Genomic DNA, 72,089 nt, shown 5'->3' with positions numbered 1-72,089 from the left:
CAAGAAGAAAAGAAGGGAGAAGAATCACAGGGGAAGAAGTGCAAAGGGATGGGATTGGAATAGGGGAATTCTTGAAAAAGTGATGTTTCTGGAAAAGGGGGATTTCCTGGTACCCACTGGGGGAGAATATTAGTGCAGATAGTACCCAGTGATGGATAATCATCCAGGGATTTGTCTCCCAGTGATACCACGTAAGGCCATCAAATCACATTCCCAACCTTAAATGCAACAGTTGTGCCTAAGGTGAGGACAAATCACCTTGGGGTATCATTTCCTCTTCCCACCAAACCCCCAGAGCTGGCAAATGACAGTCTGACAAGGTCCTTCTGAATGCTGAGTACCCTGAAAGACAGAATGAAGCTGTGACCCCATTGTGTTGTAAGGTAATGACGGTGGTTTTCTGGTGCCCTGGCTTGTTTCTCCCCCTTAGGCCTCATCCATTCCCACCTTCAGAGCTAACTGGGGCTGACTGGGAATGAGCTAATTAGGACTGGCCTTTCCGTATATGAGTCTCCCAGAAAAGGAGCATATACCTTCAGGAAAACATGAATTCACAGTAGCAGATTTCAGAATCACAACTATGTGAAATGAAAAATAGCATTTTAGATTACAGAATCCAACTATACATATAAAAACAGTTGAATAAATATTTTAATTTTGGCCTAACAAATATACAAAAAGAGACAAAAGGAGACAATGACAATGTAGATAAGACCAAGGAAACATAAAAAAGAAATATTAAATATGTAAAATATCACAGTTGAAGTGAACACATCACATGGATAAATAACAAAACCGATAGAGCTACAAAACAAATGGTCAACTTGGAAGACCAGGTGGAGGAAATCTTTCAGAAGAGAGAAGGAAATAACAAAGATGTATAAAATATAAAGAAAAAACTAGCTAATGTGGAAGACAGAAGTACTAACATCCAGGTAATAAGAATTCTAGAAAGAAGAAAAATGAACAGGAAGAAATGTTTTAAGAAAAATTGAGATAGTCTTCTGTAATTGTAAAATAATGAAAGAAAGATCAGAAAGGTTATAGAAAAAAGGTGAGAAAAAAGACAAAAATCCACAACAGAATATTTTATAGTAAAATTAAGAATTTCAAGGCTGGACAAAGTGGCTCACACCTGTAATCCTAGCATTTTGGGAGGCCAAGGCAGGAGGATCACTTGAACCTAGGAGTTGAGTTCAAGACCAGTGTAGGCAACAAAATGAGATCTCATCTCTACAAAAAGTTTTAAAAATTAGCCAGTCATGGTGATGTATGCCGTTAGTCTCAGCTACTTAAGAGGCTGAGGTGGGAGGATCACTTGAGTCCAGGAGGTTGGGGCTGCAGTGAGCTATAATTGTACCACTGCATTCTAGCCTGGGTGACAGAGCAAGACACGATTAAAAAAAAAAAAGAATTTCAAAGAAGCAGAAAGAATTCTAAAAGAGAACATCACAAAAAGAAGACTGAAGTCAGATTGACAGATTTTTTTTTTTTTTTTTTTTTGGGACGAAGTCTTGCTGTTGCCCAGGCTGAGTGCAATGGCACAATCTCAGCTCACTGCAACCTCCGCCTCCTGAGTTCAAGCAATTCTTCTGTCTCAGGCTCCTGAGTAGCAGGGACTACAGGTGCCCACTACCACATCTGGCTAAACTTTTTTTGTATTTTTAGTAGAGACAGGGTTTTACCATATTAGTCAGGGTGGTCTCGAACTCCTGACCTCAGGTGATCCACCCACCTTAGCCTCCCAAAGTGCTGGGATTACAGGTGTGAGCTACCGTGCCTGGCCTGACATCAGATTTTTTTTTCCCATAACTCCTGAGAATATACAAAGTAAGACATCAGATTTTTTAACAGTAAAAACTGATAGAAGAAGACAGTGGAATGAACTGGGGATAGTGTCTCACACCTGTAATCCCAGCTATTCCAGAGGTTGAGGTGGGAAGATTGTTTGAGGCTAGGAGTTTGAGACCAGCCTGAGCAACACAGTGAGACCCCACCTCTAAAAAAATCTTTTAAATTAGCTGGGCACAATGGTGCACTCCTGTAGGCTTAGCTATTCAGGATGCTGAGGTTGGAAGATCTCTTGAGCCCAGGAGTTTGAGGTTGTAGTGAGCTATGATTATGCCACTGCATTCCAGCCTGGGCAACAGAGCAAGACTCCATTAAAAAAAAAAAAGACAGGCCGGGCGCGGTGGCTCACGCCTGTAATCCCAGCACTTTGGGAGGCCGAGGCGGGTGGATCACGAGGTCAAGAGATCGAGACCATCCTGGTCAACAAGGTGAAACCCCGTCTCTACTAAAAATACAAAAAATCAGCTGGGCATGGTGGCGCATGCCTGTAATCCCAGCTACTCAGGAGGCTGAGGCAGGAGAATTGCCTGAACCCAGGAGGCGGAGGTTGCGGTGAGCCGAGATCGCGCCATTGCACTCCAGTCTGGGCAACAAGAGTGAAACTCCGTCTCAAAAAAAAAAAAAAAAAAAAAAGACAGAAAGAAAGAGAGAGCAAGAGAAAGAAAGGAAAGAAAAGAAAGAAAGGAAGAGAAAGAAAGAAAAAGAAAGAGGAAAATAAAAAGAAAAAAAAATGGTAGAGGAATGTTATGGTATTTTCAAAATAACAAAGGCAAAGAAACCGTCCTCTATTTTGATGGATTGATTGAGATGGAGTCTCGCTCTGTTTCCTAGACTGGAGTGCAGTGGCACAATCTTGGCTCACTGCAACCTCTGCCTCCTGGGTTCAAGCAATCCTCCTGCCTCAGCCTCCCGAGTAGCTGGGACCACAGGCACATGCCACCACTCCTGGCTAATTTTTGTACTTTTAGTAGAGATGGGGTTTCATCATGTTGGCCAGGCTGGTCTCAAACTCCTGACCTCAGGTAATCTGCCTTTTTGGCCTCCCAAAGTGCTGGGATTACAGGTGTGAACCACCATTCCCAGCCCATCCTCTATTTTTATATCCAGTTGGCCATTCCAAAATAAGGGCATGATAAAAAAAAATATTATCAGGCACAGAAGTCCTCAGAAGATTTACCACACAAATACTATACTAAAAACTATTTTAGATGAAAGGCTTAAATAAAAAGAGAGTAAATCTAGTGGATACTGACAGAGGTATGTTAAGATGGTCAAGTATACTAGTAAAATTTATTTGACTTAAAAAAAAATAGCTAAGACTAAAGAAAAAGGACTCATAGACACAATAATCTGTCATCAAAGTGTAGATAAAAACATGATGTGGATTGGGGCATAGAGATGAAGAGACATGAGTGCATAAATCTTTGTTCTTATGGGGGAAGATATAGTTATCAATTTAAAGAAATGGTTAATAATAAATATAGAAAAAGTGAGTCAGACTGAAAAAAAGAAAGTGGCAAAAACAGGTCCAAATACACAAATAATTACAATAAATATAAATAAACTAAACTCATCAGTTAAAGACAAAGATGGAAAAATTTGATTTAAAAAAATCCAGGCATGTGCTATTAGCAAGAGATAAAATTAAAGCATAGGAAATTGCAAAGGCTTTAAGTAAATAAATTTTAAAAAAATGATATGTCAGTAAAATACTAATCAAAATAAAGCTGTTTATCTATAGCAATATTAGATAAAATGGACTTAAAGACAAAAAGCAAAAAGATACATAGCATGTATGCATTTAACAAAGCAAAAGGTGGCCAGGTGTGGTGGCTCACTCCTGTCATCTCCAAACTCTGGGAGATCGAGGCAGGTGGATCACTTGAGCTCAGGAGTTTGAGACTAGCCTAGGCAACATGGCGACCCCATCTCTAAAAAGAAATACAAAATTTAGCCAGGCGTAGTGGTGCGTGCCTGTAGTCCCAGCTACTTGGGAGGCTAACGTGACAGAAATCATCTGACCCTAGGGAAGTTGCAGTGAGCCATGATCATGCCACTGCACTCCAGTTGGCAATAAAAAAAAAAAGATTGATAAATATTGCTTTCTTAGAGAAAGTAAACAGTTATACATAGAAGATATTCAAAATATATAAAACTGGTGAAGGACTGGTATAATAAAGAACTTCTGCAAATCAGTAAAAAAAAAAAAAAAAAAAAATGCATAAGCAAGCAGCCCAATAGGAAAATGGGCCAAAAAAAATGTTTTCACAGAAGAGAAAACACACAGTCAATAAACATATGAAGAGATGTTTAACATAATTAGTAAATGAGAATTATAAATCAAGACTACAACGACATGCGATTTTATACTTACTCATCTGGTAAAAATTTGAATGGTCTGGTAACACCAAGTCTTATCAATGCTGGTGAGAGTGTAAAATTGCATAACTCTTTGGAAAAGTTTGACGTTTTTCTCCTAAATTTGGACATTTATATACTATTATGGGTTGAATTTTGTCCCCTAGGATAAAATATTAAAATTCTAACTCCTGGAATCTTCAATGTGATCTTATTTGAACTTTGCAGATGTGAGTAACTAGGTTATAATGATGTCGTATTGGGCCCTAAATTCAATAGGACTGGCATCCTTATAAGAAGAGAAGAGACAGAGACAGAAACACACAGAGGAGAAGACCATGTAAAGACAGAGATAGAAAGTGTAGTGATATGGGCAGACACAGTGGCTCATGCCTGTAATCCTGCACTTTGGGAGGCCAAAGAGGGTGGATCATGAGGTCAGGAGTTCAAGACCAACATGGCCAACCAACATGGTGAAACCTTGTCTCTACTAAAAATACAAAAATTAGCTAGGTGTGGTGGCAAGCACCTGTAAACCCAGTTACTTGGGAGGCTGAGGCAGGAGAATTGTTTGAACCAGGGAGGTGGAGGTTGCAGTGAGCCACGATCACACCATTGCACTCCAGCCACGGCAGCAGGGTGAGACTCTGTTTCAGAAAAAAAAAAAAAGAAAGAAATTGGAGTGATGCATCTACAAGCCATGGGGTGTCCAGTGGTGCTGGCAAGCATCAGAAGCCAGGAGAGAGGCATGGTACAAATTTTCACTCAGAGCCACCTGTAGGGAACCAACCCTGAGGACACTTACATTTTCGATTTTGACCTCTAGAACTGTAAGATAACACGTCTGTTTTTTTTTAGCCACCCAGTTTGTGGTAATTTGTTAGAGCAGTTCTATGAAACTAATACACACACTCAATTACCCAACAATTCTACTCCTAGGTTTAGACACAACAGAAATTATTTTGTGTGTACAATTGACTATGTAAGAAAGTTCACAGAATTCTGTCCACAACAGCAAAAACCTTCAAAGAACCTAGAACCTAACTATAAAAGAGAGAATAAGCTGGGCGCGGTGGCTGATGCCTGTAATCCCAGCACTTTGGGAGGCCAAGGTGGGTGAATCATAAGGTCAGGAGTTCAAGACCAGCTTGGCCAATATGGTGAAACCCCATCTCTACTAAAAATACAAAAATTAGCAGGTCTTGGTGGTGGGCACCTGCAATCTCAGCTACTCGGGAGGTTGAGGCAGAGAATTGCCTGAACCTGGGAAGTAGAGGTTGCAGTGAGCCAAGATCGCGCCACTGCACTCCAGCCTGGATGAAAGAGCAAGACTCCATCTCAAAAAAAAGAGAGAATAAATAAATTGTAGTAAATCCGCACAATGGACTTTATTCAGCAGTCAAGATGAATGAACTGCAGCAACACCCCAAAATATGAGGAATCTTAACACTATAATACTAAGAAGTAAATCTCAAAAGGTATAGCATGACGTGTTTTTAATAAAATTAATGACCAAAGTAATATTTCCTTTTTATGAATGCAAATACATGCAATTAAACTATATGAAATGGAAGGCAAGGAAATTGTTTTGTTTTTTTGCAAGCACTACGGTGACTTAAAGGTAAGGAAATTGTTAGCATGGAATTCAGCAGTATGGCTACCTTGAGTAGACGAAGGCAGAGGACAGGATGGGAAAATCAACCATATGGTTAGATGCAGAGTATTGTCAAGGTCTTTGTTTTTGCTTGAGATGGTGAGTTCCTGAGTAGTATTTACTTATGTCTACATCTATGTTTATATCCATATCAACATGGTCATATTTAGTGGGGGAGGCCACTTAAAGACCATAGAGGAAAGTATGTCATAAGTAGGATTAGAACTAATTCAAATCCAATCCTGTGCATCTAGGGCTACATACCCACTAAATTGTTGGGCTTTTCCGGATTTGTTCATGATTCTACAAAGTGGTGCTTCTGGCTAATTCTGATTTTCACAAGGGTCTGGAAATTGGAATATTTTTCCAAGCTAACTCCATGACTTGCAGTATGGTTAAGCAATCTAGACCAAACATGCAGATCTGGCTTGTTCAGGATTTAGTGTGCCAATTTAGACAGAAAGCTCAGTTAATTAAAATAAAGGAACCCAGAGACTGAAAGTTCAATGAGTTCAAGTAGAATCAGCTCAGTGGGTGGGAAAAAGAAAAAAGAATCAGTTTCTACAAAAAGAAAGAAGAGCACAGTTGCTAGAACCCTCTTGATACGTACAGATAGCAGATAGTTTTGGCAGGAAGTAGTGGCCAAAGTACATGAGACAACAACCTGAAAAAAGAAAAGTGTTATCAGGAATTACAACAAGGATGAAAACAGATCAAAAAGCCACAGCAACAACAACAAAAACAGGTGGAAGATAACAGGAAAATCTAATCTTCACTGCCCACGTTCGGAATGTAGTGTTTTTCTTAGTAAACATCCCTACTACCTGCTTTTGAAATGAGGGAGCTGCCTTTCTGTTTTAAAAACAATGTAGCTCAGGCATCTCAAGTACTTCACATTTTGTGGGCAAAAGTCAAGACAGAGATGACAGAGCACAAATCTGTTTCATTTGACTATATTCAAGAGGTTTGCATTCTTTCAAGGGCTTACTAGTGAGTTGTTCAGAAACAGTACTGACGCAGGGGTCAGGGATTGTTGAGGGACGCTTACACCCAGAGAGGAAAGATTGCCAACCCAGGAGCACAGAATCGTCATGATGTGAATTTGCAAGTTTCACAGCTTCAGTGATACATCATGGATCTTGAATTCCAGTCCACAGAACATTTTTTTATGATAAGGAAAAGGATATGGGAAGAAAAAAGTATTATAAGCATGTTTCTTATATTTCTTCCCTCTTTTATCCTATAAATAAAAGGGCAAAGGTATTACTGAGCAAATGTTTTCTTGAAAAATTTGATTTCTTCTTATGCTTAGAAATTTTGCTATAGGGATAGTCATTGCTACTGTTTACAGTAGACATTCCAACCCTGAAAACTAAAAGCTGAAGTATGTTTATCTATGCTTAGATAAATCACATATTTGTTCTCATGAGTACAGCCTGTTCAGGTTTGTACATACCATTGGGTAATTCCCTAAGAACTCTTTCCAGTTTAAAAGCATGACATTGAATACCTTTGTGGAAGTTGATAATGAAGATTTTTGTTATTTAAAATATTTGTTAAATAGGCCAGTTAAATGTATGCTTTGTTACTGAATTTCACCCTAATGAGTTGAGGCTCCAAGAATGTTGATAAAATAAGAGAAAAAGAAATCAGGCTTTTCCCCTGCCCGAATTGGAAGGGAGAGACCCAAAACTAAGAACAAAAAATCTGTCAATAATAGCAGAATCCTCAAAAGAGGATACACAAATAAATGCAGCTGAGGAACCTGGAGACTTCCCTGGTTTCTGCCCCTTGTGAGACTTCAATTCATAAAATACCCTAATATATTTTTGCAATCTTCTGTCATGTTCTAAAATGTCTAAAAATATCAAAAGTCCATATTATAAGAAAAAAAAAAAAGTCAAATCATGAACAGAGCCCAGAAGATGGTATAAAACATGACCTTACTGTTCTCATCATGCCATTGTTCAGTCTTACCACCAAACTATGTCCCATGAGAAAACCCCGAGGACATCTCTCTCACTAAAGCATTGAGAAATGCATTAATAAATGGAGCACTTGCAAGCTCTTTTAAAGGAGAGCTCTGTGGCTGCTCTCTTTTCTACAGGGCAAGTAGAAAATATGTCATTGACATGGTCTCCCCAAATTCAATGGTGGGGTGATGGGATCTCAGAGTGGTATAGGTAGTGGCAGCACTGAATCTCCAAGGGCAAAGCATATGCATTCCCTGCAAAGGGCAATCAGAATACTTTGGCCTGCAGAGATCTTTGATTGTGGTTAAGTTATGGTGTTTTTAGGAAATAAATAGATGGGCAATCTACCAGAGTATTGCTTGATCTGTAAAAGAGGGAAAAATTCTAGGTCTGGTAGCTAAAAACCTGGTGAGTCAGCCGGGCGTGGTGGCTCACGCCTGTAATCCAAGCACTTTGGAGGCCAAGGCAGGCGGATCACCTGAGGTAAGGAGTTCAAGACCAGCCTGGCCAACATGGTGAAACTCCGTCTTAAAAAACAAAAAACAAAAAAAAACCTGGCGAGTCACTGCAGTAGACAGTTATGGCCTCTTGTGTTGAGAGCTAAGTCAATTCACAGAGCCAAAGCTCCTTGATTAAAGGGGAGGCTGGGAGCCAGGCACAGTGGCCCATACCATCCCAGTGAGTTAGGAGGCTGAAGCAAGAGGATTGCTTGAGGCCAGGAAGTTGACCTCAGACCATATGCAAAAATTAATCTAAAATGGATCATATATCTAGGTATAAACCTAAAATTATAAATCTACCAGAAAAAATATAGGAGGAAATCTTTGGGACCCTGGCATAGGCAAAATTTTCTTAACTAGAACACAAAAGAAGACAAAAGAAATAAATGGGGCCTGGTGCAGTGGCTCACGCGTGTAATCCCAGCACTTTGGGAGGCTGAGGTGGGGAGATCACCTGAGGCCAGAAGCTTGAGACCAGCCTGGCCAAGATGGTGAAACTCTGTCTCTACTAAAAACACAAAAATTTGCTGGGCATGGTGGCACGTGCCTGTAATCTCAGCTGCTTGGGAGTCTGAGGCAGAAGAATTGCCTGAACCCGGGAGGCAGAGGTTGCAGTGAGCCAATATTGTGTCACTGTACTCCAGTCTGGGTGACAGAGCAAAACTCCATCTCAAAAAAAAAAGAAAATAGGTAATAAGTTGGACTTCATCAACATTTAAAGCATTTCTCTTTGAAAATCAGTTAAGAAAATGAAAAGGCAGCTAGGTGTTATTCTACTATAATGTGGGGTCCTTTTGTACAAGTATTTTCCTGCTCTTTAGACACTAGAAAAAACTAAAAGAGGAAATAAAAATATTTTTAGTAAAACATTTAATTATAAATCTAATTAGCAAATCTGTAACCATTATCAAAATATGTTACTTGAAATGTTATGTATGATACATTTCTTATTCCTAAACTAACAAATAATCATTGATTTGTATAAGGCATTAAGATAAAATATTGCCTACATTTCCTTCCCTGGTTCCATCAACTCCAGTCTGGGGGACAGGGAGGACAGAAAGTAAGAATTAAAATTAGGTAAGAACTGGTAAAAGCTTGAAAGCAGACCCTTTACTCCTCTAAGGAGAGTTACTCTATCCTATCAATTAACAATGATAACTTACAATGAGAATTTAATGACTGGTGCATCTAAATGGAAAATACTTTTTCAGTGGCTTTCAGAAAATGTGTGCTTACTAAAAACTTATGCATATACAGATACCTATACCTAAGCATATATATTCATGTTCAGTTTGTCATAATTCATTGAACTGAACACTCATGCTTTGGCTAATTTTTTGTGAATATATCATATGTCAAATTAAAAAGTTAAATCACAAGCATTTATATGGAATTATTAATAATTGTATATTTACTTACTATTATTTCCTTAGCTTGTCGAACCACATCAGCTGTTTTTGCCTGCAATTCTGCATTTAAACGCCTAAAAGCAGAAAAAAATAATAACTGGTTTTCTAGACTACCTAGGATCCTTTGAAGTTATGTGGAGGAGACATGTTAAGGATTTTAAAATCAGATATTTTATTTTTCTTAGACATGTAATTCAGAAGTAACACAAAACACAATTTCCATCCCCAGGGAAAAAAAGGGGGAGATCAGTACCATATCCTTTAAGAGAATGAAGCTTTAAGAAATATTTCTATATCTTAGGATTACTTGGTCAAAAGAAACATACCTAAGAAAGACTTAAAGGTGTCTTAGAAGTGCCATTACCTGATTTTTCAAATTTCCCTAACAAGAATCACAAGGACTTAAATGGAAGTTTCCAATTAATATAATGGACCCAGATGACTGAGAAGACTATTCTACTCTAAATCCATAGAAATGTCTGATAAAATGTAATGGAGGAAACATTGCTAAGCTCAAACTCAGGCAAAGGAAATTCCCTGGTACTAAGAATAAAGCAGCAATTCAAAGTGAGAGCAATAAACAGGAACAGAAGCCAAAATAGCTTAAAAGCTAGAAGCTGATACATGTGAGTCACGAAGGGATAAACCTGTGAAGCACACACTACAAAAACTCTACCCACAACCTTAGGTGAGCAGAAATGAAACCAGAGCCATGGGCAGAAAAGATTCTCTTGTGAGTAATTCAACAAGAGGGAAGTCCAAATTCATCTTATCCAGATGATACAGGGACACCATGCCAAAGCTTTAAAATAGAAAAAGCTGGTGTGGAATCAATGAAAACTCTGAACTAGTGCAGGTAAATTGAAAACCACCCTATAGGGACATTTACTTATCTACAATATGTAAACTTTCTCAGAAAGCAAACTGCTAAAGATGACTTTGAAAAGATAACAAATTGTATAAAGAAATAAGCCACTGAAAGACTCAGCAGATGTGAAGAAACAGAAAATTTGTATTATAAGAATAGGAGATATTATAAATAATTTTTAAAATATTTTAAATTACCATTTGGAAAAAACACACACACAAATAAAAAACATTAGGCAAGACCCAGATTTTATCAAAAAAGAATGCTGAATTTGAAAAAGGTCCAAATACACATTACATAAATGAAAAACACAGTCACTAAAATTAAGAAATCCGATAAAAAGGAATGCGTGAATTAGAAGACAGAAAGAAATCACCTACAAGGAGATACAGAAAACAAAGGGATAAAAATACAAAAGACAGGTTAACATCCATTGAAGACAGATGTTATGTACCTACTATAACAGAAGTTATAGAAGAAATCCCAGAGAGGGCTGAGTGCAGTGGCTCACACCCATAATTCCAGCACTTTGGGAGGTCGGGGAGGAAGGATCACTTGAGGCCAGGAGACCAACCTGGTCAACATGGAGAAACCCAAACTCTACTAAAAATACAAAAATTAGCCAGGCATGGTGGCAGGCACCTGTAATCCCAGCTACTTGGTGGGGGGCTGAAGCAGGAGAATCACTTGAATCCGGGAGGCGGAGGTTGCAGTGAGTTGAGATCGCGCTACTGCACTCCAACTTGGGCAACAAAAGTGAAATTCCATCTCAAAAAAAAAAAAAAAAAAAATTAGCCAGGTGTGGTGTTGCATGCCGGCAGTTCCAGCTACTCAGGAGGCTGAGGCACGAGAATCACTTGAACCTGGGAGGTGGAGGTTGCAGTGAGCCAAGATCCTGCCACTGCACTCCAGCCTGGGCAACAGAGCAAGATTCTGTCTCCAAAAGAAAAGAAAAGACATCCCAAGAAGAGAGAATGTCAATATTTAGAGAGCTAATGCTGAGAATCTCCCAAACTGAAGACATGGATCTCATGAAGAATAAAGAAAACAAATCTACATGTGTTTATATTATAGTGAAAGTACAGAATTTTAAAGATAAAGAGGAGTACTCGCTAAACCACCAAATCATTATTTCAAAAGAACAGAGAAAAATAGTCTACGAGTGTAATTATCTAAAAAGCTGACAGCAGGTGACTCATTAACGTTTCTAACATTCAAACATATCTATCCTTATATTTCCAACAGACAATATAAGGATATCTTTAATGGGCTAAGAAGGAAAAACTGGCTATCTAGAATTACATTCAGATAAACTGTCATTGAAGAATAAGTGCAAAGTAACAATTTTCTAAAAGACTGGTGAGTTTAAGACTTAGATTTTCACAGGAAGAAGTAATGAAGCATCTACACTTCAGGAAGGAGGAAAACTGAAACTGGAAAAAAGAATCATGATGATATCGAAAAGCATGCTACATCTGAATTAGTACAGGCTATAAAAATAACACGGATGATTAACCGGGTGTGGGTTTATTCAAAACAATAAAGTAAAATATTATTTAATTTAAAAAACAGAGGAAACCAAGTTAAACTGTTCTAACATCTTTCCAAACCAGTAACAATAAAGACATAATGAAAACCCATTCAATCCAGCAGCAGACAGACAAGAATCAAAGACAAGACATAATAAATAGAAAACATAAAAAATAAGGTGGCTAAGATAACTTCAAGTTATGTAATAATGTAAATAAGTTAAATTCACTTATTAACAGGTAGTAATTATCAGACTGCTTATAAAAGGAATGCTCTTATTGATAAATGACATACAAAGTTTGAAAATAAAGGATGAAGAAAGCTATAACAGACACCGCACAAGAATGAAAGGAATCAAGAAGATTTACATAAGTCAAATAAGATACTCCCAAACAAAAATGGCCACAAGTATAAGGAATTTTTCTCTATAATTATAATTGATGATTTTTAATATACTTCTAACAGAAACCAATAAAGCCAGAACAAAAAAAAAGTTGAGGAAACCAATGTCATGGATAACAAATATAATTGGCTTAATCTAAGAGATTAGCCAATAAATAATAAATATACTTTCTATCAAAGAACACATAGAACTTCTACAGAAAGTGAATATGCACTTGGCCACAAATAAGTCTGAACACATTTTAAAAACTTAGTATTTTATCAATTCTCTAATTATAATGCAATGTAAAATAAACTAGGCTGGGCATGGTGGCTTATGCCTGTAATCTAAATCAGAAAAATAATACTTTGGGAGGCCGAGGCAGGCAGATCGTTTGAGTTCAGGAGTTAAAGACCTGCCTGGGCAACATGGCAAAACACCCTCTCTACAAAAAAATATAATACAAAAATTAGCCATGCGTGCTAGCACATGCCTGTAGTCCCAGCTACTCAGGAGCCTGGAAGGTGAAGGTTGCAGTGGGCTGAGATTACACCATTGCACTCCAGTCTGTGCAACAGAGTGAGATCCTGCCTCAAAAAAAAAAAAAGTTAGCCTGGCATGGTGGCATGTGCCTGTAGTCCCAGGTCCTTGGGAGGCTGAGGTGGGAGAACCTCTTGAGCCCAGGAGGTCAAAGCTGCAGTGAGCCATAATTGCACCACTGCAATCAGCCTGGGCAACAGAGAAGGATCCTGTCACATACATACTTAGAAAAGTTAAAAGCAGACAACAGTAAACAACTCTATATGCTTGCAAACTAAAAAACACACTTCTAAATAATCACCATGAAAACCACGTAATATTTAGACCTTAATAACCGTAAGAGAAATATACATCAAAAGAAGTCCTGGAATATAGTCAAGCTATAGTTGGAGAGAAATTTAAAGACTTAAATATATTTAGTAAAAAATAAAACAATAAATGAGGTCAAGAAACTAAAAAAAAAAAAAAATTAATCCACCCCAGTTAGATCATCTGTCTGTCTTTATTTCTATAAAGATTAATGAAATTTTACAATAGTACATATTACCAAGAAAACCAAAGCTGGTTCTCTGAAAAGATCAATAAAACAGATAAATCTCCCAGGAACCTTGATAGAAAAAGAAAAAAACAAACAATATTGGAAAGCTACCAAAAGGAGGAGTGTACATGGTTATAAATACAGTCAAGATTTCAAACATACAACCATAGAGTCAGTTTATGCTAATATATTTTAAAACACACATGCACACTTTTCTAGAACTAAAAATTATTTTAGAAATAGAACATCTAAATGAATAAGTAATCATTAAAGAAGCTAAATTCATAGACAAAAAGAGTCTCCTTGACAAAAGAACACTAGACTGACACAGTTTCACAATTTTAATCAAAGGGCAAAAAAAATCTCTCATTATAAAAAGCTTCCAAGAAAAGAAACAAAACAAGAAAACTATTTGGTTTGTTTCATCTAGCCAGAATAATATTGATATCAAAAACAGAAAGGACAAGACCTAGAAATAAAGTGTAACACCCATTTCACTTTTGTTCATAGACGCAAAAACCTACATAAAAAATTATACCAGGCCGGGCGCGGTGGCTCAAGCCTGTAATCCCAGCACTTTGGGAGGCTGAGGCGGGTGGATCACGAGGTCAAGAGATCGAGACCATCCTGGTCAACATGGTGAAACCCTGTCTCTACCAAAAATACAAAACATTAGCTGGGCATGGTGGTGCATGCCTGTAATCCCAGCTACTGAGGAGGCTGAGGCAGGAGAATTGCCTGAACCCAGGAGGCGGAGGTTGCGGTGAGCTGAGATAGCGCCATTGCACTCCAGCCTGGGTAACATGAGTGAAACTCCGTCTCAAAAAAAATAAATAAGATTAAAAAAAATAATTAAATTTTTAAAAAATGTTTTAACTAATATAGTCAATTGGTCCTACTAACATGTAGACATAGTCATCTTATAATAAACTGCCATCAAAAAAAAAAAAAAACAAACTGTAACAACAACAAGACTGTATCCCCCAAGAGTCATTTGGCAAGATCTAGAGATATTTTTGGATGTCACAACTGGTGGGGGTGCTGCTGGCATCTAGTGGGTGGAGACTGGGGGTCCACTAAACATCCCACAATGCACAGGACAGAACCCAACAATGAAGTTTCAGCCCAAAATATCAACCATGCTGAGGTTGGAAAACCCAAGTCCAGGCATAGTCCTGACCCAGGACCTTTGCATATGCCATTCCCACTGCCTAGAAGGCTCTTCTCCCACACCAGGCACGTGGCTCATGCCTGTAATCCCAGCACTTTGGGAGATGAGGCAGGTGGATCACTTGAGATTGGGAGGTGGAGACCAGCACGGCCAACATAGTGAAGTCCCGTCTCTACTAAAAATACAAAAATGAGCTGGGTGTGGTGGCATGCACCTATAATCCCAGCTACTCGGGTGGCTGAGGCTGGAGAATTGCTTGAACCCAGGAGGTAGAAGTTGCAGTGAGCCAAGATCATGCCATTGCACCCCAGCCTGGGCAACAGAGCGAGACTCTTTCCAAAAAAAAAAAAAAAAGCTCTTCTCCCAGACACCTGCACAGTTCACTGTCTTTCCTTATGATGTCAGCTTGAATGCCAAGCCATCCCTCACTAGTCATGCCATCGTGCTCTGTCCTCCTGCCCTGGCTTCCTGTTTGGGCCTCACCTCTATCAGCAAGTCATCCCAAGAAAGCAGGGCCCTTGTCTGTTTCTTTCACCCAATCCCCAGTACCTAGAACAGAGCATGGCCCATAGCTAGTGCTCCATTAATGAAGTGAGTGAATGACAACCAAAACAAATACTGCCCAGGACATATTCTCTCCCTTCTTATGGAGTTTCAGGGCTGGCTGAGATTTTTGGCCACAAAGACCAAGCCATAGAATTGGGGGCTGTAGATGATAATGATCTGGGACTGATATATGTGGCACAGAAGTGAGCAAAGCTGACAAGGTTGAACCATGGAGCTCCTCAGCCAGCCCTACCTTGGCAATGTCTTGGCCAGCCTGGGAGCAGAGGGGTGTCTCCCCTGACAGGGGACACTCAGATGCCCTGGTCCCCACCTGCAGGAGGTGCAGGTCTATGCTGTACAGGTCCCCACCTGCAGGAGGTACAGGAGCATCCTGAAAATCTTCCTGGCAGAGCCCCGGCCCAACCTAACCCACCCTCCCATCCCAGGCTGGAAACCTGCACCACCCCTCAGGTGGAAGGTGGCAGGAGCCCCACGCAGCTTCTCTCTAAAAACATGAGGCTGGTTTCCATGTGTGTCATTCTGTACATGTGGAGGCAGGGAGGGCTTTCCTGGAACTAGGCGAAGGTGGCACCATGTATCGTGATGCAGTCCTTCTTGGCAGCTGTGGGGCACAAGAGGCCAGTTACAGGAGCCCCCTGACCTGGCCAGCTTCTGCACTGGAGAGGCCAGAGGCAGAAGCTACAGCAGGAAATCTCTCCCACTGAACAAACCGTCCTGCTACTCACTGGCTTGTGTGTGACCCTGCAGGGGTCTTGTTCTTTCCATGTCCCATGGCTAATAATCCAGGAGAAGGCAAACCATGGCCCAAAGACCAAATTCTGCCTACTGCCTACTCTTATCAATAAAGTTTCATTGGAACACAGCCAAATCCATTCATTTCTATATTTCATGTTTTGAGCAGTTGTGGCAGAAACGGTCTGGCCCACTAGCCTAAAATATGCACAATCTGGTCATTTATGAAAAGGTTAATGAACTTCTGATTTAAATTATCACCTAATCCCAGTCTTCCCGGAGAGCGAAGGGGGTGCTATTAGTTTTACTGTGGCCGGGCATGGTGTCTCATGCCTGTAATCCCAGAATTTTGGAAAGCCAAGGTGGGTGGATCACTTGAGGTCAGGAGTTTCAGATCAGCCTGGCCAACATGGCAAAACCCCATCTCAACAAAACGTATGAAAAGTAGCCAGGTGTGGTGGCAGGCACCCATAATCACAGCTACTCGAGAGGTTAAGGCAGGGGAATTGCTTGAACCTGGGAGGTTGCAGTGAGCCGAGACTGTGCCATTCACTGCACTCCAGCCTGGAAGACAGCGTGAGGCTCCATCTCAAATAATAGTAAATACTTATTAGAATATATATTATATATTTACTTTTAAATTATATAACTATACTATTTTTATAACCATTATAATCAATAATAAATATTTCACTGTGATAAGTATAATTAGATTAGTGGTTCTCGATCCTTAACACATAGTTAGAATCTCCTAAAAGATTTTCTAAAACTCAAAGCTCTCATTGCTCAGCCCAGATCCATTAAATTCATTCTCACAATCAGCTGCTGTGATGATTGATATGCCCATTTTGCAGATGGAAACATAGAGGCTGAGAGAGATGATCTACTTGTCAGGATCAACCAGCTAGTCAGTGCTGGGGCTGGGATTTGGACCTGGGCAGTCCAATGCCATAGGCTAGGCTTTTTACCACTAGGTGAGTGTTTTTCAGGTACACCGTTTGCCCAGGTTCTTCAGTACAACAAGGGGGAGGGCGTCTTGGTCCGTGGGGTGGGTTGGAGATGCAAGCCCAGGTAACCTGAGTTTGGAGAGTCTCATCGTGCAGTAATGCTTGTAATGATGCTATTTTCTTTTTTCCTTTCTTTCTTTTTTTTTCCTGAGATGGAATCTTGCTCTGTAGCACAGGCTGGAATGCAGTGGCATGATCTTGGCTTACTGCAACCTCCACCTCCTGGGTTCAAGTGATTCTCCTGCCTCAGCCTCCTGAGTAGCTGGGATTACAGTGCATGCTATCACACCTGGCTAATATTTGTATTTTGGTAGAGACAGGGTTTCACCATGTTGGCCAGGCTGGTCTCGAACTCCTGACCTCATGATCTGCCCACCTTGGCCTCCCAAAGTGCTGGGATTACAGGCATGAGTCACTGTGCCCAGCTTGCAATGATGCTTTTTTTTTTTTTTTTTTTTTTTTTTAAGGTGTGCACTTTATTCAACTGGTCTCAAGTCAGTGTACAGGTAAGCCCTGGCTGCCTCCACCCACTCCCAGGGAGACCAAAAGCCTTCATACATCTCAAGTTGAGAGACAAAAAAAGGGGTAGCCACGGAGGCTAAAATCTTCAAAATAAAACAAAATAAAAAAAGTATTAAGGCGAAATTTTAAAAATTTTTCATTACATAATTTACAACAAAAGCAATGCTGTTACCTCCCCTGTGTGGACTCAGGACAGGACTGGGCCATTCTCCTTAGAGAGAAGTGGGGTGGCTTTTGGGAGGGCAAGGGACTTCCTGTAACAATGCATCTCACGATATTTGGAATGACTTTAAAAAAACAATGTACACAATCAAGTCCTTGGCCACACTGCAGAACTTTGGGCGATGCTCGCTCCAGCTGACTGCTGTCACCTTCACCGTTCCAGTTTTTAAATCCTGAGTCAAGCCAAAAAAATAAATAAATAAATAAAAACAAAACAAAAAAACAAATAAAGCCATGCCAATCTCATCTTGTTTTCTGCACAAGTTAGGTTTTGTCAAGAAAGGGTGTAATGCAACTAAGTCACAGTCCACCTAGAAGCATTTGCTGTGGAAGATGGAGGCGGTGGATGATGGAGGGGCTGGACCCATCATACTCCCGCTTGCTGATCCACATCTGCTGGAAGGTGGACAGCGAGGCCAGGATGGAGCCACCGATCCACACGGGGTACTTGTGCTCGGGAGGAGCAATGATCTTGATCTTCATCGTGCTGGGTGCCAGGGCAGTGATCTCCATCTGCATCCTGTCAGCGATGCCAGGGTACATGGCGGTACCACCAGACAGCACTGTGTTGGCATACAGGTCTTTGCGGATGTCCACGTCACATTTCATGATGGAATTAAGGGTAGTTTTGTGGATGCCACAAGATTCCATGCCCAGGAAGGAAGGCTGGAAGAGCGCCTCAGGGCAGCAGAACCACTTGTTGCGGATGGTGATGACCTGACCATCGGGCAGCTCATAGCTCTTCTCCAGGGAGGAGCTGGAGGCAGCCATGGCCATTTCCTGCTCAAAGTCCAGGGCGATGTAGCACAGCTTCTCTTTGATGTCATGCACGATTTCCTGCTCAGCTGGGGTGGTGAAGCTGTAGCCTACTCAGTGAGGATCTTCATGAGGTAGTCAGTCAGGTCCTGGTCAGTCAGGTTCAGACGCAGGATGGCATGGGGGAGGACAAACCCCTCGTAGATGGGCACAGTGTGGGTGACCCCATCACCGGAGTCCATCACGATGCCAGTGGTACGGCCAGAGGCATACAAGGAAAGCCCGGCCTGGATAGCCACATACATGGCTGGGGTGTCGAAGGTCTCAAACATGATCTGGGTCATCTTCTCGCTGTTGGCCTTGGGGTTCAGGGGGCCCTCAGCAAGCAGCATGGGGTGCTCCTCAGGAGCCACACGCAGCTCGTGGTAGAAAGTGTGGTGCCAGATCTTCTCCATGTCGTCATCCCAGTTGGTGACAATGCCATGCTCAATGGCATACTTCAGGGTCAGGATGCGTCTCTTGCTCTGGGCCTCGTCACCCACGCACGCAACCCACGCACGTAGGAGTCCTTCTGACGCATGCCCACCATCACGCCCTGGTGCCTGGGGTGCCCCACAATGGAGGGGAAGACGGCCCGGGGAGCATCGCTGCCCGCGAAGCCAGCCTTGCACATGCCGGAGCCTTTGTCTACAACAAGTGCAGCGATATCATCATCCATGGCGAGCTGGCGGCGGGTGTGAACGGGCAACGGAATGACAAGGGCGAGGCTCTGTGCTCGCGGGGCGGACGCGGTCTCAGCGGTCACAATGATGCTTTTTTCTAGCTTGACCAAAACATTGCCATGCTTATCATCTTGGACTTTCTGCATGAGGACAAGGACCAGGTCTGTTAGAGCAGGAGTCCCCAACCCTCAGCTCACAGACTGCACTGAGACAGTCTGCAGCCTCTCAGGAACTGGACCATACAGCAGAAGTTGAGAGGAGGACAGGCAAGCACTGTGTCACCAGTGTTTATAGCCACTCCCCATCACATGCATCACCGCTTGAACTCCGCCTCCTGTCAGATCAGCAGCGGCATTCGATTCTCATAGAAGCATGAAGCCTATTGTTAACTGAGCATGCGAGGGATCTGGGCTGCATGCTCCTTATGAGAATCTAATGTCTGATGATCTGTCACTGTCTCCCATCACCCCCAGATGGGACCATCCAGTTGCAGGAAGACAATCTGAAATCATTATTTCGTTACATATTACAATGTAATAATAATAAATGTACAATAAATGTAATGTGTTTGAATCGTCCCAAATCCATGCACCCCGCCCTGGGCCATAGAAAAACTGTCTTCCAGAAAACCAGTCCCTGGTGCCAAAAAGTTTGCGGACCACTGTGTTAGCATGTTCCAAACGGCACCTTTAGGTATTGAACTCAACCATCAGCACCTCTAACTTTCAGAGAGATGGGAGGCAGGCTGAAATTTCAAATCCTCTAATGACAAGGTTGGTTTCTTTGGCAACTAGCCCCACTGAGGCTGTCCGGGTGCCCCCAGCCATCAGTCATCTCATTAGCATACAATAGACACATCACTTCATACATTACAAATGTATGGCCAGGAGCAGTGGCTCACGCCTGTAATCCCAGCACTTTGGGAGGCCGAGGCGGGTGGATCACGAGGTCAAGAGATCGAGACCATCCTGGTCAACATGGTGAAACCCCGTCTCTACTAAAACTACAAAACATTAGCTGGGCATGGTGGTGCACGCCTGTAATCCCAGCTACTCAGGAGGCTGAGACAGAAGAATTGCCTGAACCCAGGAGGCGGAGGTTGCGGTGAGCCGAGATCGCGCCATTGCACTCCAGCCTGGGCAACAAGAGCGAAACTCTGTCTCAAAAAAAAAAAAAAAAATGTATGAAGTACTGCGCCTCAGGATACTGGGGCAGAGACCACACATAAACTCTTAAAACATTCCAGTAACACACAGAATGCAAGAAAAAAACTGCACAGTAGATTCTTCATAAGTATCTGTTATCCAGAATGTATAAATAACTTTTACAACTCAACAACAAAGACAATCCAATCTAAAAACTAACGAAGAACTTTAATACACACTTCACCAGCAAGCACTTGAGAGATACTTAACATCATTGTCATAATTAAAACCACAAAGAGATACCCCTTAACTCACACTAGAATAGTTATACTAAAAAAAACAAGTGTTGACAAAGATGTGCAGAAACTTGAACTATTAAACACTGCTTGTGACAATATGAAATGGTGCAGCATATGTGTTAAATAATTTGGAGTTTCTTCAAACAGTTACAAATAGATTTACTGTATGACTCAGTGATTCCATTCCTAGGTATATACACCAAAGACCTGAAAACAGGTGTTCAAACAAAAATTTGTATGCTCTTTAAATGTGTCAAGATCATAAATATGCCGGAAAGTCTTGGGAACAGTGCCAGGAAAACTGGATCAGAATGAAAAAACACATATATTCCCAGGTGGGGCAGGAGGTAAAAGTGAAATGAGTTTGTGAACTGAATTATCACGTAGGAACCATGCCGATTTCCTGATCTAGGAGTTATGTGGTGGTAACCTAGGAGAGTTTCCATGCTTTGGGTAAAATATACAGGAGTATTTTGTGGGAAGCTGCAAATCTGGTACAGCAATAACTGCTGGGGACTCTAAGAAAAGAAACAGGTTATATTTTGCACTGCTACTGGAAGTTTCCTAGAAGTATGACATTATTAAAAAGTAAATTACTCTTTAAAACATCCATATCAATACTATGCCAGAAAAGCAGAAACATCATCAAAATCTACTATAGAGGATACGCTTCATCCAAAGCTGTGAACCCTTATAAAAGCCTCAATGTCAACAGACTCCACTTAGTAGATATTATTATATTTATTAGTATTAGAGGCTACTGTGTGGCTACATTAGTGTTACAGCACGGTGTGGATATTAGTGTTAGGGCATTGTGTACATATTATATTGGTGTTGGAGAACAGGGCAGATATTACATTAGCATTAGGGCACCTGTGGCTAGTATTACATTAGTATTAGAAGCAACAGTGTGGATACTAGATTAGCGTTAGGGTATGGTGTGGATATTATATTGGTGTTAGGGCGCTGTGTGATTATTATATTAGAGGCCACTGCGAGAATACATCTTAGCAGCCACTGTGTCTGGGACATTGACAATGATATCAGGGTGTAGTCATAACGATGGGATTTGGGGATTTCATTTTTCTAGATGAATTACTTCCTTTGCTGAGTACTCTAAAGAGTCTCTTCTCTGCACTCAGGGCCGTGGAAAGGAAGCTTTTTACTCACCAATGAACAACACTTAGTTGACACGACCCTCTCGCTGCCCTGAGGAAGTCGAATCCTCGCTGCTTCCGGCACCTCAGAGGAAGTTGGTCAGGGATGGGTTCGCGCGCCCCCTGGTGGCGCCAGAGCTCAGCACAGACACTCTTAGTTTCTCTGCGGAAGTACACCCCCGCCTGGCTGTCCTGAAATACCTGACATGGTGGCAGGTGCCTGTAATCCCATCTAATTGGGAGGCTGAGACAGGAGAATCTCTTGAACCCGGGAGGCAGAGGTTGCAGTGAGCTGAGGTCGTGCCACTGCACTCCAGCCTGGGCAACAGAATGAGACTCTGTCTCAAAAAAAAAAAGGTTATGCAGTTTCTACCACTGTTCCCTGAGAAAAGGTTTGAAATAATTAAATTAGGCCAATTAATATGTCAAACTTGTTTTCCAAGATCGCTATCAAATAGGCAGGAACATTTTTATAATTAGCATGACAGTTGTCTATAGGAAGACATATGCTTCTAAAATGTTGGAAAATTGTTTTTGTGTTGGGTTTCCACATTTTCCCCCAACCTAATTTATATAATGTTTGTTTTAAAGTGTACTTCAAAAATAAAAAGATCAAAAGGAATTTCAGAGATTGAATCTCATAAAGTCTGAATTTGTTGAATCCAAGTAACGAGGCTTTTCTTTTCTTTTTTTTTTGAGACAGAGTCTCACTCTGTCACCAGACTGGAGTTCACCATGTTGGCCAGGATGGTCTCAATCTCCTGACCTCATGATCCACTCACCTCAGCCTCTGAAAGTGCTGTGATTACAGGGGTGAGCCACGGTGCCCGGCCATAACAAACCATTTCTAAATATCAATATAGTTGGAGAAACAGCTTAGAAAAAAATTCAAGAGTGCCACTACAAAAGATAGATTGTAGTAAACTTCATCAGTTTCAGGAATTGTACATTTTCAGAGCCTAGATGTATCATAGTCCAATCTAATTTTAAGAATAGAACACAAACACAAAAAATCAAATGTTTTCTCACTATCTGCCCTTAGGGCTACACCTCCTTGCCTGCGTGTAACCCAGGGATAAAGGTGGGTGAATAATTAACTGCTGTTTATTTGTGCTAATGAAGAGCAGTCACATAAATAATATAGGCTCTTAGATTCCAGGCCAATATTCCTATCCTGGTCACCCCAAGGCCAGGTACCAGACAACTAGGGACACAGCCACTATGTCCCAGAGCCCATGGAATTAATTAAGCAAGTGAATCCTGAATTGGCTTAGCCTGCCTTGTCTGTGGAGACCGCAACAAAGACTCATGGTCATGCTTTCTTTTCGCCTCTCTGCCTCTTGATGGATCCCAGTGCCTGCTTGTGACACTGCATGGTGTGGCATGCCCCTACTGTTGGGAACTATGAGTTCCAAACTATTTTTTCAAGGGCAGTCATCTCCTGATCTGTTAGCTTTAACATAAGCTATAGTTTGAATGTGTTCCTCAAAGTTCATGTGCTGGAAACTTGATCCCTTATGGTAATGTTGGGAGGTGGAGCCTAATGGAAGGTGTTTGGGTCACGGGATCATGGCCCTCATAAACAGATGAATGTTGTTACGTTGGGAGTGGATTTGCCCCATCTTGCTTTCTCTTTGCTCTTGCACCATGTGATGATGCCTTCCACCATGGGATGACACAGCAGGAAGGCCCTCACCAGATGCTGGCATCTTTATCTTGAACTTCTCAGCCTCCAGACATATGAGATACAAACTTCCATTATCATATATTACCTAGTCTGTGGTATTCTGTACTAGCAGCCCCAAATGGAATAAGACTCATTACCTGAATAATACCAAAACCTACATTTTTAAAAACAGCCTGTTAGAACAATTCAAGGGACCGGAAGTTTGCATTATGTTGCAAGGCAACAATTTAAGCAGTGAACTGATGGCAAAGTTATTTACCATCTTAAGCTGAAAACTGCTTCCTGGTACATTTCAATAATTCTCAGCCTCCAGAGCAATAGAGAATAAATCTATTTATTTTTTTCAAGCCATGAGCTATCAGATATCTGAACACATCTATAACTGTCTTTCCTGAGGTACATTTACAAGAAGCACACACATTAGCCTATAGATTTCTTTGAACATTTTTTTTCACTCTTATTCCTATAATAATTAGCATTTTGCAAGTCATTTTGGCTTCAATTACCCAGTGGATTGCTTGTTTTCTTCCAACATTTTCAGTTTCCTCAAGGATTATTTATTCATTCATTCATAGATTAATTAAGCAGACCATCAGCAGCCACATAGCCTTCACTGGTTAATCAGTGTCTTTCTTAAAATGCGGTGTAGGCTGAGCGTGGAGGTTGTAGTAAGCCAAGATGGTGTCACTGCACTCCAGCGTGCGGGACAGAGCAAGACTCCAACAAAAAAAAAAAAATCTTTTTCTGGGTTTTAATATGTAAACTGATTGTTCATAAACCTGTCATCATTTCAGATATTTAACATATCTTGCAAAGTTTAAATCACTGAAATAACATGGAAAATAAAACATTGATTTTCAGAGTGTGAAAAGCTACACTAGTATGGACAAATGGACTTTTGCGATAAACAGAATTAAGACAGTGAACAATGCCACCTTCAGCCAGGAACAAACGCAAGTCTTTGCATGTTAAAATACAAGTATGTTTTATGTCCTAACTACATTTATATTTAGTTATTATTGTATATTTAAGGTATAGGTATTATACTGTACTGATATCATTCTTTTGGCTTAATAAAAGGCTTTATTTAAAAAGTTCTCCTATTCAATGTACTTATAAAAATAGACTTTACTTATTTATTTTTTGAGACAGAGTCTCACTCTGTCACCCAGGCAGGAGTGCAGTGGCACAATCTCAGTTAATTACAACTTCTGCCTCCTGGGTTCAAGTGATTCTCATGCCTCAGCCTACTGAGCAGCTGGGATTACAGGCACGTGCTACCAGGTCTGGATAATTTTTGTATTTTTCAGTAGAGATGAGGTTTTGCCATGTTGGTCAGGTTGATCTTGAACTCCTGACCTTAGGTGATTCACCCACCTTGGCCTGCCAAAGTGCTGGGATTACAGACATGAGCCAGCCACCGTGCTCAGCTAAAACTTTATTTTTCAGAACAGTTTGTATTTATAGAAAAAGAGAAGACAGCATAGAGTTCCCACATATATCTTCTCCTAGTTTCTCCTGTTGTTAATGTCTGTTAGTATGGTTCATTTGTTACAATTCATGAATGATATAATGATACATTATTAACTAAAGTTCATGGCTTATTCAGATTTCTTCACCTAATGTTCTTTTCCTGCTCCATCATCCCATCCAGATACACTATACTTAACTTGTCATGTCCTCTTAAGCTCTTCCTGGGTGTGGCAGTTTTCTTGGCTTTCCATGTTTTGATGACCCTGAAAGTTTTAAGGAGTAACATTCTGGGAGTTCAGTCAGGGTGGTGGTAAAAATTTTAGGGGAAAAATTATAGTTATAGGAAGACAGTTATAGGAAATAGTCACAAACCTTGGAAGGTCGGGGAAGGGGAGGAGGGTGGTTTGCATAGCTTCAGTAAAAGGTTTGGCTGAAGGCAACTGAACTCTCTTAAAAGCTTTGGGTGTAGATACATAGGAATGTGGAAGAGTTTATCTAAATAGCTTGTTTAGTCATGTGGTCTTAAGACTTTTGATTATTGAGGGTGCATGACTGCTCTCTACTGGGGAGATTGACAATGTCAATGACCCTCTAGTGGTGTTTACTCAAGACCTTTGTCATTTAATCTGTACTAAATAAATGTGAACGTTGCTGGCTGGTCAGGACTGTGGCTGCTGACTCTTTATGGGACCCTTCTCAGTATTGGTGAGTGGCCTGAACCCTTAGCCAGACTGACAGGCAAAATATTTGGGTCAGTGTACATGATTTGTCTGTTGTGCAAGCCTGGGTCTGTGGGTCAGACCCCGGCATACCATCAAGTGTTTCATTGGATGCCCCTCTGAGTTTGATTTCTCATGACTAGACTAAAAACACACCTAGATTTCACCAAACTGTTGTCATGGACATAAACTTAAGTATCATTTCTAGTACTATGTCTCTGGTGTATAATTAGAGGCAGAAAGAATATGATTTTCAAAAGGTTGGCTTTAAATAAGAGATAGATAACATCATTAAGATAACAAACAGTAGTCACTTTAATTTGCTTTCCCAAGTAAGCACATTCTTTACAAATTGAAATTATGATAGAAAGCCAGACAAAATGCATAATACATAGCTCAATTTCATATACCTTCAGAGGTAAAATTTGGGATTTATATAAATATGTTACTCAAGTATATATATGTTTTCAAAGCATATTGTCACATTTTTGTCTGCCAAATAAACATTTAAAAAGTATTTTGCAGGATTCTCTGAGCCTATGGGTCAAAAATAGCCCATCATAAATCCTTAGAAAATTTACAGTAGGCAAATAATTCTCAACTGAGCAGCAGTTCTCAAACTTTAGTATGTATCAGGTTCACCTGAAGGGACTTCAAACACAGATTCCTGGGTGCTATCCCCCAGTTTCTGATTTGGTGGGTCTGGGGTGGGGCCTGAGAGTGTCCATTTTTAACGAATTCCAGTGATGCTGATGTTGCTAGTCTGAGGTGCATCATGAAAACCACGTTCTCTGATGCTTTAGCATCAAGGAAACTACATTTATTAAGTGCCTATGATTATTAAGACGTAATACATGTATTACCTTATTTAATCATAGAATCTCATGTCAGTATGATTGCTCCTTTTATAAATGGGAATCTGAGACTTGGAGAGACTGGGGATCTCACCTGAGAAGAAAATGGAATGAGCAGCAAAACTACAATTTGGATCTCTTTCTAACACCCATGTTTTCCTGCACAATGTACTGCTTCTTGTTGATAAAATGAGGGAAATGTATGCATCCTTGCCATGCTCATTTGAAAACAGACAATGTATCTGAAGATGTATAGAGTGATTAGTTCAGGTCACAGGGCATTAACTAAAGGACAGTGATTCTTAGGAGCTGGGCAAAGACTCAGGGTGGTGAAGAGGATTTACTTATCTCTGAATTGAAATAATCACAGGTGATGTGAATTTAGTGTGTAATTAACAAAATAGGAAGAATGTGTTTAATATAGTATTGTACATTCCTTAATTACAACTATTTATTCCAGAAAACATACAAATAAAAATCCTTAAAAGAATAATCTCATTTAAATGTAAAGCATTACATATACTACTCTATATGTCTGCCAGTGTATACTACATTACTAATCAACCACTACTTACTCTGAAATTGAGGTAACGTAGCATGAGGCAATAAAATGCTCTTACAATTACTGAAACGTTTATCTCCTTTCACAGAGAAAATCAAGAGCAATGACATTACACAACAAAGTAAGCAATTTAAGTTTTAAGAAAAGTGGTACATGATACAGTAAATAGATCGCCAAAAGTGAAGTTCCCAATAATATAAATTTCTTTCACTTTGTTATATTGTATATAAAAAAGGACAGAGACCTAAAATACTTAATGAGGTCTAAACTTCAGAGTGACAAAAACACCCACCCAACTCTACATCTCTATCAAAACAAATATATTATGTAAGAAAGAGTCTTCTTTAAATATATATATCTATATAGCCATGTAATACTGTTCATTAAATCCAGTTCTATTTATTTAAATAAGAATTAAATAAATTGCCCAAATGTTTATTTTCATTTCACAAAACATAAAGTATTTTAAATCACAACTTCAGGGTGGTATAATGAATATACTGGTTCCTTAGACAGCATTAACAAGCTTATTTTTAAGAATATATTTTCATCTATAGGCCAGGTAAAGCTTTATTAAATGATAAACATTTTTGAACAGTGCAGAAATACAAATTTCAAAAACAAATACATTCAGAAGATCTGCTGTTCAAATAATATTTTTTCAAAACCAGGAGGAGGCGTATGATAAAATTCACTGAACTGGCAATCCAAAATTGCACTGTCATCAACTAAAAGATAGGAAAAGAAAGAAAATAAATTAGAAGCAAATACTTTAATTTGAATGAATACACAATATAAAATAAACTGTCTCCATAATACCAAAATATTAATAGGTAAGAAGACTAAATATATCTGCTGTCCCTATTACAAAACATAATTCTATGGGTAAAAACAACCATAACAAAAACAAAAATCTACCTGTCAAACATATTGAAAGGATATATATCAAAATATTATTAGTAATTCTCTCAAGAGAATGTGAATATGGGTAATTTTTTTCTTATTTGCTTATCTGCATTTTCTCAATTTTATACAATTTAGATGTATTACTTTTAAAAAAATGTTTAATTTTGAAAAAGTACAGATGCACAGGAAGTTGCAAAAATGTTACAGTCCAGTGCACCCTTGGTCCAGTTTGCCTCAGTGGTAACATCTTACATGACTACAGATCAACATCCAAACCAGGAAACTGACATTGGTGCACTACTGTGAACTAGACTGCAGTCCTTACTCAGCTTCTAAATGTTTTTACCTGCATTTACTCAAGAGAAATGAATATGTATATCCAAAGACATATTTTCAAATGTTCACAACAGCTTTATTTGTAATAGCCCCACACTGGAAACAACCCTAATATCCATCAACCAGTGAAGGATACAGAAATTGTGATGTATCCACACAATGCTATACTTCTCAGCAATAAAAACTGATGAATTAATGATACATGCTACAGCATGAATGAATCTTCAAATAATTGTGCTAAGTGAAGGAACCCAGACCAAAAGAAAAATACAGACTATATGATTTCGTTAATAAAATAGTCTAGAAAATGCAGGCTAATCTGTAGTGACAGAAAGCAGATCAGTGGTTGTTTGGTTGGGGCTGGAGAGGTGAGTAGGATACAAGAGACAGAAGGAAACCTTTGGGGCGAGGATTATGTTTATTACCTTGACCCTGGTGATGACAAAACAAACCATGACTGTAAAGCAAAGCAAGTAAATAATTAGCACTGCCATCCAATAGTGATTGACTCTCCCTGGGTGAGGAATGTAGCTGTGGTGCGGGCTGCATCTGGGCCAAGAAAATGTATTTCTTTATCTAAGTGGTGTGGGTGTTCACTTGGTAGCCATTTGTTAAATTGCACATATAAGTTTAATGCACATTACTATATACTTTATATTTCAACATGAATGCAGAAAAAAATGTAATTACTGGATTTCACATTCATGAAGTCACCAGTGATTTTAACAAGGGTGGTTTCAATGAGTGGTGTATGGCAGCCAGGTTGGGTTGCAGAACAAATGAACAATAACAACAAAGGTGTCAAATGCTCTACTCCTGAGCTAGTCAAATAATCTGTACAACAACCCCAACCCCATAACACCAGTTTACCTATGTAACAAACCTTCACATGTACCCACCAACCTAAATGTTAAAAAAAAGAAAAACAATAAAGATGGTAGATGTAGGTTATTCTAGAAGAAATGTGGCCATCCAGGGACTAGTGAGGAATGCATACCCAAAGAAGGGCGTTTGGGATGGGAAAGACTCAGAATGTTTATAAGCACTGAAGAGGGAGGCCTATGACATGAGATATTGATGAAATAATTGACAAAGTGACGTTCCAGAGTTGGGGATTTTGAAACCCAGACTACAGAGACAGTGTTTGCAACACGCAGAAAGCACCACTTCTGAGATGAGATGGAAAGAAGGCAGGATTGGACTTCAAGAGAGGGAAGCTGGAGATCACTTGTGATAGTCCATTTTTTTGTAAAGTAGAAGGCAAGGGCATTTTCAGAGAATGAATAGAGAATGCAAGAAGCACAGAATGCACAGAGATGCAAAAAGAATTGATGAAAATTATTGAGAGCTCAGATTAGGCTGGACACACCTTCAATGTTATGCAGTTTTTCTCTCTGTATAGGTTCAGTGTAAGAATAGACAAAGCGGCCAGGTGCAGTGGCTCATGACTGTAAGCCTGTAAGCCCAGCACTTTGGGAGGCCGAGGTGCGCAGATCACAAGGTCAGGGTTTGAGATCAGCCTGGCAAGCATGGTGAAACCCTGTCTCTATTAAAAATACAAAAAAAAAAAAAAATTAGCCAGGCATGATGGTGTGCGCCTATAGTCCTAGCTACTAGGAAGGCTGAGGCAGGAGAATCACTTGAACCCGGGAGGTGGAGGTTGTAGTGAGCCAAGATTGCACCACTGCACTCCAGCCTGGGTGACAGAGTGAGACTCCGTCTCAAAAAAAAAAAAAAAAGAATAGACAAAGCAAATGATTGGATTGATCAAGGATTACGGGTAGAAGACAAAAAGGTAAGGTGATTTAAGTTTTATTTTTACCTTTGATAGGATCAGCCTATTAAAATACTTGGTTTAATTGGAGTCATTTATGAGTTCAATTTATGAAATACAATTCAGTATCTATAACTTTAGTACATTACAAATGATGCTGAATAAAAGAAACAGTTTAGAGCATTAAGCTTATTTGCTACAGTTTAACTTGTATAACTGTCATTCTACTGATATTTATTTTCTTTCTCAGGCTAACCTATTTCAAATATCAAACTAAATTTCCATTTACTCAAGTAAATAAAGGAATTGCTTTTAGGCTTACCCAATATACAACACTAAATTGAGTTTTAAAAACATGTTTACATGCAAGGACACAGAAGGTAAAAGTGACTGAAAAGTAATTTTAGGAGAAAAGAAGGCTAATGAAAACCTTAAACTAAAAAGTAATCACAAGCATACTTCTGACATCCTGGTTTGTCATCATTGATAAGCTATTTCTATTTCTTAACTTTAATTTTATTTTTCTTTTGAAACAGGGCCTTACTCTGGTACCCAAGCTGGAGTACAGTGGCACAATCATTGCTCACAGGAGACTTGATCTCCCAGGCTCAACAGATCCTCTCAGCTCAGCCTCCCAAGTAGCTGGGACTATAGGCACGCACAACTACACCTGGCTAATTTTTAAATTTTATGTAGAGACAGGTTCTCATTATGTTGCTCAAGGCTGGTCTTGAACTCCTGGGTTTGAGCAACCCTCTTACTTCAGCCTCCCAAAGTGCTGGGATTACAGGCATGAGTCATTGCACCAGTGCTGCTTTTATAGTAAACTACAAAACATTTATTTCGTTGTTTTTTTTTTCTGAGATGGAGTCTTGCTCTGTCACCCAGGCTGGACTGGAGTGGTGTGATCTCAGCTCACTGCAACCCCTGCCTCCTGGGCTCAAGTGATTCTCCTGCCTCATCCCCTGAGGAAGCTTCGATTACAGGTGTCTGCCACCACACCCACCTAATATTTGTATTTTCAGTAGAGACGGGGTTTCACCATATTGGCCAGGCTGGTCTTGAACTCCTGACCTCAGGTGACCCACCTGCCTTGACCTCCCAAAGTGCTAGGATAATAGGCATGAGCCACTGGTCCTGGCTTAATCCGTTCTTTTCTTGTGGGGTGGAGATGAAGTCTTGCTCTGCCGCCCAGGCCAGAGTGCAATGGCACGATCTCAGCTCACTGCAACCTCTACCTCCTGGATTCAAGCGATTCTCCTGTATCGGCCTCCCATGTAACTGGGATCACAGGCAGGCACTACCATACCTGGCTAATTTTTTTTGTATTTCACCATGTTGGCCAGGCTGGTCTCAAACTCCTGACCTCAAGTGATCCAGTGGCTTCGGCCTCCCAAAGTGGTGGGATTATAGGCGTGAGCCACTGAGCCAGTCCTAATTAGTTCTTATTATAACCCAAATTTAAGAACTTAAATGAAAAAATATTTTTAGACTCACTAAAACTACATGCAGAAAAATCATACACCTGTTGATTTAAGGCTGATGATTTAAAATAGGCTGGGCATGGTGGCTCACGCCTGTAATCCCAGCACTTTCGGGGGCCAAGATGGGCGGATCATTGAGCTCAGGAGTTCAAGACCAGCCTGGCCAACAGGGTGAAACCACATCTCTAGTAAACAAACAAAAGTTAGCTGGGCATGGTGATGCACACCTGTAATCTCAGCTATTCTGGAGGCTGAGGCAGGATAATCACTTCAACCCAGGAGGCAGAGGTTGCAGTGAGCTGAGATCACACCACTACACTCCAGCCTGGGTGACAGAATGAGACTCTGTCTCAAAAAAAAAAAAAAGTTGGCTGGGCGAGGTGGCTTATGCCTGCAATTCCAGCACTTTGGTAGGCCAAGGAGGGTGGATCATGTGAGGTCGGGAGTTTGAGACCAGCATGACCAACACTGTCTCTGCTAAAAATACAAAATTAGCTGGGTGTGGTGGCACATGCCTGTAATCCCAGCTACTTGGGAGGCGGAGATTGCGGTGAGCCAAGATATTGCCATTGCACTCCAGCCTGGGCAACAAGACTGAAACTCTATCTGAAAAAAAAAGAAAGTTGATAATATAAAAAATAAAGGAGAATAAAGTGATAAAGACATTGTGGTTATGTTTTTCTAAAAAGAAAAGAAAGGAGAGACCCATTTTTTAGATACAAATGAAACATTTATGAATAAAATTATATACCATCTGGGCATTTGCCTCAAAATAACCCAAGGCGGGGAGGTGAAGAACAGTAGCAGCGTTGGGGGTTGGGGGAGTATGGATGAAACCTGATTGGTTACAAGTTGATAATTGTTTGAAGCTGGCTGATGGGTATATGAGGATTTATTATACTATTCTTTTTATTTCTTTCCATGTTTGGAATTTTCTTTTTTTCTTTCTTTTCTTTTTTTTTTTTTTTTTTTTTTTTTTTTTTTTTTTTTTTTTTTTTTGAGATGAAGTCTTGCGCTGTCACCCAGACTAGAGTCAGTGGCACGATCTCGGCTCACTGCAACCTCTGCCTCCCAGGTTCAAGTGATTCTCCTGCCTCAGCCTCCCAAGTAGCTGGGATTACAGGAGCACACCACCATGCCTGGCTAATTTTTGTATTTTTAGTAGAGACAGGGTTTCACCCTACTGGCCAGGCTGGTGTCAAACTCCTGACCTTGTGATCTACCCACCTCAACCTTCCAAAGTACTGGGTCTACAAGCATAAGCCACTGTACCAGAACCTTAGAATTTTCAGTAATAAAAATTAAGGTAGGCCGCATGCAGTGGTTCATGCCTGTTTTCCCAATAGTGGTGCACACTTGTAGTCCCAGCTACCAGGGTGGCTGAGGCGGAAGGATTGCTTTGAACCCAGGAGTTTGAGGCTGCAGTGAGCTGTGACTGGGCCACTGCATTCCAGCCTGGGGGACAGAGCAAGACTTTCACAAAAAAACAAAAACAACCCCCAAGATTTAAGTAATTAAGTGGTAATAGAGTCATCTCTTAAGTAGCCCAAGTCTTGACGGAACACACATGTACAGAAATAACAGTACTTATACCTATGCGACTACCAATGCAAAACATGAAACTATTCTAAGTCACTATTTCCCTCAGAAGAGCATTAACATTTAGGGAATTTTGTAAAGGTTATTAATGCTCCATCTACATAAAATTCCCATCCCTAATTCCAAAATATTATTTATAGTTATGTGTCCTGGTCATGTAATCATTCCCAATAACTTGCAGAAAAGGTTTTCTAAATTCAGTAAAGCTTTCTGAAACTTTCTAAAACATAAAACTACATGTTGAAAAAGGAGCCAGGCGCGGTGGCTCACGCCTGTAATCCCAGCACTTTGGGGGGCCTGAACTTGGTGGACCACCTGAGGTCAGGAGTTTGAGACCAGTCTGACCAATATGGAGAAACCTCATCTCTACTTAAAATACAAAAAAATAGCCAGGTGTGGTGGCACATGCCTGTAATCCCAGCTACTCGGGAGGCTGAGGCATGAGAATCACTTGAATCCGGGAGGCAGAGGTTGCAATGGCCCGAGATCACGCCATTGCACTCCAGCCTGGGCAACAAGAGCAAAACTCTGTCTCAAAAAAAAAAAAAAGAAAGAAAGAAAAAGAAAAAGGGAGGATGGTTATTGTATATTTAACTATAATCATTGTATTTAGCAATTTTTTTTAATACATGGGGCATAGAAACTATTCTTAATCCTGCAAAGTGGGACTGTTAATATCCTACTGATTACATTCCATATAAAAAGGTCCTCATTAACAATGTATCCAGATTTCTTTTTTTTTTTTTTTTTTTTTCCTTGCGATGGTGGTTTGTTGTTTTTACCCAGGCGGGAGTGCAATGGCGCGATCTCGGCTCACCGCAACCTCCGCCTCCTGGGTTCAGGCAATTCTCCTGCCTCAGCCTCCTGAGTAGCTGGGACTACAGGCACGCGCCACCATGCCCAGCTAATGTTTTTTTTGTAGTTTTAGTAGAGACGGGGTTTCACCATGTTGACCAGGATGGTCTCGATCTCTTGACCTCGTGATCCACCCGCCTCGGCCTCCCAAAGTGCTGGGATTACAAGCGTGAGCCACCGCGCCCGGCTGTATCCAGATTTCTAGATGAGAGTTATAAAATTAACATACATGCTGATATGGTTTGGCTGTGTCCCCACCCAAATCTCATTTTGAATTACAATTCCCACAATCCCGACGTGTTGTGGAGGGACCCAGTGGGAGATAACTGAATCATAGGGGTGGTTACACTCATGCTGTTCTCGTGAGTGAGTTCTCACAAGATCTGATGGTTTTATAAGGGGCTTTCCCCCACCTTGATCAATCTTCTCCTTCCTCTTGCTATGTGAAGAAGGATGTGTTTTGTTTCCCCTTCCACCATGATTGTAAGTTTCCTGAGGCCTTCCCAGCTCTGCAGAACTGTGAGTCAATTAAGCCTCTTTCCTTTACAAATTACCCAGTCTTGGGTATGTCTTTACAGCAGCATGAGAATGGACTGATACACATGCCAAACAAAAGTTAATACATATCTAATAATACATGAGAAATATTTTAGCTTACCATAAACAACTGGATACACCGTCCCTCGTATACCTGATGCTGGACAATGCATGTTTTTTCCATTCAAATATACATTTAATTCCACATGGTCATATGTAATACCCTAGGAAGGAAAAAATAAAAATGTTCCATAAAAGCTGAGCAGTCAGAAAGCATTGACTGGAAAGTATGGAGACAAAAAACTAAGCACAGGGTGACAACAATTTTCATTAAGGGTTGACAATTTGGTAGAATTCTACTTGAACTGAGCTAAAAAAAATTAGTAGTAATTATGAGGGGGAATAACGTCACGTAACATCCCAAGAGTCCACATTAGCGATAAAACAAAGTAAACAGTTTAAATGCTAGAATTATATTTGTATAATCTAGATTTTATATTTTGAATGCTAAGATAATATAAGAACTACATACCATGAATAGAGAAACCTTTTACACTCCTAGAGAAAATGCTGCTCTCTCTCTAAAGAATTTGATCTTTTTTAGAGATGGGGTTCACCATGTTGGTTAGGCTGGTCTTGAACTCCTGACCTCAGGTGATCCACCTGCCTCAGACCTCCAAAGCACTGGGATTACAGGCATGAGCCACCATGCCCAGCAGAATTTGATCTTAAGAAGGAAAAACAATGAGGTTTTTTTCACTATCAGGACTTACTACCTGTCACTGTCTTCAAAATATGAAGAAATGTCTCTATACAATTTATTTCTAGGAAGAAAGAACACATTTCTACATCTCTTTACCCTGGTTTCAAATTAGTCATATTATTAAGGAAAAGCTGGTGTTTACAACGGAATAAAATTGGTAATTAGTTTCAAGTTAAAAAATAGAAAAAAAAAACAACTCAAGTGATTTAAAAAACAATGTAATAAAATTACTCTATACACTACTGATGGTAAAAAAAAATCACAATTAGTAATATTAATAATTAATGTTAAAATGCTAAAAAACACTTAGCCCATATTACATACCAATAGTGCTACTATTCTAGGCAGTTCATATTTACTCATTTAATCCTCACAACAAGACAGTATTATGATCTCCATTTTACAGATGAGGTCGCTAAAGCACAGAAAGATTAAATAATTTACCTAAGATTGCACAGCTAGGAAGTGGAAAAGCTGTGACTTAAACCCATGCAGTACGGTTTCAGAATACTTGCTCTTAATCACAATACCTCTCTCTAAATCACCATGCCTCTCTTTAAACACTTACTCTTAATCACCCTCTCTCTTTAAAACTTTATATAATAGCTACTAACTGATAACAAAAAGAGATCTTTTCCTTGAAAAACAGCAGAGATCTTTCAATTGAGAAGTCATCATAGACCAAAAAGCAATCCACTTCAAGGATTTCAGGATTTCTGACTGTGGATAAAGTCTATCAAGTTAAAAGCTTTTTAGAAGTAAAAGAGATTTTATAGATCATCTTAGTCTTAATTCTCTCTCTTTACAGGCAAGACAGCAAAGGCCCAGAGAAGCTAATGTGGTAAGGGCCATCAAAGATTCTCAGTTCTTAGCAAAGCCAGGGTTAGCTTAAACAATTATTAATAATTAAGGAATATTGAGAAAGATAAATAGTACATAGATTGCCTTTGTTTCACTTTAGTTTGTGTCTTTAGACAAACTAAAACAAAGCTAGCTGATGGCTGGGATTCACTTTTCTAATGAAAAAGTCTGTTTTCCAGATTTACAGGAAAAAAACTAACAAGCCCATTCAAAAGTGGGCAAAGGATATGAACAGACACTTTACAAAAGAAGACATACGTGAGGCCAACAAACATACGAAAAATTGCTCATCATCACTGGTCATCAGAGAAATGCAAATCAAAACTACATTGAGATACCATCTCATGCCAGTTAGAGTGGCGATCATTAAAAAATCTGGAGACAACAGATGCTGGAGAGGATGTGGAGAAATAGGAACACTTTTGCACTGTTGGTGGGAGTGTAAATTAGTTCAACCATTGTGGAAGACAGTGTGGCGATTCCTCAAGGACCTAGAAATAGAAATTCCATTTGACGCAGCAATCCCATTACTGGGTATATATCCAAAGGAATACAAATCGTTCTACTATAAGGACACGTGCACACGAATGTTCATAGCAGCACTGTTTACAATAGCAAAGACCTGGAACCAACCCAAATGCCCATCGACGATAGACTGGATAGGGAAAATCTGGCACATATACACCATGGAATATTATGCAGCCATCAAAAATGATGAGTTTGGGTCCTTTGTAGGGACATGGATGAACCTGGAAACCATCATTCTCAGCAAACTGACAGAAGAGCAGAAGATCAAACACCGCATGTTCTCACTCATAGGCGGGTGTTGAACAATGAGAACACATGGACACAGGGAGGGGAGCATTACACACTGGGGTCAGTTGGGGGGAAATAGGGGAGGGACGGTGGGGGGTGGGAAGCTGGGGGGAGATGGCAAGGGGAGAAATGCCAGATGTAGGTGATGGGGAGGAAGGCAGCAAATCACACTGCCACGTGTGTTCCTATGCAACAATTTTGCATGTTCTTCACATGTACCCCAAAACCTAAAATGCAATAAAATTAAAAAAAAAAAAAAAAAAAAGAAAAAGTCTGTTTTCATTTAAAAAAACAAAAACTTATCTGGGGTTGTAATCCAGGCACCTTCATCCCCCAGTGGCCAATTGCAAACAAGGAAGTTTTCTGTTTTTTCCTCTTTCTTTCTTCCTTCCTTCCTTCCTTCCTTCCCGCCCTCCCTCCCTTCTTCCTTCCTTCCCTCCTTTCCCCCTTCTCTCCTTCCTTGACAGAGTCTTGTTCTGTCGACCAGGCTGGAGTGCAATGGCATCATCTGAGCTCACTGCAACCTCCACCTCCCAGGTTCAAGAGATTCTCCTGCATGCCTCAGCCTCCCAAGTAGCTGGATTACAGGTGCCCACCACCATGCCCGGCTAATTTTTGTATTTTTAGTAGACATGGGGTTTCACCATGTTGGCCATGCTGGTCTTGAACTCCTAACCTCAAATAATCTGCCCACCTTGGCCTCTCGAAGTGCTGGGATTACAGGCATGAGCCACCGTGCCTGGCCTTAAGCAAGTTTTAAATTTAAGCCTGCAGTAACAAAACCCCAGCACCAAAGAGGTGAGGAAGGATGTGAGAAATCCCACCCCAGCATAGTTTATTTCAAGTATTTTCTTTCCTTTTTTTTTTTTTGAGACTAGGTCTCACTCTGTTGCCCAGGCTGGAGTGCAGTGGCAAGATCTTGGCTCACTGTGATCTACCCACCTCAGCCTTCCAAAGTGCTGGGATTACAGGTGTGTGCCACCATGACTAGCCAGTTCAAGTCTTTTCTAACCCAGTCTATCCCATGATGAAGAAACTGGGTTTGACTCTGCCAAAATAATAGCAAAATATCCTATCTGTTCTACGTCTATTAATAATTGTGTGCAGATTAGTGAACAGATTTTGAAATGAGACTGGTTCAGCTATGATCTTGTTTTGGTTTTTGGTTGTTTTTTGTTGTTGTTGTTTTGTTTTGTTTTTTTGAGACAAGGTCTTGCTCTGTGGCCCAGGCTGGATCATGGCTCATTGCTGCCTTTATTTCCCGGGCTGAAGCGGTTCTCCCACCTCAGCCTTACAAGTAGCTGGGACTATAGGAGCATGCCACTGTGCTCGACTAATTTTCTTTTTAAACTTTATTTATTTGTTTGTTTGTTTATAGAGATGGGTCTCACTATGTTTCCCAGGCTGGTCTCAAACCCCTAAGCTCAAGGGATCCTTCTGCCTTGGCCTCTCAAAGTGCTAGGATTATAGGCATAAGCCATAGTGCCTAGCTGAGCTATATAGTCTTGTAATTAACTCACATAAGAAATTACTTAACTTCTCTTAGTCTGTAAAATGGTGATAATACTACTTACTACCAGCCAGGCGCAGTGGCTCACGTCGTAATCTCAGCACTTTGGGATGCCAAGCTGGGTGGATCACCTGAGGTCAAGAGTTCCAGACCAGCCTGGCGAAAATGGTGATACCCCGTCGCTACTAAAAACACAAAAAAATTAGCCAGGAGTGATGGCGGGTTCTTGTAATCGTAGCTACTTGGGAGGCTGAGGCAGGAGAATCACTTGAACCCGGAAGGTGGAGGTTGCAGTGAGCCAAGATTACGCCAATGTGCTCCAGCCTGGGCAACACGAGCGAAACAACATCTTAAAAAAAAACCAATAAAAATAATAATGCCTATTTCAAAGGGCCATTATAAGCATTAAACAATTTAATCCTTGCCAGATACTTAGAACTGTGCCCATAATAAATGCTTAGAAGTGTTCATTATTGTTATTATTACATAGAATGTTTATAAGACTTCTCTAAAATTAAACTGATACATATTCATGCATTTTAGAATGAAATTTGTACTTTTCAGAACTATATGTCTAAGGAGAGAGTCAGCATAAACTGTTTCATGTATGTCTTCCTAGTTCTGTAGCAGGCTGTGCTGCACTGGGTGATTATCATATGAGTATAATCATATAATCATTTGGTTAGATGTTAAGAGCTTACGTTTCTTGATTTCTCCTCAGAGAATGGTACATGACTTAAATTCTAAACACATAAGAATGTTTTTCCTTTCTTATAATCCATTTTCTTTATTCCATGCCACTGTTAACAATTTGGCAACATTTGTTCTCCAGTACTTGAACTAGGAAGATAAAGTTAAAATGACAGGGTAATGTTTTTCTTTTCCTGGCACTGCGTAGTTTTAGTTCTCCTTTTATGAGAATGAGCGTGAAAACTCAGAGTCTTATTTAACAACACTGACAGACAAAAAGTGGCATTCTTCAGTCTGTCATATTGTGCTATTAGACATCACTACAAATGAAATGAGATAGGAAGGCAGGTAGAAGTTTCAGTTTAACAAAAAAGAAAAACATTTGTTACTGATTACCCTTTCTCATATTTGAATTTCATCTTTTAAGATAAACAGGTTGACAGCATCAACTTGACTTCAAGATTCTCTTTCAAGAAATCACCATTTGAATAAGGATGTTCCATATTATGGGGCATCTGGCAATGATCTACAAATACAGAACCAACTATTCAAAAAGAATGGGGAAAAGCAGATTTTTTTAATGGCTTACACCTTTCATCCTCGTTTTTTCTTTAGTCAATTCAGGAAAAAAAACTTCCAACAATTAAAAACTTACTGTTGTTCATATTTTTGAAATTGCAGAAAAGAGAAGAAAGATCAGGTCATAACCAAAAATCTCAATTTCCACACCTTTCTTCATTCTTTCTAAAATACTGTACCTTTTCTAAATTAATTAACTTGGATTTCTCTTGTCTGTTTCATCTTTTTAGAAACTTTATTTCATTATTCATGGATTCTTCTCAACTTCATATCAGAATTGAGAAGCCAAGTTTCGGTGTACAAGGGCACCTCGGCCCAAGGAGACTCTAGGACTCAGTTGTTAATCAGTAATAACGTGACCTCAGTAGATAGGGAGGAGTTTTGGATAATAGAGTGTGGGAGGAAGTATCTGGAAAGACAGAAAGAAATCTTTGGATTACATTTTCAAAGTGCTAGCTTTGGTAAAGAGTTAAACAGAGCCAGTTAGGAGTAAAAACAGAAAAGTTTTAATAACGTGTAACTTTCACTATCCTCTGCTGTCTAAGAAAAACTTTTCTGGCCGGGCGCGGTGGCTCAAGCCTGTAATCCCAGCACTGTGGGAGGCCGAGGTGGGTGGATCACGAGGTCAAGAGATCGAGACCATGCTGGTCAACATGGTGAAACCCCGTCTCTACTAAAAAAAAATACAAAAAATTAGCTGGGCATGCTCGCGCGTGCCTGTAATCCCAGCGACTCAGGAGGCTGGGGGAGGAGAATTGCCTGAACCCAGGAGGCGGAGGTTGCGGTGAGCCGAGATCGCGCCATTGCACTCCCCCCCCGGGAAAAAAAGAGGAAAACCCCTTCTCCAAAAAAAAAAAAAAAAAAAAAAAGAAAAACTTTTCTACTATCAAGCTTTAGGATTTTGAGTTCTATTCTCTAAAGAGTTTAATTAGGTTAAGTTTAATGAAGATGAACAATTCTGATAAAATGCTGTAATTCTCTAACAGAATTTCATAACAAATGAAGAAATAAACGTGTGGCTGCATGCAGTGGCTCATTTTGGGAGGCCGAGGCAGGTGGATCACTTGAGGTCAGGAGTTCGAGACCAGCCTGGCCAACATGGCCAAACCCTGTGTCTACTAAAAGTACAAAAAAATCAGCCGAGCGTGGTGGTGTGTGTCTGTAATCCTAGCTACTCGGGAGGCTGAGGCAGGAGAATAGCTTGAACCCAGGAGGCGGAGGTTGCAGTGAGCCAAGGTCATGCCACTGCACCACAGCCTATGTGACAGAGTGATACTCTATCTCAGAAAAGGAAAAAAGAAAGAGGAAGGGAGGGAGGAAGGGAAGGAAGGGAAGGAAAGGGAAGGAAAAAGGAAGGAAGGTGAACATTTTCCCTAACAAACTCCTCAAATATACCTTGCATTTTCTAATATGAGCGTCAGCAAACTTTTAAGAATTGTGGGCCAAGGTTTCTCTAAGGTGAGAGAAACAGGAATGTATGGTCAGCAGCCAGCCTGTTATTAATTCTCCAGAGTTGAAAAAGGGTTCACACTGATTTTCCTGGCCAGTGGCAGCTCTAAAAAGGAGACAGCAGTTGAGTAGGGCAGCAGCATCCACAAATCCTTTCCGGAAAAATGCACTATCTCATTAGATCCGATCCCATTGCTTTGGAATTCAAACCATAAACTCCCAGGCAAAGCTGTAGATACTAAAAGCAGTTCAAGTTTAGTCGTTAACAATGGAAAGCAACTCCACGAGGAAACTTACCACCACATCTCCCTCCTGTGGAAGACTGTTTGCCGGTAGCCTATTTTTCTCTTCGTTGTTGTGGTACAGGGCTCCATCATTTCTCATCACCAGACTGTGCACATCTCGGCCGAGAGGAATCTGATTTAAGTTAACCTTCTGAGTCGCAACACCAATACCCCAGATTCCTAAAAATATAATAGTTTAAATGCCCTCAAAATCTGAAGACTACAACCATAAACAGGGTTATTTTAAAAGGGAGTATATACTTTTTAAAGGAAGTGCTGTATTATCACTAAATTGTTTTCTATTACTCTTTTTTAAAAAAATCTTCTTTTAAAACTACTTTGCACCAGCCTGGGCAACATGCCCAAACCCTATCTCCACAAAAATACAAAAATTAGCTGGGCATGAGGGCATGTGCCTGTAATCCCAGCTACTCAGGAGGCTGAGGTTGGAGGATTGTTTGAGCCCGGGAGGTCAAGGCTGCAGTGATCCATGATCATTCCACTGCACTCCAGCCTGAGCGACAGAGCCAGACCCTGTCTCAGTAAATAAAATAAAATAAAATAAAATAAAAGTAGTTTTCAAACTATATTATGTTCTCCACAGATGTAGTACAGCCTAGGAGATACGAGAGTGGGCCCTGGAATTGAGCAAATGAGGATTAAATCTTGACTTTGCTATATCATATTGGGCAAATTATCTCTCTTTGTTCCCTTATCTGTGAACTGAGGATTCTAACAGTACTCACCTCACAAGATTATGAAAAGATACAAGATAATCCAAGTAAAGCACTTGGAACCGTTTAAGTACTCCAAAACATAAGTAAAGCACACAGTAAGTATTCAGAAAATGCTAGCTATCATCATCATCATTATTATTCTCTCAAAAAGATTTTTTAAAAGCTACACATTGAATTTAAATGGTCTGGAGTTCAGTTTTAAGCTCTCCCTCTGAAAAGTGGGAATATACTGTCTTCAGTTTTTACATCTACGATGAGTGACAAACAATATATGCCATAAGCAATATCATGGAGAGGAGAAATTAACAATAAGGTGGAAAATCATTTTCTTACCCAGCATCTTGAACCACCACACCCAGGTAATTTTTTCTTCTTTGTAGAGATGGGGTTGTGCTATGTTGCCCAGGCTGGTCTCAAACTCCTGGTCTTGAGCAATCCTCCTGCTTCGGCCTCCCAAAGTGCTAGGATTATAGGTGTAAGCCACCATGCCCCATTGAAAATCATTATTTAAAACTAATTTAGAGCTAGGCACGGTGGCTTGAACCTATAGTCTCAGCTACTGGGGAGCTTGAGGCAGGAGTACTGCTTGAGCCTAGAAGCTCGAGGCTGCAGTGAGCTATAATCATGTCACTGGACTCCAGCCTGGGTGACAGAATAAGACCCCATCTATAAATAAATAAATAAGTAAAACTAATTTAGAAAATAAGCCCTGGGGGAAATTTCATATCATTCAAGGCTAGTCAAGTAATAGCATCATTTACTCCACTCTTATTTTCCTATTCTCTGCCCATATCACTCATACAGTACTTCACTAGAAGTTTCTTTACAATAAAGCCTTTTTTTTTTTTTTTTTGATGTGGAGTTTTGCACTGTTGCCCCCGCTGGAGTGCAGTGGTGAGATCTTGGCTCACTGCAACCTCTGCCTCCCAGGTTCAAACAATTCTCCTGCCTCAGCCTCCCAAGTAGCTGTGATTACAGGTGCCAGTCACCATGCCCAGCTAATTTTTTGTATTTTTAGTAGAGATGGGTTTCAGTATGTTAGCCAGGCTGGTTTCAAACTCCTGACCTCGTGATCCACAGCCTCAGCCTCCCAAAGTGTTGCAATTACAGATGTGAGCAACAGTGCCTGGCTGCTTTTTTTTTTTTTTTTTTTTTTGAGATGGAGACTTGGTCTGTTGCCCAGGCTGGAGTGCAATGGCATAATCTCAGCTCATTGCAGCCTGCACTTCCTGTGTCCAAGCAATTCTCCTGCCTTGGCCTCCCCAGTAACTGGGACTACACTACCACGCCTGGATAATTTTTGTATTTTTAGTAGAGACAGGGTTTCGCCATGTTGGCCAGGCTGGTCTCAAACTCCTGACCTCAGGTAGTCTGCCTATCTCGGTCTCCCAAAGTGCTGGGATTACAGGTGTGAGCCACCATGCCTGGCCACTTTACAATAAAGCTTTTATTTAAAAAGTTTCCCCATATACAATACTATCACAGTTAACTAAACTATTATAATCACATAGAATTGCTTTACAATTCAAGAAACTCCATAAATTATAAAAAGAGAAATATAGATTATAGACTTCTATCTGAATTCTGAATTTGATGATTGCTTCAAAACACTGAATCAAGGTATCTTAATAACTAAGAGAAAAACTCAGAATCAAAAGATTGACTTTAATCCTAAAATAAACAGCAAGCGTATATGCTGCTTATATGTTTGACCTTATATGCTTAACCAAACAAGAGGGTACATCTGGATCCCATTAGAAATGCTAGTGCCTTACATTTATCCAGCATGTCTTGTCTTAAAATACTTTCATACATAGAGTTCCTGTAAGGCAGAAAGAGCAGCTCCTGTAATACCCATTTTATAGATAAGAAAACTGAACCTAGGCCGGGCGTGGTGGCTCAAGCCTGTAATCCCAGCACTTTGGGAGGCCGAGGTGGGTGGATCACGAGGTCAAGAGATCGAGACCATCCTGGTCAACATGGTGAAACCTCGTCTCTACTAAAAATACAAAAAATTAGCCGGGCATGGTGGCATGTGCCTGTAATCCCAGGGACTCAGGAGGCTGGGGCAGGAGAATTGCCTGAACCCGGGAGGCGGAGGTTGCGGTGAGCCGAGATCGCGCCATTGCACTCCAGCCTGGGTAACAAGAGTGAGACTCCGTCTCAAAAAAAAAAAAAAAAAAGAAAAGAAAACTGAACCTAATATAACTAAATTAACTAATTTACCGGGGATCACACAATAACAGGTGGAAGATCCAGATCTTCTAAGAGTTTGAGGGTTTCATATTACCTTCTGAATCTTTTTTATATGTTACAAATCGCTCTTAATATTTAGAACAATTAGGACTTTTAATAGTAAAGTACTATTATACCAACCTGTGGACTGGATTTTGAATTCAAAATAGCTTTTGTTTTGATGTAAAGGTGCGCTGGCTAAACAACCTCCTGTTCCACATATTCTTCTTCCATTCTTTACAATGACAACATCTGTTCCTAAACAAAAATGCAGACACTATGTAAAGTTTTGTATTTTATTTTTATTTTCTTTTATTTATTTTTTTTAAGAAGGAGTCTCACTCTGCTGCCCAAGCTGGCGTGCAGTGGCCTCATCTCAGCTCACTGCAACCTCTGCCTCCCAGGTTCAAGTGATTCTCCTGCCTCAGCTTACCAAGTAGCTGGGACTACAGGCGCGCGCCACCATGTCTGGCTAATTTTTGTATTATTATTATTATTTGAGACAGAGTCTTGTTCTGTCGCCAGGCACCAGGCTGGTGTGCAGTGGCATGATCTCAGCTCACTGCAACCCCCACCTCCTGGGTTCAAGCAATTCTCTTGCCTCAGCCTCCTAAGTAGCTAGGACTATAGGCACACGCCACCATGCCCAGCTAATTTTTGTATTTTAGTAGAGACGGGGTTTCACTGTGTTGGCCAGGATGGTCTTGATCTTGACCTTGTGATTCGCCCGCCTTGGCCTCCCAAAGTGCTGGGATTACAGGCGTGAGCCACTGCGCCAGGCCGTTTTTTGTTTTGTTTTTGAGACATTGTCTTGTTCTGCTGCCAAGTTGGAGTACAGTGGCATGCTCTTGGTTCACTGCAACCTCCACCTCCCGGGTTCAAGCGATTCTCCTGCCTCAGCCTCCCGAGTAGCGGAGATTATAGGCACGCACCATCACGCCCAGTTAATTTTTGTATTTTTAGTAGAGAGGGGGTTTCACCATATTGATCAGGCTGGTCTTGAATTCCTGACCTCGTGGTCCACCCGCCTCAGGCTCCCAAAGTGGGATGGGATTATAGGCATGAGACACCATGCCTGGCCAAGTTTTGTATTTTCATATCCAACAATCAGAATTAATTTGTTCGGTTCCAACCCAGCCCCCCAAAAATAGGGACACTATAAGTACTTTGAAATATAATCTTAAATACTTAATTCACTATTTTTTCTAAGACAACATTTATAAGTAATATTCATTTGTATCTATAAGTTTTAGTTAAGTGGGCCGGGTACAGTGGTTCATGCCTGTAATCCCAGCACTCTGAGAGGCCGAGGTGGGCAGACTGCTTGAGTGCAGGAATTTGATACCAGACTGGGCAACACTGCAAAACCCCACCTCTACAAAAAATAGAAAAATTAGCCAGTGTGGTGGTATGAGCCTGTAGTCCCAGCTACTTGGGAGGCTGAGGTGGGAAGATCACTTGCACCTGGGAGGCAGAGGATGCAGTGAACCAAGATCGCACCATGTCACTCCAGCCTGGGTGAGGTTACTAAGTTTTAATTAAGCAGTTTCAAGTAAACTGTAATAACTCTGAATTATATTGAATGTTTAAAACACTTTTAAGGTGGGAATAGACTAACTCCTTTAATTTTTAGCCAAGGAGCCAATTTGATGATTTCATAATTTCTTAATTTAAACGAAAACATAAACACAAGAGACTTTAGTAAATTGGTAGTTTTCAATTCTATTCAAATAAATTAAAACAATTTACTAAAAGCCAGCTGAATACAGACTAAATACAAGCGGCTATACTTGTGCATTAGTCATGTATGAACTGAAAAGTACAGGGAATATGAAAAAGAGCACATATGTATGTTAAAATACTTGACAATAAAAAAATTGCTAACTTTAGGATCTTAAAATGTTTATTAAGATAGCTACTCCAATCACATTGCGAATATGTGAATAAGGTTTTAATATGCACTTTATTCTCGTGGAAAATTTTTATTTTAGCTTAAACAATATCTATAGACAAGAGTGAGAAAGAAAGACATTGTCTACTGATATGATCCTAGTACCAATTTAATTAAGAAAGACATGTATATCAGAGAATATACACAACTCTAATATGTAAGAATATACAGAATTACATAATTCTAATATGTAAGATATAGCCCATGCACCAATGCATATAACTCCCAATACTTGTGGCCAATAATACCACTTTGCTGGCAATAGCTATACCAGCCAAGCAGATCTGAATATTAGAACTCTATGGGACTCTTACAGAAAGGGTTAAATAAAACTAGGGCACAGTAACAAAAGTTTGAATTCACAGTTAAACAAAATTATTTGGGACAAACACATAAGAGAAATGCAAAATTTTCAGATTCTAACACAATTCTAAGCCGGCTGATTTAAGAGATGCTCTCCCTTAAACAAGGCAAAACTGGGATCCCATTGTATGACTACTAAAAATTCATTAGCATCTTTTTTTTTCTAATTAAAAAAGTTAACCCCCAAATTCTGGGAAAGGACTTTTACAAATCACTTGCATCTGGCTACTCCATATACCTTCAGTAGTTTCAACTGGAGAGCATCCTCCCTGATGGCAAAGACCATGCGGTGTTTGGCATCGAGTAGCTGCTCATGAAATAACTGACAAATGAATGAATACGCTGTGCTAAACACTTTGTAGTGGACATGTAGCATCTGTTCTCCCTTCCCTGACAGACTTCCCTCTGGAGATCCAAACAGTTCCAAGAAAGTTGTCTCAATCTCTAGCTACAGGTATAAAACATCGGTCCTAGGTTAAGGCAGTCAGTGCCCTCCACATTTCTTGGCCACTTGAACTGAGTCAAGAACTGCTACCTGACCTAATCTACTACAATTAGAGTCTCAGGACTTTTGCAGAGCACAATGGGATAATAACACTCTCTTGGCTGGGCATGGCGGCTCACACCTATAATCCCAGCACTTTGGGAGGCTGAGGCAGGCTGGTTACTTGAGGTCAGGAGTTTAAGTCCAGTCTGGCCAACATAGTAAAACCCCATCTCTACTAAAAATACAAAAATTAGCCAGGTATGGTGGCATGCACCTGTAATCTCAGTTACTTGGGAGGTTGAGACAGGAGAATTGCTTGAACCTGGGAGGTGGAGGTTATAGTGAGCCAAGATCGGGCCATTGCACTCCAGCCTGGGCAACAGAGCAAGACTCCCTCTCAAAAAAAAAAAAAAAAAAAAATTCAGGGTGTTTATGAATCATTCGGGAATCATTTTAAGCTTATCCCATTTCTCTTTATTAAGTACAAAGATGTTCTGTATTTGAATCTGTAATTTTATTAATGATTGGTACTGCTTAGAAAGTCAAGGCAAATTTAAGTACAGCCAGAAGACCAATAAACATAGCCATCAGGGATCTTTTAAGAAACATAAATTTCGGCCCGGTGCGGTGGCTCCCGCCTGTAATCCCAGCACTTTGGGAGGCCGAGATGGGTGGATCAGCTGAGGACATGAGTTCGAGACCAGCCTGGCCAACATAGTGACACCCCCATCTCTATTTAAAAAAAGAAAAAAAAAAAAAAAAAGAAACATAAAACATAAATTTCCAAATAAGTGGTATCCCTTTCAAAGTAGCTACCTTGGAAGTCATTTGTCTCTAAAAAGTCAATTCACAATTAAAAGCAAAAGATACGGAATCAATGATGATACTTACAAAAACTATGCCATAGAAAATTCCAAAAGAGGAATTCCAAAGTCGTTTTAAGTAATACATTATCACCAAAATAAGTGACAACCCTGAGAGAGATAACACTTGTATATGAAGTTACAGACAATTTTGTTAAAAAATCATATTCCTTAGATTATTTAATATAAAAATCTTTCACATAACCAAATCCATGTGTTTCTATTTTCAAGTCAAGATCAATTCATGTTTGAAACATGCTCTTCTTCTAATTCAACAACTCTTTTCTCTCATTTCATTCAAGTTCTCAAATCAGGCTCCTCTGTGATTGAAGAATTTAAGTTTACACAAAGACAGGTTAAGAAGAAAGTTCTACTGCAGTTAGAAAATTTGGAGATGACATTACTCTATTTCATCCAATTAGCAGCTGAAAGTTGCTGGACCGCGTTAGAGAAATAAAACATAGTGGAATGAGTATATCCGACCAGCTTTTCCTAGAGAAAACAGATGCCAGAGAAAAGGAATGCTCTAAAGAGCAGATTGCAGTAATTCAAGAGTCTAACAGCAGAGTTAGGAAGAAGTGCTGCAGTTGATGATGAGATCCAGGAACTATGTAGTGGTTTTCCTTCACTACATTCTCAGCACTTTTAACAATGCCTGCCACCTGATAGTTGCTTAATAAGTATTACTTCAGTAAACGAGTAAGTGAAATGGAAACATTTTTCTGAGGAAAACTAGGATTTGAACTCCATCGTCTATAAATGATGATGGATATGAAATAATTTAGGCTGGGTGCTGTGGCTCATCCCTGTAATCCCAGCACTTTGGGAGGCTGAGACTGGTGGATCACGAGGTCAGGAGTTCAAGACCAGCCTGACCAACATGGTGAAACCCCATTTCTACTAAAAATACAAAAATTAGCCAGGCACAGTGGCAAGTGCCTGTAATCCCAGCTTCTTGGGAGGCTGAGGTAGGAGAATCACTTGAACCTGGAAGGGAGAGGTTGCAGTGAGCGGAGATTGTGCCACTGCATTCTAGCCTGGGTGACAGAGCAAGACTCTGTCTCAGAATAAATGAATAAATAAATTAATTAAAGATTATGTATTAAGGTTCTGTACTACCTTTGGGAGATCTAAGAATTAAAAGTAAATACACATGTACAAGGTAATTATATAATTATCACATTTAGTATGTGTTATACAAAAATATAGTGGGCAGAGTATTTCCAGAATTATAAGAAATCTGGGCAAGAGGGGGCTTTATTATAAATATTAAGAACTGCCTTTTTATTTCAATGTGCTATCCTTTAAACAATCAGATGTGTGAAAAATCAAAAGTCATAAGTATAGTTAGAATAAAATAATCCACAAAAAGACAGTACTCTAACTGAAATAATTATATTGGGAAATCTCTCCTTCTAGAACCACATTCCAGAAGCATGAAACTACATGGGAAACGCCTAAACAGAAATAATAAGGTGGTGAAAGGGCTGGGACGGGAAAGAAAGAATGTTACATAAATTATATGAACTTGGAATTGAAAGGAAAAAGCAAGATGCAAAGAAACAAAGTGCTATTTTATTTTGCAACAGCCTACCTGTTGGAAAGAGGCCAGATGAAATGACAGCACCTCTAACAATGACTAAGGAGTCGGGCAATGGGAGATTTTAGTTGAAATGACAAGTTCTGACCTCAGGTGCGACTTCAGACTTCTGCAATCTGCCTTGTTTTGACTTTAGGAGGTGAGAGAAAAATTACTTCCGTAATATAGGCTTCTATCTATAAATGACAGGGCTCAAGAGACAAGACCGACAGGGCAGAAGGAGGAGCAGACCAGACCTAGAAGCATACTGAAAATGTGTAGGTTTTGATTGGGGCGCGCCAGGAGGGCACTCTCCGCCCCCTCGCCTGGGGACGTGTGACATCTCTAGAGGAAGCCCTAGGAGATTCCCGTGAAAATGGGAGGTCCACACGCCCACTCGCGATGACAGAGAGGGCTGCGTAGCCTTGAACACAGAACCAGGCCCAGGTGGAGTCCGCCGGCGTCTGGAGAGATCTGCAAGACGAAATGATGTCGGGGCAGCGCGACCGGCGCGGCGGGGCAGCGTGAGGACCTTCTGACCCTGCAGGTCTCCCTGCCTGCCGCGCCCGGCCCCCCTGAGACGTTGAGTCTGAGGAAAGGAGGGCCCTTACCCATGTGTTGCGTGTCTAGCTGCACAGCCGGCATCTCCTTCAGAGGGATGTGGCCGGTCCCGCCGTCTCTGCAGCACGGCAGGCAGCAAAACACCGAGGCGGCCATAGCGCAGGGACTACCGACTCCGCCGTCCCGAGTCCGCGGCGACACCGCCCCCAGCCGCTTCGCTCTGTCTCCTACCCCTGCCTGAGCGTTGGACTTGTCTATGTGGAGCTCAGAAGCCGGTACAGCGACACCCTAGGCCGGGAGGGCGCAATTCAGGCTAAGGCCAAACTGGCCTGCTAGGAAAACGCGGAGGATCAAGGGGCGGGGGAGGGACTGGACTGGGCGAGAGGCGGGGCGGGGCCGGGGAGACGGGTGGGGCTAGTGGCGTGCGGGGGCGTGGCAGGGCGCGGGGCGGGGCGGCCAAGCAGCTGTAGGACGGCGTGCGTCTGCGCACCAGCTGGTTTTTCTCGCGGTTTCGCGCACGGCCCCAGCGCTGACAGGTGAGTGGAGCTGTCCGTCCCTCAATACTCTCAGGGGTTTTCCAAGGCAGAATTTTTAAAACGCCCCCTGTCGTCCCCGGCCTCGCCATTGTTTCTAGGGACGGATTGACAGAAGCGGATCAGTTTGGGGGAAGGGGAGCTAATGGAAATGACTTCCGAGGTTTCCTTCCGCGCGCCCAGGCTGAACAGGCTTTGCCACCACAGAGAGCCCAGGTCTCCCTATGGTGGCTGGTTTCCGTCACATCCTAAACAGACGCACAAGGGACCCAGGAGTAATACCTGTTAGTGACTGCACTGTGGATGTGCACATTTTCGGTGCAGAGACGCGCACTACCTGGTCCGTGGGACTGCGCGGTCCGTAGCACGCTGGAGGCCGCCCTGCGAGGGGACCGCTGGAGCGGAGGCGGGGCGGGAGGGGGCGATTCTTGGCCTGCTTATTCCAAGTTCCCCCTGTCTGGTGCACCAAAGGCTCCGAGGGGTGTGACGGGGACCCCAGATGCTGCGGGAAGCAGGGTGGGTGCTGAGAGAAGCCCTCGGCTGCAACGGTCAGCTCCTTCTTGCTTCCACTTAGGAGGCCGTCACCTGTCATCTCCTTTCCCACTTAGATCATCCTTCCGTGGTAGATTTTACATCTTCAGGCCGGGCGCAGTGGCTCACGTCTGTAATCCCAGCAATTTGGAGGCCGAGGTGGGCGGATTACCTGAGGTCAGGAGTTGGAGACCATCCTGGCCAACATGGTGAAACGCTCTCTCTACTAAAAATACAAAAAAATTACCCGGGCGTGGTGGCGCATGCTTGTAATCCCAGCTACTCGGGATGCTGAGGTAGGAGAATCGCTTGAATCCAAGGCGGGGTGGAGGTTGGGTTGAGACGAGATCGCGCCATTGCACTCCATCCTGGCGACAGAGCGAGAGTCCGTCTCAAAAGAAGAAGGGAAAAAAAAAAGTAGCCGGGTGCGGTGAACGCCTATAATCCCAGCCACTCAGGAGGCTGTGGCACGAAAATCACTTGAACCTGGGAGGCGGAGGTTACAATGAGCCTAGATCGCGCCACGGCGCTCCAGCCTGGGCAACAGAAACTGTTGTCTCAAAAAAAAAAAAAAAAAAAAAAAAAAAAAAAAAAAAGGCCGGATGTAAGTGTAAGATACTTGACGTCCTGAAATGTCTGGGACGACCTCTAGAGTTAACCTGGCTCAAACCTCTGTTCCCAGATCAGTTTCATCCTAAAGGCTTCCCTAGGGATAGATCTTCCTGGGAAACTGGACATAAAGCTCCCACTACTTAAATAATGCATTCCCATACATAACTGTTAGTGACCCGAGTTACAAATGTTTTATATCTATAGAATGAGGGAAATTTTTCAGGTTCCTGGTTCTCTTTACTGTCTGTACAAATTTTTTTTTTCATTATAATACTAAGGGAAAGTTTTGTACGTTGAAATTAAGTTAGTGTAGAATTAATAGCCAAGATATTAAACTGGTTGAGGGTTGGTCCTTTCCCCCACTGCGTATACAGTACTTTCTTGGTAATCATTTCACATGTTTCACATAATCATTTCACAAAAGAAAAAAATTTTCTTTTACTGCAAACCTTAACAGTTATGCTGGGAATTAAGTGTTTTGATTTTTTTCCCCCACGGGAAGTGCTGGGGGCGGGGCAGGGGGTGAGAATTTGAACAGAACGTTGGAGACAGCATTTTTCTACCGTTCATATATATATCTAGTTGAATTATTTCAAGATTTCAAGGTCGTATTGTCCCATTTTATAAGTGAAGAGACAGGCCTAGGGGTACTAAGTGACTTTACAACTTCAGATGGGCAGGAGATAAACAGGTAGGATTCAAGGCTCACCAGTCTGATTCATGTTAAAATAAAAACTTCAGCTGAACTAAATTTAAAGGAGTTAAATTGAGCAACAAAGGACTGGGTAGCCCCCAGAATCACAGAAGATTCAGAGATTCCAGGGATGCCTCATGGTCAGAACAAATTTTTAGACCATAAGAGGGAAGTGATGTACAGAAATCGGCAGTGAGTACAGAAACAGCTGGATTGGTTACAGGTGGGCGTTTGTACTTGAACACAGTTTGAACAATCAGCAGTGTATGACTGGTTGAAGTATGGCAGCTGGGATTGGCCAAGACTCAGCTGTTACAGGTGCATACCCCTAAATTAGGTTTTCAAACTCGTCTGCCTGTTAAGCTAGGTTATAGTTCGTACGCAAGGACTCAAATACAGAAGTACAGAGTCCTTCTCAGGCCGTATTTAGCTTGCTTTAACATTCCTAAGCCAGTATTTGCTACATCAGATCATGCTGCCTCGAAAATTCTGAAGTTCTCTTGTAATTAATGCTATAATCCTCTTAAACATGCTCTCAGTTCAAAAGTTGACCTTTTTTTGTATGTTTCATTTATCTCATCGAATATAAACTGCCATAACTCATGTCTAGACAATAAAATATAAAATTAGTTGTTATAAAGTAAACCTTTGTTCAGAAATATTAAAAGAAGCACATGTATTAAATATGTAACATTTAAGCCATTCAAGTCAGTCACATCTTCAATGAAAAGCCAGACACTAAATGGCTGTGAATTGGACATTACTGCAGAGAGGCAGAAGGGCCATAGTCTTTCCTGGCTGGAAAAATAATTTCCTGAGGTGCTGCCCAGTGCACTTTGCCCACATCCTATAACTCGAGTGTGCTCAGCAGAATGAAGTTAGCAAAGCTGATTAACTCCTGAAACAGACTTCCCTGTCTTGGCAGATTAACGCCATCCGTGAACTCACTTTTCCTTCTGATATCTGGGATTCTAATATCCATTCATTATTTCTTTCAAAGGAATTATCCTTTCTTTTTGAAAAGCACAGTGTTAAAGATGTTTTGACAGTCTTTCACAGCTATCGCTTTAAATAACAATCACAAAGCCTAAAAAAAGTTTCTCAAGGTCATTTATCTAAGTCAAAACAATAACCAAGAATTACTACTTCAAAAACGTGGAGTCTGTCTGCTTCCATGACATGCCAGAACTCGAGAACTGAGAACAATAATGTAAAGCTGGTGTTTCAGAGTTGAGATTAACGTTATGCTTAGGATTTTCTTTAACGTTTTTTATGCCAGCCAGACGTCTTCTGTTAGTGAATATCCCATTCTGTACTGGGTCATACAAAATGAGTTCTTAAAAACTCAATCAGTTATTAAACAAAACATTTTTTCTTAGACTAATTCAAACCACATTTGTGATCTTTTAAAAATCAGAAACATTACCAAAAACATTCTTCTAAAATCTGACATATTTCTGGAGCCTTGACCAATTCATTATTATAATTTTGAGTAACTAATAGTAACCAACATTTATGTAGTACTTATCGTCAGGCACTGTTCTAAGTGGTTTTTTTTTTTTTTTTTGAAGAAACTAATTTAGTCTTTGTAACAACTATGTGAGGGGAAAAACCATCTTCCACTTTACAGATGAGGAAGCTGAGGGAAAAAAATAAGAAATAAGAAATGTACTCAAAAGTTGCACAGTCAATGAAGGACAAAGCTGAATTCAAGCAGACATTCTGGCTCTAGGGTCTGTGTTCCTTACCACTCTGCAAACTGCCTCCCTAGGGTGTTACATTTAAACGTACATTCCTAATTTGTATTTGTCTCAGCCTCTCGAGTAGCTGGGATTACAGACACCTGCCACCACACCCGGCTAATTTTTCTATTTTTAGTAGAGATGCACTTTGGGAGGCTGAGGTGGGTGGATCACCTGAAGTCAGGGGTTTGAGACCAGCCTGGCCAACATAGTACTTTTAATTGCTAAGACAGATAAGCCAGGTTGGAGACTTGGAAAATACAGAGATTTGGCATTAGGAAGAAAAGAAGCTGGGGTAAAATAAAGGAATTTTAAAAGGTACAAAAAAATTAAAATAGCACAACAATTCTTTTAATATTGAAAAAGAAGAAAAAGAAACCAATAGCAAGTGCTACATAAAAAAGGTCTCAGAGAATAAAAAATGTGATTTACCAAAAACTTTCAACCTAGACAAACTGTATGTTATTCTGCTTCCCTTCCATAGAAGATAAAGCAGACTGTCATAAACAGAGGGGATTTCTGTGATCCCTGCCAACCTCAAGTTCTCTTACTCAATATGCAAATATCCTAGTGTATTTCTAAATACCTTTTCCTTGCCAATTTAGATTCTAAGTACTACTGTGGCAATCATAAGGGAAAATAGATGCTGAGGCTACAAAAGGGAGTCAGAGCAAAGGTCAAAACCAAAGTAGTTTTTGCATTTTCAAAAGAAATAAAGGAAGATGAGGATAAGTAAAATCAGTCTTTGGATCTATGTTCCTTATTAATTGGAAGGCATTTAAACCTGTGACTTTGTAGAAAGGACTAATGAGGAGTGTTTTGTATAAGGTTTTCATGGCTAAAGATAAAGGCTACATAATCTGGTATTTGAGAAAAAGGCTGGAAAACACTTAGCTGTGCCAAGTAGTTCAAATAAAAGCTTCCCAAAGCATCGCAAGCATTCAAGTGATTCTGTGTCTTTGAACTACAGTAGGGGCCAAGGAACAAGAAGTCACCACCTCCAGATTATAAAGTAAAAAAGCACTTGACATTTGCAGAGCGGACCAGACAGAAGAAAAAAACACTTCTGGGTATATATAATATGTGCAACAAAACAAAATTGGAAGTATTTTGTTGAAATTGTGAGAAGGACCCTAAAATGTTTCTAGTAACAAGGAAGGTCACATGGATTATTAGTTAAAATGTACCCAACATTACTAATTTAGGATAGATACAATGCCATTTAGTCTCTATAATTTTATGTAACAATATTTGTAAAGTTTGTCAGAAGACTCCACCTATAGTCACAATCCCTTCAAACCTGTTTTGTCAATGATGGCCCTGTACATGAATATCCCAAATGCAGGGACACTGTCAGAACCTAGCTTTTTTCTTGAGAAGGAACTGCTATACTTCTATTAAAGCAAGTGTCTATGGTTGTAGATATGGTGCTAGATAGAATTAGCGTAGTTCTGGGGACAGCTGCTAGGCCGGTATGCTTTACAGATTCTGTAACCTGAATCATAGGGAATGTGAGACTACTTAAAATTGTTGGTGAAAGTTTATGAAACTCTAGATTGTTTGAAAAACACTTAAAAAAGAAACAACCTTGCGAGAGTTGGGTACAATGGTGCATGTGTATTCAGTCCCCAGGTACTTGGGAGGCTGAGGTGGGAGAATCACTTGAGCCCAAGAATTCAAAGTTGTAGTGTGCTATGATGGCACCTGTGAATAGCCACTGCACTGCAGCCTAGGCAGTGTACCAAGACTCCATTTGTAAAACAAGAACAAAAACAAGAAATAGCTTTGAAATACCAAGAGTTAGTGAAAAGAAGCTCCAGGGATATGTTATGACCAAGAGAACGTTAGTGTAGCAGAATAGACCTGCAAATAATTAAGTATGATTAAAATACTTTTTTTTTTTGTTTAGCTATTCCAAACTTTTAACCAAATGCTTTAAGAATTATTTTACAAGCCTTCTTAAGAAGGAGAACTTCCTGCTTATAGATAACATGTCTTATGTCTAATGCAGTTATCAGTCCACATCAAACACCTAATACATTCTAAAAAAAAATACTCAAAGCCTTGGAAAGGAAGGGAGAAATTAGGAAGATACTTGAATTTTTTCAATTTCTTAAGAAAAAAGGAAAATTCCATTTTATATGTTCTTAATTCATTGATATCTGCTATATAGTGAACACTCAGTAAATATTTATAAAAAACTATAAAACAGTGCTGAAAGAAATTATAGATGACACAAACAAATGGAAATACATCCTGTGGTCATGGATGAGTGGAATATTGTGAAAATGGCCATACTGCCAAAAGCAACCTACAAATTGTATGCAATTCCCATCAAAATACCACCATCATTCTTCACAGAACTAGAAAAAATAATCCTAAAATTCATATGGAACCAAAAAAGAGCCTGCATAGGCAAAGCAAGACTAAACAAAAAGAACAAATCTGGAGACATCACATTACCTGACTTCAAACTATACTATAAGGCCAGTCACCAAAACCGGCATGTTACTAGTATAAAAACAGGCACATAGGCTGGGTGCAGTAGCTCATGCCTATAATCCCAACACTTTGGGATGCCAAGGTGGGTGGATCACCTGAGATCAGGAGTTTGAGACCAGTCTGACCAACATGGCGAAACCCCATCTCTACTAAAAATATAAAAGTTGGCATAGTGTCATGGGCCTGTAATTCCAGTTACTTTGGAGACTGAGACAGGAGAATTGCTTGAACCCAGGAGGTGGTGGTTGTAGTGAGCCAAGATTGCACCACTGCACTCCAGCCTGGGTGTTAGAGGAAGACTCTGTTTCAGGAAAAAAAAAAAATGCACATAGATCAATGGAACAGAATAGAGAACCCAGAAATGAAGCCAAATATTTACAGCCAACTGATCTTCAACAAAGCAAACAAAAACAAAGTGGGGAAAAAAACACCCTATTGAACAAATGGTGCTGGGATAATTGGCAAGTAATATGTAGAAGAATGAAAGTGGATCCTCATCTCTCACCTTATACGAAAGTCAACTCAAGATGGATGAAAGACTTAAATCTAAGACCAGAAACCATAAAAATTCTAGAAGACAGTATCAGAAAAACTTTTCTAGGCATTGGCTTAGGCAAAAACTTCGTGACCAAGAACCCAAAAGCAAATGCAACAAAAACAAAGATAAATAAATGGGACTTAATTAAACTAAAAAGCTTCTGTACAACAAAAATAGTTAGAAGAATAAATGGATGACCACGGAGTGGGAGATGATTTTCACAATCTATGTATCCAACAGAGGACTAATATCCAAAATCTACAAGGAACTCAAACAAATCAGCAAGAACAAAAACAATCCCATCAAAAAGATGGATGTGGTGAAAAGGGAACACTTTTACACTGCTGGTAGGAATGTAAACTGCTGGTAGAGTTGTAAACAACCACTGTGGAAAACTCTGGAAATTCCTTAAAGAACTAAAAGTAGATCTACCATTTGATCCAGCAATCCCACTACCAGGCATCTACCCAGAGGAAAAGACGTCATTATAAGAAAAAGACACTTGCACATGCATTTTTATAACAGCACAATTCACAATTGCAAAAATATGGAACCAGCCCAACTGCCCATCAATCAAGTGAATAAAGAAAATGTGTATATTTATGCACCATGAAATAATACTCGGCCATAAAGAGGGATGAAATAATGGCATTTATAGCAACCTGGATGGAATTGGAGACCATTATTCTAAGTGAAATAACTAAGTAATGGAAAACCAAACATTGTATGTTTTCACTCATACATGGGAGCTAAGCTATGAGGACCCAAAGACATAAAAAATGATACAATAGACTTTGGGGAAAGGGTGGGAGAGGGATGAGAGATAAAAGACTACACATTAGGTACAGTGTACAATGCTCAGGTGATGGGTGAAATGTAAAAATCTTGAAGGAAAAAGTTATTTTAAAATAATGTAAGTTTGCTAATTAATTCCATGATAATATTCTTCACTTTAAGGAGAGTATTCTCATTTTCTGGTGCTTAAAAAAGAGCTCATTTAGCTTTTCAATATATTGAAAAGATATGTCATATAATTTTACAATATTTTAACTTCAGTGTTTAATTTTTCATTGAACCAAAAAATTCTACAATAATGTCAAATAGTGAACAAAGTCTTTTAAAATAACTTCCTTTGACAAGCTTAGAAAAGGCATTCAAATTTCAAATTCCTTTTCATTATCATTGTACAGTTTATGAAATCTATTATCTATTATTCATAGACTTATTTTTTTTCTTAGTTAAAAATTGGGGTAAAGAATATCATTATTTATACCTGTTAGGCAGGATAATGGCCCCCAAATATCTCCACATCTTAAACTCAGAACCTGTGAATACATAGCAAAAGGGACTTTGCAGATATGATTACGTCAAGGGTGTTGAGATGGGGAGATTATTTCAGATTATTCCTGGTTGGCCCAGTGTAATTACAAGGGTCCTTATAAAAGGGAGGCCGGATGATCAGATATGTAATGATGGAAGCAGGGGCTGCAGTGATGTGGAACAGGGAATGTGGATAGCCTCTAGAACAAGCTTGTCCAACCTGTGGCCTGTGGGCTGCATGTGGCCCAGAATGGCTTTGAATGTAGCCTACCACAAATTTGTAAACTTTCTTAAAGCGTTATGAGAAGTTTTTGTTTGTTTTTTGTTTTTTGAAATGGCTTTTCACTCTTGTTAACCAGGCTGGAGTGCAATGGCATGATCTTGGCTCACTGCAGCCTCTGCCTCCTGGGTTCAATTGATTCTCCTGCCTCAGCCTCCCAAGTAGCTGGGAGTACAGGCATGAACCGTCACTCCAGGCTGATTTTGTATTTTTAGTAGAGATGGGGTTTCACCATGTTGGCTAGGTTGATCTCAAGCTCCTGACCTCTCAGGTGATCCTCCTGCCTCAGCTGGGTGCGATGGCTCATGCCTATAACCCCAACAATTTAAGAGGCCAAGGTGGGTGGATCACTTGAGGTTAGGAGTCCAAGACAAGACTGGGCAACATGATAAAACCCTGTCTCTACTAAAAATACAAAAATTAGCTGGGCATGGTGGCACATGCCTGTAGTCCCAGCTACTTGGCAGGCTAAGGAGAGTCACTTGAACCTGGGAGGCGGAGGTTGCAGTGAGCTGAGATTGCACCACTACACTCCAGCCTGGTGGACAGAGCGAGATTCCATCTCAAAAATAAAGAAAAGGAAAAAAGAATGGCTACTCCCTAGACAGGGGCTGCTGGTTGCCCATATTTATGGTTATATCTTTATTCTATGCTAAGCAGGAGTGGATTATTCATGCCTCCCCTTTTTAGACCATATAGGGTAACTTCCTGATGTTGCCATGGCATTTGTAAACTGTCATGGCACTGGTGGGAGTGTAGCAGAGAGGACGATTAAAGGTCATTCTTGTTGCCATCTTGGTTTTGGTGAGTTTTGGCTGGCTTCTTTACTGCAACCTGTTTTATCAGCAAGGCCTTTATGACCTGTATGTTGTGCTGACCTCCTATCTCATCCTGTGACTTAGAATGGCTAACTGGGAATGCAGCCCAGTACGTTTCAGCCTCATTTTAACCAGCCCCTATTCAAGATGGAGTTGCTCTGGTTCAAACACCCTTGACACAGCCTCTCAGACCCATTTTAGACTTCTAACCTCTAGAACTATAATATGAGAAAATAGTGTTGTTTTTTGTTTTTACATTTACTAGTTCATTACAAAGGATATTACAAAAAATACATATGAAGAGATAGGTAGGGCAAGGTATGTGGGAAGGGGCATGGAGCTTCTATGCCCTCACTGGAAGCATCACCATCTAGAAACCTCCATGTGTTCTGCTATCCAGAATCTCACTGAACCTTGTCTTCTTGGGTTATTATGGAAACTTCGTGATGTCAGCATTCCTTCCCCCAGGGTATAGGGTGGGACCCTCTCAGAGAAGGTCTTAAGATTCCCAGTTAGATAGGCTGGGGAACATTAGAGTGGAAGGAAGGGCAGGAGATCAGAGGCCTGCCCCTGAGTCTTAACCTACCTTCTTTTTTTTTTTTTTTTTTAGTCTTAACCTCCCCCTTTTTTTTTTTTTTTTTTTTGAGATGAGTCCCACTCTGTTGCCCAGGCTGGAGTGCAGTGGCACAATCTTGGCTCACTACTACCTCCACTTCCCAGGTTCAAGCAATTATCCTGCCTCAGCCTCCCAAGTAACTGGAATTACAGGTACATGCCACCATACCTGGCTAATTTTGCACTTTTAGTAGAGATGGGATTTATTCATGTTGGCCAGGCTGGTGTCGAACTCCTGACCTCAAGTGATCCACCCGTCTTGGCCTCCCAAAGTGCTGGGATTACAGGCATGAGCCACTATACCCAGCCCTAACCTACACAATATTCTAACAAAAAACTGTAACAAGGGCTATTGGAGTTAGAAGCCAGGAACTGTGGACAAAAACCAACATACATCATAACACCACACGACACCCCCTGGTTTTCAATCATGGATGCTTTACATATGTTTACACACACACGTGCACACACACACACACGCAATCATTAATAATTAATCTAGTCCTTCCACTCAATTATACTGTTTGAACGACTACCAGGATGAGGCCACTGGGGTTTGCAGGTTTCCTCTCAATCTTGTCAATTTCCAAAAGCAGAAGTGGCCTCAGTAAATACACAGCTTCACCCTTTCAGGCATCTGAAATTGAAGCAGAAGTGGCTGCAAGAAACAGACCTCTCGAACACCGACCTGGGAAGGAAGGGGTGATTTATTCGGCCAGGAGCAAGATGGCATAGTTGCCTAACCACCAAGCTCCTCTTACAAAGGAAATCTCTGCCTTTATAAAGGCTCACAACTCTAGATATTACACGTGAAAGCATCTTGGGCCATGGAGTAGGGTGGGGTACAGTGACTTAGGTGGGAGTTTGACTGTGTTTAAGTAAAAACAATGCCTTCTGGAAAGATTCCTCCGTACCATGTCTGCGATCTATAGGAGGGTGATTAAAGGTGACACCCCATCTGCCAGCCTTTACTTCTCCTATTGAAATGCTATGTGGAAGTCAAGGGGGAGGTGGTCTTAAATGCTTAAGGGTTATTAAGGGTCTCCTTCCTCAGAATAATTGAGATAAGAGACAATATCATCTCTTGCTCTGAGATTCTTTTGACTTGTTAATGTGATGCTGAATTTTCCTCAATTAATAACTCATTTATTTATTTGAGAGAGGCTCTGGCTCTGTCATCCAGACTGGAGTACAGTGGTACGATCTCTGCTTACTGCAGCTTCAACCTCCCAGGCTCAAGTGATCCTCCCACCTCAGCCTCTTGAGTAACTGGGATCATAGGTATGCACCACCATGCCTGGCTACTTTTTGTTTGTTTTTTTCTGTAGAGATAAGGTCTCCCTATTTTGCCCAGGCTGGCCTTAAACTCCTGAACTCAAGCAGTCTTCCTGCCGTGACCTCCCAAAGTTTCAGGATTAGAGGCATGAGCCACTGTGCCCAGCTTTATTTATTTCTTTACTCTGGGCTACTATTTTTCCTTTTCTCCATTAATACCCAAACCTTTTCACCTTTGGAAGGGACATTAGAATCACCACTATGCTGGTCTAGATTGCAGGTAGCAATGTAAGTCTAGCAAGTATCTCCTCCTCAATACAAGTCTAGCAGGTATCTTACTTCTGTAGGACTATGGACCCCACAGGGTCGTGGGGTGTCCCCTCTCACTGTGCTGAGGCGCAAGATCCGAGAAATAAAGAGACAGGACATAGAAGTACAAAGTAAGCGCAGCTGGGCTCAGGGGGGCCATGACACATGTAAGCGGAGACAGGCAAGGCCCCGAATGTCCAGAAGCATCTGTATTTATTGGGTATAGGTTAGGTGGCAGGGTAGTGAGTGAAGTCATCTTTAAGGATAGTGACAGGGTCATGAGCAATAAAATAAGGGGTCCACCCCCATTAGGTCACCTAGGCTAGGAGGTGGACAGTGTGCAGCAAGGGGTCCATTCCCATTAGGTCACTGAGGCAAGGAGGTGGAAGAGGGTGCAGTGTGCAATATCTCTCATCTATGGGCATGCTACTCCTAAAAATATCTATAGAAGGATGCTTAGAGTCACACAGCAGCAACAGAGCTGACAGGGTCTACCGCCCCCTGCTGGCAGCTTCCAATGAGTTCTATAGGAGGATGCTTTTGAGCCAGCACAGTAACAAGAGCTGATAAAGTTCACAGTCACCAAGGTGGGATTATCCAGAGGGGTTTTGAGCCCCTGGATGCTCGAGGGATTGCCAGACTGAGGGCAGCCTTCCACAAGAACTGGAGCAAGGTCCTTACAACTTCTTTATCAGGAGGAGTGGCTCTTGCCCCAAGCCTGCCATACAGCAGGTATCTTTACGATTCTGAACACTGCCACCTGGGCCATGGATTCTTGTCCTGCTATAACTGTTTTTTCCTTAAATCATGTTCTACACTGTGTCTGCTCTAAATATTCCTCTGACTATAAGCTGCTTATTCCTTAATTCATGCTCTGTACTGTGCCTGCTCTAGGCATTCCTCCAATTATGAACTAAGATATAGTTATATGGAAATAACTGAGTAGTAAGATATTCTTCAGGCACTCATTCTATAAACTAATATATGATTATATATGAAGGATTATATAAAAGGAAATGACTGAGTAGTAACACTATAAACTGAGATATTCTTCAGGCACGAATTGTTCCAGGATTCTGCTTAGCTCTTCCTTCCTCAGTGCCTATACGGGGGGTTACCCACACACTTCCATTCAGATAGGATAAGGTTTCACAGGTGCAGAACTAGTAGGCTCTTTTCAACATCAGGCAGTATAACTGCATTCACTGTTAGCCGCAATTTTGCTAGATGGGGTGAAGGCACAATCCACTCCCATCATGCCCTTAGAAATTTTGACATAGGTTTAAAAACATAGCTTTTTCTTAGAACTCATCCTTGCTGTTCTAGCACTTGTAGTTGCAGCTATGGTCCTGGGACCACTGCATCAGGTAGGAGAAAAAAAATTTTTTTGAAATGATTTTGGGAAGAAAGAAAAAGATATCATCATTTTACCAGTGTATTCCTTTCTTGGTGAGAACTGCATAGTCATCTCAGCATTGTCCCCACTCCCTTTTCCCCAGATCAACCAGAAAAACAGAGAACAAATCTAGCAGGAGCACTGTGGTTTCACTCATGTTGACTATAAGCCAGACCTTCATGCTTTTGTCTCTCCCAGTCATAGACAACCAATTTTTCATTGTCCATTCTACTTCTCTATCAAACTGTTAATCTCTCTGGATATCTCTCTGCCCATTGTTGGACATTGGGCTGTACAGTGTGTTCCTTTGTCTGAAGAAATGATGGTCAGCCATCCAAATCCTTGAAATATTTTGTTTTTTATTTTTAATGGCACTCTGAGCACTCGTCTTCCATTGGATAAGCAAAGCCTTTGCTAGAGTCAGTGTCTATTCCTATCAAGACCCATTTGTAATCCCCTAGGGCTGCCAGCATCAGTCTCACTTGGCCAGCTATGTTCAGAGCCTTCTCACCAGGAAATCTGTCCCATAACCAATATCTCTCTCTCCTACTGGGAAACAGAACAGTTCTTCCTGGCATTTTGTGCCTTGGAATTGCCATCCACAAACCAAGCAATTCTTGGTTGGTCAGTTGAGAGCTGTTTATCTGGCACTGTAGATTCCAGCAGTTGCTCACACAGTCCCAGAGTCAGTCCTAGGAGAAAAGAAATTCCCTGCATTCCTTGGGTAGCATGATCCTCTATAAACCATTTCCATTGTGTTATGGAACTCTTCTGGGCACTGCCATTCCCATTACAGTGTTTCTCTGACATCATCCGAGACAGCATGGCTATATCAGGTATCAGAGGGGTAGCTTCAGTAAATGTTTCATTGTAAATGTCCTTCAAGTGGAAATTCTCTAGTCCAAAGTCCCAGTAGTTGTTGCTGGGAGGTGCCCAGAGGCTTTTGTCGTAAGCCTCAGGAAATGCTCCGTAGAGGGTTATCAAGTGGAGAATTTGTCCCTACCAGCACTGTAGCTTCTACTCTGCACTGTGTGGGCCTGGGCAATCTCTCTGATTCTGACTTAGCATGTCCAATTGATATCACTTGAAGGGCAGATATACATGCCTTCTGTTTTATAGTACCACGTAGGCAAAACTGTCCCTCAAACAGATACAGTATTCATTCCCATGATACAATTAGGTAAAAGATGCAACTACTTCACATGAAGTGTATTCAAATATACTAACTTTCATAATGCTATCAACCTCTATATTTTTCTGTTTTAGTTTCAGGAACTTTTCTTCTCCACCCCCAGACCATTTACACTCTCTTGTATAAAAGTCTTTGGGTCCCCAGCCAAGGGTTGAGCCAAAGGACCCTAACCCTCATCTTGGTTAGTCTGCTCGACTATTGCACCAGGCAAATTCAGATCAGATTTTTCATTGTAACCTCTGCCTTTTAGCTTTTTAAATTTCTCCAAACTGGGAGAAATACAGAAAACTGGTTTGGGGCCCTTTAATGTTGGAGGGCCAAAAGGGGCTCCCTTTGGTTCACCCAACTTTTGAGGTAGTGTTATGTTAAGACCTTTGTTTTAACCCCATCAATTTCCTTTTTGCTGTTGTTGTTATTTTTTATAGACAGGGGTCTCACTCTGTTGCCCAGGCTAGTCTTGAACTCCTGGGTTCAAACGATCCTCCTGCCTCAGCCTCCCAAAGTGCTGGGATTACAGGTGTAAGCCACCATGTGCAGCCAACCCCATCAATTTTTATTTTATTCATCCCATTTCTTAGTAAGCATCTGAAGATTTTTACCCTGCTGAGACCAGTCCCTCTTGCCTCTTCTTCTTTCTTCTTTCATCCTCCTCCTCCTTTCTTCTTCTTTCATCCTGCTACTGCTGCTGCATCTGCTTCTTCTGTTTCTGCTGCTGCTTCCTCTTCCTTTTTCTCTTATTTTTTTTTTTTTGTGAGAGAGAGTGTCACTCTGTCACGAGGCTGGAGTGCAGTGCTGCAATCTTAGCCCACTGCAACCTCCATCTCCTGGGTTCAAGCGATTCCCTTGCCTCAGCTTCCTGAGTTGCTGGGACTACAGGTGTGCACCACCACACCCAGCCCTCCCCTTCCCTCCTCCTTTCCCTTTTCCCTTCCCTTCCCTTCTCCCTTCCCTTCCCTTCCCTCCTCTTTTTTCTTTTATTTTTTTTTTTCTTTTCTGAGATGGAGTCTTGCTCTGTTGCCTAGGCCAGAGTATAGTGGCATGATCATGGCTCATTGTAGCATCAACCTTCTGGGCTCAAGTGATCCTCCTACTTCAGTCTTACCTTTCCTTCTGGGAAGGGAAGTAGCTGGGACCACAGGTTTCTTGTAGTGTCCAGGAACCAGCTCTTCATGATCTTTATTGTCAATATACCATTCCTGGCTAATTTCATGTCTCCCACTCTGATAAACAAGTAGGATTCTGTTATTACTCACATGCCACCATGGTTCTTCATAATCTTTATGTATTGAAACAACATAGATCTTCTTGCCCTGCATTTGTTTAATGCTGATTTCATCAAAACTTGTTAGATTACATCCTTCATCATACTGCCCAAGAATACTGGCTTCTAATGACTCTCTCACAGGTTATAGTACTGAGATTATGATCACAAATACAGGTTATGCAGAAAAAAAAGAAAAATACTTTGTTTTCTTATCATGCTAAATTTATTGTTTGGGAATTTTTTAGCATAATATAGAGCAACTCATCTTTCAACCAGGTCTTCCATTGAACTCTTTAGACTGTAATCTTTATATTCCTTTCAGAATGTTCCTGTGTTGACCACATCCCTGCCTTTCACACACCACCACTGAGAGGCTCTCCTATTTACACAAGGAATGTCCATTTTTTTGGCCAGCAGAGCTTAAGATCAACCAGGGAGAGCATGATGTCACCAAGTTAATAAGAAACAGGAGAGGATGTTGATTAAAAGGGCTGGCTGGGCGAGGTGGCTCATGCCTGTAATCTTTGGGAGGCCGATGCAGGTGGGTCACCTGAGGTCAGGAGTTCGAGACCAGCCTGACCAACAGGGAGAAACCCCGTCTCTACTAAAAAATACAAAATTAGCCAGGCATGGTGGCACATGCCTGTAATACCAGCTACTTGGGAGGCTGAGGGAGGAGAATCGTTTGAACCTGGGAGGCGGAGGTTGCAGTGAGCCGAGATCATGCCATTGCACTCCAGCCTGGGCAACAAGAGTAAAACTCTGTCTCAAAAAAAAAAAAAAAAAAAGAGCTGACTGACATTGCAGAGGTGTAGCCTCAAAAGCCTTCAAGGGAGATAAGCACTGCCACTCCTGAAGGATTGCCTGACATGAGGTGCAGAGCCTGTGTGTTGTGGGGTGACTGCCCTGGGTGCCAGTGACATGAGGTACTTGGGGTGCTGTAGGACACACAGATCTACACACATGGCTCAAGCTCAAGGATTGATAGTGAAACACAAATAGCCCAGAGTCAAGAGTTATTAAAAATCAGCCTGTCATCACCATCTGACAACCCTTGTACAGTCTCCAGAAAGTTATACTATGCCAACAGGGGCAATTCACTTTCAAAGTCTCCTTTTTGGATCCCAGCTCTGATATTTGTATCTTCTCAGGGCATCTGGTCCATCCCAAGTATGGGATAGGGGGTTGCAGAATACCCTGAAGGGAAAAAGCTGAAACTGGAACACACAGGTCCCAGTTTGGGTTGGGGGGAAACTCACCTGTATGGTTCTGATAGCTCTTGTCAGTGCCAGGCATCAGAGGGAGACTCAGAAAATTGTGAGGAAGATACTTCAAAATGCAGGGCCCCCTGAAACAAGGAACCCAGGGAAGAGTGCCCTGCTGCCTAGATTGAAGAGCGGAAGTAATTTTAGAGCAAAAAAGTTGATGATAGAAATAGAGATTCTCTATTAGTGAGTAATTCTAGTGGGTAAATGCACTAATGAAATAATGGATCATCAATGAATGCTAAAACTATAACCTGTAAGTTTATATCACTAAAAATGGAAAATCTGACATTATGTCTCCTGATGTGATGCAATAAGAAGAAAACATCATCATTTGCAAAATATTCCTACCTTAAAAGCTGAATCTGAATCTGATGAAACTCCTAAATTTATCTTTCAGTCTATAAAACATATGGGGGTAAATAACAAGTTAAATAACTCTGATAGAGTGCAGTCCACTAAATACAGAACATAGGACTGTCAAGAGCTGTGCAAGGCCTGGGATTTTACCCCACTTATAAGCTAACAAGTTAGTCTGTTTCAGTTTCATGGATGCTGGCAGGAAACAGAAGATTCCAGGGTCACAGACAAGGAATTTTATTGTCCACAGCAAAAGTAGTATTCAGAACTTCATGTTTGTTTGTGTCAGTCTCCATGTCCCACAAATCTTATTGGAAGTGACACAGAAAGCCTAAGAATGTAGTTGGTCGCATTAGAGGAAAGAAATACTGAGTTTGGGGTATTCTTTGTTTTTAAGGTAAGTGGAAGCCAGCCTGCTCTTTTAGGGAGATGTGACCCCATTCTTCAGGTCTGCTTGCTGCAAACACAACCTGAGAAATGGCCCTGGGAAAGAATGGTCAGGGTTGGACTTCTGCCAAGATGGCCAAATAGGAACAGCTCCAGTCCACAGTTCCCAGCCAGAGTGAGCCAGAAGGTGAGTGATCTCCACATTTCCAACCAAGGTACCAGGTTCGTCTCATTGGGACTGGTTAGACAGTGGGTATAGCCCAAGGAGGGCAAACCGAAGCAGGGTGGAGCGTCGCTTCACCTGGGAAGCACAAGGGGCTGGAGAATTTCCTCTCCTAGCCAAGGGAAGCCATTAGGGATTTTTCTGGACACTCCAGCACTCTGGCTCAGATACTGTGCTTTTCCCACAGTCTTTGCAACCCACAGACCAAGAGATTCCCCCTGGCATGTACAACACTATTGCCCCAGGTTTCTAGCACAAAACTGGGCAGCTGTTTTAGCTATAGCAGTTTTTTTTTCTTTTTCTCATACCCCAGTGGCACCTGGAATGCCAGGGAGCCAGAACCACTCATTCCCCTGAAATAAAGGGGACTGAAGCCAGGGAAACAAGTAATCTGGCTCAGCAGGTCCCATCCCCATGAAGACCAGCAAGCTAAGATCCTGGCTTGAAATTCTTGCAGCCAGCACAGCAGTCTGAGCTCGACCTGGGATGTTCGAGCTCAGTGAGGGGAGAGGTGTCCACCATTACTGAGGCCTGGGTAGGCAGTTTCAACCTCACCTGTGTAAACTAAGTTGCTGGGAAGTTTACACAGCAACCGGGCAGAGCCCATGGCAGCTCAGCAAGGCCTCTGCAGGCAGACTGTCACTAGACTCCCTTCTTGCTGGGCAGGGCATCTCTGAAAAAAGGCAGCAGTTTGTCAGGGACTTACAAATAAAGTCCCCACCTTCCTGGGACAGAGCACCTGGGAAAGGGGGTGGTTGTGGATTCCACCTCAGCAGACTTAAACATCCCTGCCTGGCAGCTCTGAAGGGAGCAACAGATCTCCAAGAATAGCACTTGAGCTCTGATAAGGGACGGACCGCCTCCTCAAGTGGCTCCCTGACCCCCGTTTATCCTAAGAGACACCTCATACAGGAGATCTCTGGCTGATATCTGGTGGGTACCCTTCTGGGACGAAGCTACCAGAGGAAGGAACAGGCAGCAATTTTTGCTGTTCTGCAGCCCCTGTGTGTGATCGCCAGGCAAGCAGGGTCTGGAGTGGACCTCCAGCAGGCCTGCAGCAGAGGGCCCTGACTGTTAGAAGGAAAACTAAAATACAGAAAGAAATAGCTTCAACATCAACAGAAAGGCCGTCCACTCAGAGACCCCATCCAAAAGTCACCAACTTCAAAGACCAAAGGTAGATAAATCCACAAAGATGGCAAGAAGCCAGTGAAAAAAGGCTGCAATCACCAAAAACCAGAACGCCTCTTCTCCAAGGGATCACAACTCCTACCAGCAAGGGAACAAAACTGGATGGAGAATGAGTTTGACAAATTCACAGAAGCAGGCTTCAGAAGGTGGGTAATAACAAACTTCTCCAAGCGAAAGGAGCGTGTTCTAACCTGATGCAAGGAAACTAAGAGCCTCGACAAAAGGTTAGATGAAGTGCTAACTAGAATAACCAGCATAGAGAAGAACATAAATGACTTGATGGAGCTGAAAAACACAGCACAAGAACTTTGTGGGGCATACACAAGTTTCTGTAGCCAAAGTGATCAAGCAGAAGAAAGGATATCAGAGATTGAAGATCAACTCAATGAAATAAAGCAAGAAGGAAAGATTGGAGAAAAAAGAGTGAAAAAAAATAAAGAAAGCCTCCAAAAAAATGGTATTATGTGAAAAGATCAAATCTATGTTTGATCGGTATACCTGAATGTGATGGGGAGAATGAAACCAAGTTGGAAAACACTCTTCAGGATATTATCCAGGAGAACTTCCCCAACCTAACAAGGCAGGCCAACATTCAAATTCAGGAAACACAGAGAACACCACAAAGACAGTCCTTGAGAACAGCAACCCCAAGGCACATAATTATCAGATTTACCAGGGTCGAAATGAAGGAAAAAATGCTAAGGGCAGCCAGAGATAAAGGTCAGGTTACTCACAAAGGGAAGCCTATCAGACTTACAGCAGACCTCTTGGCAGAAACCCTACAAGCCAGAAGAGAGTGGGAGCCAATATTCAACATCCTTAAAGAAAAGAATTTTTAGCCCAGAATTTCATATCCAGCCAAACTAAGCTTCATAAGTGAAGGAGAAATAAAATCCTTTACAGATAAGAAACTGCTCAGAGATTTTGTTACCACCAGGCCTTCCTTAGAAGAGCTTCTAAAGGAAGAACTAAACATGGAAAGGAACAACCAGTACCAGCCACTGCAAAAACATACCAAGATCATCAACACTATGAAGAAGCTGTATCAACTAACAGTCAAAACAACCAGCTGGCCTCAAAATGGTAGGATCAAATTCACACATAATGATATTAACCTTAAATGTAAATGGGCTAAATGCCCCATTCAAAAGACACCGACTGGCAAATTGGATAAAGAGTCAAGAGCCATTGGTGTACTGTATTTAGGAGAGCTGTCTCATATGCGAAGACACATATAGGCTCAAAATAAAGGGATGGAGGAAGATTTACCAAGCAAATGGAGAGCAATAAAACTAAAAAAAAAAAAAAAAAAAGCAGTGGTTGCAATCCTAGTCTCTGATAAAACAGACTTTAAACCAACAAAGATCAAAAGAGACAAGGAAGGGCATTACATAATGGTAAAGGGAGCAATGCAACAAGAAAAGCTAACTATCCTGAATATATATGCATCCAATACAGGAGCACCCAGATACATAAAGCAAGTTCTTAATGACCTACAAAGAGACTTAGACTCCCACATAATAATAGTAGGAGACTTTAATCAATGAGACAAAAATTAACAGGGATATCCAGGACTTGAACACAACCCTGGACCAAGCAGACCTAACAGACATCTACAGAACTCTCCACCCCAAATCCATAGAATATACATTCTTCTCAGCACCACGTCGCACTTACTCTAAAATTTACCACATAATTGGAAGTAAATCACTCCTCAGCAAATGCAAAAGAACAGAAATCCTAACAGTCTCTTAGACCACAGTGCAATCAATTTAGAACTCAGGATTAAGAAACTCACACAATTTAGAACTCAGGATTAAGAAAACCGCACAACTACATGGAAACTGAACAATCTGTTCCTAAATGACTGCTGGATAAATAATGAAATGAAGGCAGAAATAAAGATGTTCTTTGAAACCAATGAGAATGAAGACAGAACGTACCAGAATCTCTGGTACACATTTAAAGCAGTGTCTAAAGGGAAATGTATAGCATCAACTGCCCACATGAGAAGTGAGGAAAGATCTAAAATTGACACCCTAATGTCACAAATAAAAGAACTAGAGGAACAAGATCAAACAAATTCAAAAGCTAGCAGAAGATGAGAAATAACTAAGATCAGAGCAGAACTAAAGGAGATAGAGACATTAAAAAGCCCTTAAAAAATCAATGAATCAGGCCGGGCGCGGTGGCTCAAGCCTGTAATCCCAGCACTTTGGGAGGCCGAGGCGGGTGGATCACGAGGTCAAGAGATCGAGACCATCCTGGTCAACATGGTGACACCCCGTCTCTACTAAAAATACAAAAACATTAGCTGGGCATGGTGGCGCGTGCCTGTAATCCCAGCTACTCAGGAGGTTGAGGCAGGAGAATTGCCTGAACCCAGGAGGCAGAGGTTGCGGTGAGCCGAGATTGCGCCATTGCACTCCAGCCTGGGTAACAAGAGTGAAACTCCGTCTCAAATAAAAAAAAAAAAAAAAACAAAAAATAAAAAAAAAAATCAATGAATCCAGGAGCTGATTTTTTGAAAAGATCAACAAAATAGATCATTAGCCAGACTAATAACAAAGAGAGCAGAATTGAATAGATGCAATAAAAAATGATAAAGGGGATATTACCACT

General features: G+C 41.1%; 1 protein-coding gene and 1 pseudogene across 2 annotated transcripts; both read right to left on the bottom strand.

Annotated features, from left to right (window-relative positions):
* Window positions 1–17,521: 17,521 nt before the first annotated feature.
* On the bottom strand, window positions 17,522–19,466 carry LOC116562398 (annotated as a pseudogene). The gene has a single exon (XR_004273920.1). The product of XR_004273920.1 is annotated as an actin, cytoplasmic 1-like (transcript).
* A 6,610-nt stretch (window positions 19,467–26,076) lies between these two features.
* On the bottom strand, window positions 26,077–50,839 carry SPRYD7 (SPRY domain containing 7). The gene is made up of 5 exons (XM_032294585.1): window positions 50,471–50,839; window positions 44,758–44,874; window positions 41,658–41,824; window positions 34,814–34,916; window positions 26,077–27,929 (listed from the first exon to the last, which is right to left on the bottom strand). The coding sequence occupies exons 1-5, from the start codon at window positions 50,574–50,576 to the stop codon at window positions 27,832–27,834; spliced, it is 591 nt and encodes a 196-aa protein (XP_032150476.1). The 5' UTR covers window positions 50,577–50,839; the 3' UTR covers window positions 26,077–27,831.
* Window positions 50,840–72,089: the final 21,250 nt, after the last annotated feature.

Source organism: Sapajus apella, unplaced genomic scaffold (genome assembly GCF_009761245.1).
Source record: "Sapajus apella isolate SASKATOON/1434 unplaced genomic scaffold, GSC_monkey_1.0 scaffold32, whole genome shotgun sequence".
Lineage (NCBI taxonomy): Eukaryota > Metazoa > Chordata > Mammalia > Primates > Cebidae > Sapajus > Sapajus apella.
This window is presented reverse-complemented; position numbering and strand designations above follow the sequence as displayed.

Bases quoted from the DNA above. Each gene is read 5' to 3' on its own strand.
- SPRYD7 (XM_032294585.1), bottom strand. From the start codon at position 50,576: ATGGCCGCCTCGGTGTTTTGCTGCCTGCCGTGCTGCAGAGACGGCGGG. The intron at 41,825-44,757 runs GTTGGTATAATA...TTATATTTTTAG, and splicing joins ATTCAAAATCCAGTCCACAG to GAATCTGGGGTATTGGTGTT. The intron at 27,930-34,813 runs GTAAGCTAAAAT...CCTATCTTTTAG, and splicing joins GGTGTATCCAGTTGTTTATG to TTGATGACAGTGCAATTTTG.